Source organism: Zootoca vivipara, chromosome 3, assembly GCF_965207765.1.
Source record: "Zootoca vivipara chromosome 3, rZooViv2.hap1.1, whole genome shotgun sequence".
NCBI lineage: Eukaryota > Metazoa > Chordata > Lepidosauria > Squamata > Lacertidae > Zootoca > Zootoca vivipara.
In genome coordinates this window covers 114,386,222-114,458,011 of record NC_142586.1, presented here as the reverse complement: position 1 = coordinate 114,458,011, position 71,790 = coordinate 114,386,222, and the positions used below count along the sequence as shown (strand labels likewise).

The 71,790-nt window shown below is 45.1% G+C and overlaps 1 protein-coding gene and 2 long non-coding RNA genes across 5 annotated transcripts in view; 1 reads left to right on the top strand and 2 right to left on the bottom strand.

The window, feature by feature from the left end:
• LOC118082973 (L-threonine 3-dehydrogenase, mitochondrial) overlaps window positions 1-12,145 on the top strand; it is a 20,088-nt gene extending 7,943 nt beyond the window's left edge. For all 3 annotated transcript variants that reach the window (XM_035110880.3, XM_035110878.3, XM_088666924.1), the window contains exons 2-9: window positions 2,169-2,361; window positions 2,920-2,962; window positions 3,351-3,421; window positions 5,001-5,150; window positions 5,255-5,427; window positions 6,695-6,785; window positions 7,833-8,102; window positions 9,821-12,145. In XM_035110880.3, coding sequence (XP_034966771.1) covers window positions 2,178-2,361; window positions 2,920-2,962; window positions 3,351-3,421; window positions 5,001-5,150; window positions 5,255-5,427; window positions 6,695-6,785; window positions 7,833-8,102; window positions 9,821-9,969 — 1,131 coding nt within the window. In that variant the 5' untranslated portion in view covers window positions 2,169-2,177 and the 3' untranslated portion in view covers window positions 9,970-12,145. The remainder of the gene's footprint in view (window positions 1-2,168; window positions 2,362-2,919; window positions 2,963-3,350; window positions 3,422-5,000; window positions 5,151-5,254; window positions 5,428-6,694; window positions 6,786-7,832; window positions 8,103-9,820) is intronic.
• Window positions 12,146-42,616: 30,471 nt separating this feature from the next.
• On the bottom strand, window positions 42,617-47,019 carry LOC118083118 (uncharacterized). Its single transcript, XR_015949240.1, has 3 exons — window positions 46,904-47,019; window positions 46,289-46,418; window positions 42,617-42,839 (listed from the first exon to the last, which is right to left on the bottom strand). It is a non-coding gene; the product is annotated as an uncharacterized LOC118083118 (long non-coding RNA).
• Window positions 47,020-51,932: 4,913 nt separating this feature from the next.
• LOC148686467 (uncharacterized) lies at window positions 51,933-55,778 on the bottom strand. Its single transcript, XR_015949419.1, has 3 exons — window positions 55,652-55,778; window positions 53,926-54,035; window positions 51,933-52,129 (listed from the first exon to the last, which is right to left on the bottom strand). It is a non-coding gene; the product is annotated as an uncharacterized LOC148686467 (long non-coding RNA).
• Between the last annotated feature and the right edge of the window lie 16,012 nt (window positions 55,779-71,790).

The following is a 71,790-nucleotide window of genomic DNA, read 5'->3' as shown; positions in this document are numbered from 1 at the left end:
GTACTAAGGTATTAAGAAGTCTAGACTGACAGCCGTCATGGGGCAAGAACTTGGCACCCCAAGATGACTGTGAAGCTTTCACCCTAGCCTGACTTTGGCTGTCAATTACCCTTTACTTCTAGACTGGCCATCTAGCTAGATGGAACACCTGTTGACTAGGTAAAGGTAAAAAGGTAAAGGACCCCTGGACAGCTATATCCTTGCAGTGTGAGCGTGAGGTGGGGGACGACGATGACTCATTATTATTATTATTGTATTAATAAGTGTGATGTCTGGCCTACTTTCCCCACCCCCACAATGTATGTGTCTCACTAATTTATTTCTGGCTGAGCTTTATTAACCGTAAGCTTTGAGCACTTATTAAAGTGAAGTTAGGCTGAGCAAGATTCTACTTTGTGGTGGTGGTGGGGTGTGTGTACAGGGAAATGGTATATATTATGTAATAGGTGTGTTCTCTCTAATCCAATCCCTATTTCTTTGCATGGTTGTGAGGAAAGGTACTGCAGATTTAATGAATTGCATGAGCCCGCAGTCATACTTCTTAACCCCTCTGCACTAGATTTATAGACAACAGGTGTAGCTAGGATCTTGCTGATTCTGGCTGCCTTCAAGGAGCTGTAACATTAGGTAGCCAGCCAGCAGGCATGGTACTTAATACTGTGTTGTGCGTGCGTTTATTTGTTACTTAGAAGTTTCAAAAATATGCCTCATACTGAGCAGCAGGAATTTATGATAGAAATATGATTAGTATGCAATATGATTTCTATTTTTACTGCAGTAATGTATTGTATTTTTTTAAAGTATCTATGCTATTATATTACATCAGTGAATATTTATTCTTGGTCTTCATTCTGGTCTTAACATTATACAGGGTTCTCTTACAATCAAAGCTAATCTTAACTGATTCATAAAATCATAGAATTATAGAGTTGGAAGGGACCACAAGGGTCATCTAGTCTAATCCCTGCAATGTAGGAATCTTTCCCCAACATGGAGCTCAAACCCACAATCTTGAGATTAAATGTCTCATGCTCTACTGAGTTAAGTAGCGTGTGCAGAACTTGATGGCTGCGGAAAAGCATGGTACAGATTTGATGTAGTCCCTGAAATAATATGTTCTTCTCTAGCATCTGTTCATTTCAATGGGCCTTGTGCAAGAGAAGTTCTGGATAGCATGCTGCGTTGTTAATATAGCGTAGGCCAGAGCTTCCCAAACTGTGTGTCACGACACATTAGTGTGCTGGCTGCAGTGTGTAGGTTAGTTGTGCAAATGCTCCCCGTGCTCCACCTGGGGCTGGAAAGGAGTTAGTTTAACCTCTGGTTTGTTAATAAAATTGCTGTGTGGCAAAATGATGCATGTGTAAAAAGTGCGTCACCAACATGAAAAAATCGGAAAGCCCTGGTGTAGACTTTGACCGTGTAGACCAGCAGACATGAAAATTTAGCTGTCAGAATTGACCATTTGTTTTATATAAACAGTTGGGATAGCAATTTTTTGCTGGCCCTGTGTTGATTCAGGCACTTCCCTTTCTGACAGTGGCACGCCAGTGTTCTGAGCGCATAGTAAACTATGTTGCGGAGTCGAACTATTCCAACTACATGAGTATTGTCTGTGACTGGCAGCATTTTCCTATGGTTTCCTGGAAAGACTCCTATGTGAAGATGCAAAGCACATGCTAAGAACACAAGAGTTGCCATCTTGGATCAGAACCGAAAGCCCATCTAGTTCTGCAATCTGTTCCCATGGGAAGTCAACAAGCAGAACCTGAATGCAATAACACTCTCCCTAGCAACTGGTGTTTAGAGACATGCTGCGTTCAATACACGACATAGATCAGGCATCCCCAACCTTCGGCCCTCCAGATGTTTTGGCCTACAACTCCCATGATCCCTAGCTAACAGGACCAGTGGTTGGGGAAGATGGGAATTGTACAGTAGTCCAAAACATTTGGAGGGCCGAAGGTTGGGGATGCCTGACACAGATACTAGCCATGACTGCTGTGTACCAGCAGCTCTACCACTGAGAGTACAGTATATAAGTACTCCCATTGTAGCTAATGAATCGTTGGGTAATTCAGGCAGAGCTGGTTTTTCTGAAGCGCTTATGAAAAATGACTGCTGCTGGAACCTCTTATTAGTGACCGTAAAGTTTCCTTTTCTTCCAACAGCCTTGAAAAATGCCAGCCATAAGGAGCTTGAGCCGAGCTGTCAAGCAGGTGCTGCAGAAACCTGGCTGTGGCTGTCAAGTTGCTGTTGTGCCGGTTAGGTGTCTTGGTTTCTCACCACGGCAGGTAGCTTCAGACGCCAGCTTTCACTCAGTGTCATTCTCGGAATCCGACCATCCACGGGTGTTAATTACAGGTCAGTCGGCTGTTAGGCAGTACTCTGCAGTTGATTTCCTCTGTTCTGTTTGTATTTTTTTGTATCAGGCCACATGTATTGATATTCATCTGATTATATGTAAATACTGATTTAGAGAAACACTGTGAACCATCTTGGAGCCCTTATCCCCTTGTACACGTTGGCCTGTCCTTTCTACCTCACTCCAGACCACTGAGCCAAAGTAGAGAACAGGAGCATTGCTCCAAATGTAGTTCAGGAAAAAGAGAGTTCAGCTTCCATCTGATTATTGTAGATGATGGATCATCTGCCACTTTTTTCTTGAGCCAAAGCCCTCTTGAGATGCCAGCGTTTCGTGAGGTAGTAATTTTGAGGTTTGAGGATTAGTATGCTACAGGTCATTCTTGTGCAGGTCAAAGTCACTAAACAACCCATCTGTAGCTTCCTTTGATGGCTTCTGTTAATTGATTTTATGTCTAAAATTCTCAGTCTCTGCATCCAGAACACAAAGTATTTTTATTTGTGTTGTTATAAGGCATAATATTTCAGGTGTTGTAAACATTTAATCTTGCTTTTTAGGGGGACTTGGCCAGCTTGGAGTAGGACTTGCTAAGCTCTTGAGGTAAGCTCTAATTTCTATTTACAACTAGAAGTTCTGGTGTGATCATTTCCCATGAATGATCACATTTACTTGCAGTTAGAATGTGAAAATCAGGCACATACATCTCATTCACAATCCTAAAGTTGTGCCCAGGGAAGAAAAGCAGGGAGGCCACGGAGATTGCATTGTACACTGATCTGGGTTGATCACAAAACTGAATCCATATGTCGTCGGCTGATGTTTTCTGATGCGGGTGGGTTGTCGATGCTGCTATTTCAGAGTGCAAGGCTAGAAGGCACAGCACCTAGCAAAACTAGTTCTGTTCAAAGAGTCTTGTCCAGAACCTACTGTGCTAATTAAAATGAATTCAGAAGAGCTGTACTGAGTCTAATCTTCCTGTCTTCTCTAGAAAACGCTTTGGAAAGAACAATGTAATCCTATCGGATATTAGGAAGCCCCCTGATAATGTCTTTCATAGCGGTAAGTGTCCAGATTATGATGAGAGAGCCACACTGAGCCACACTGTGATTACATTCCAGCAGCAGTGATCCTCTTTGGCAAAAGAGCTTGAAAACTTAGTTATATGCTATATTTCACCTGAATTTGCTGACCTAAACTGCAGTGTTAATAAAAAAATAGGCATTTGGCATATTAAAATAATGGTATATGTATTTTGAAAGAATCTTTGCCCAAAGGTTTTCATATTTTCCATAAAACAAAGCCAACATGTATGCAGTATAGCCAGAAAGGGTTTGTGTTGATGCTAGTGCAACAGCAATTGAATTGGCTCGCTTATTTCTGTGTGAACATAAATGGTAAACGAACCAAAGGACACCTGTACATTAAATGTATGCCGTATCTCATCGTGCTGAACAGGCAACAGTGTGATGTTCTGGTTTGAAGAGAGGCAATAGAGTTGTAAAAGTGGAATGAAGAGACATCCTAATTTGTGGTGTACTCACTCATTCCACTGCTGCTTTTGGTTCACAGGGTATTGCAGTGCTTCAAAACCTTGTAAATCCTGTTTGACGGTAGCCAATGGCAGGAAAAATAAAGGAGTCTGTATTCCAGTGGAAAACAATGTTTTTATCATCCTTTTACCTTTCTTGAAAGCTATCTGGTTCCAGCTTAGGGCATATTGTAAACCTTTATCATAGTGACCCCAGGCATGTAAGAAAATCCCATGTGGTATTCCATGCATGCAGCTCTATATTTTATCCAACTCTTCAGTGGATATACAAGCAGTATTGACAGGCCAGCTTAGTGCTTTCCCCAGCTATGGATCCCTTGCATGCTTATCATAGCACACAAAAAGTGAAGTAACCAGTTTAACCAAGCTGCTGGTTTTGTAAATGGTGTGGTGGGAAACTTTTTCCTCATATGCCGGATACATTTTTCCCTAAATCTCGCCATGCAGTTTGCCTTGTCAATGGTATTTTCCTGGTACAGAAGGAAAGTGATCAAAGCAAAAAGGATCCTTGGTGATCCTCCAAGTGGACGCTCAAACAAAGCAAAATGCTTGCATCAAATGAGATCTGGCTCTGTGAACAGTGCATAGCTTTTCAAGAGCTGGAGATGCTGTAGTTAAGTTGTCCTTACCTTTGTTGCGCATGCACTCATCTTTTTTATATACTTTGAAGGTCTCTGGCGAAATCAGTTTTGCAGTTCTTGTGGTGTTCAGTTGACCAACAGTGCCTTGGTCCACTGAAATGAGTGTCAAATGTGGCCTATCTGCTATGCATTAGATGTATGTATGTTTAGGGGTGACTGCCATGGACACCTGCTGATTAATGTGCACAACTGATGGTGCACGACATCATGGTCAAAACAGTTCTGCACCTGGTTGCAATGGATCATTCTGTATGTACATGAAAGGATGCACACACTTGGGTATGAAGTTTGTTACACATGCAGTGTTCCACAAGGAACATGAGAATGGAATTCCTTGCGATTCTGTTTTCCATCAACAGGCTTTTGTCCAAAAGGCAGGTGACTCTCCAGTTTGTATGTTCTTATGCTGCCTCTTACCTTCATGCTTTCACCTTCCTCCTCCTCTTAGGTCCTTTCATCTACTCTGACATTTTGGACTATAAGAACCTTCGTGAGATAGTGGTGAACAACCGGATTACGTGGCTGTTTCATTACAGCGCTTTGCTCAGCGCTGTTGGGGAAGCCAACGTCCCTTTGGCAAGATCTGTGAATATCACTGGTAGATGTCAGCTTGCTTCATATTGTTTGTTTAGCTGTTCCTGCCTCCCTCTGGGAGTGTTAACGCTTGGTTTCAAGCCTGATAACTCTGTTTGCTGTTCCCAGGATTGCACAACATTCTTGATATTGCTGCTGAGCACAGCTTGAGACTCTTTGTCCCCAGCACAATTGGAGCATTTGGACCCACGTCCCCTAGGAACCCAACTCCCGATCTCTGCATCCAGAGGCCAAGGACAATCTACGGTGTTTCCAAAGTTCATGCTGAGCTCATGGGAGAAGTAAGAGTTGCCCTTTCCTTATGCAGATGCCTCCCGCCCCCTTCAATATGTGGAGGTGGTTCCCCTTTCATGAGCATTTGTCTGTGGTGTTGTGGATGGACAGCAAATGCTGAATGAAAGTGTTTAAAGTTGCTTAAATGAATTTATTGTATTTTGTACCAATGGCATCTTAACCCAAGAGAATTCATCAAATGCCAGTACAGTCATACCTTGGATCTCAAACGCCTTGGCTCCTGAACAAATCGGTTCCCGAATGATCGAATCCTGGAAGTGAGTGTTCCGGTTTTCAGAAGCCGTACGTCCTCCGCGGTTTCCGATTGGCTGCAGGAACTTCCTGCAGCCAATCTGAAACCATGCTTTGGTTTCCGAATGTTTTGGAAATTGAACAGACTTCCGGAACGGATTCCATTCAACTTCCATGGTACGACTGTATGAAAATGTGACATGCCAGTGTGGAACATTCCCTCTCTCCTCCCCCTCCATGAAATCTGGACTGACACGCTTAACTTTTCAGGCCTTTTTCCATTCTAAGAGAGAGAACATAAACAACAAACTCCTGTATTACCTATGACACTAGCTATGTTTATGAACAGGCATCCCCGAACTGCGGCCCTCCAGATGTTTTGGCCTACAACTCCCATCATCCCTAGCTAACAGGACCAGTGGTCAGGGATGATGGGAATTGTAGTCCAAAACATCTGGAGGGCCGAAGTTTGGGGGTGCCTGTTTATGAAGGTACATGAGGCCACCACCTTGCTGAAGTTAAGCAGGTCTGGCTCTGGTTGGTTTGTGGATGGGCTGCCTGCTTGAGAACTGCATGTACATGCAAGCCCCACTTTCTGGACACAATGCGTTCCCAGGAAATTTTTCGTTAGGCAAGTGTTTGCATAGCAAGCTGACGATTTCCAATATGTCCTGCGGGAACATTTCTAATCCGTGATTTGTCCAGAAAATGGGACTTGCATGTACGCTGCTTTGGGTTCCTTGATGGAGGAAAGGCAGGAATATAAATTTAATTAAACAAAAATAGCTGATAGTTTGTGAAATGCTATCATCAGCCACAATTAATCTCTCAGTTTTGAAGCTGCCACAAGACTTTGTTGCAGCAAACGTCCCTTTTTTTGCTCCTAAAATCAGTCTGTTCCCCTAATTTCCTCTATAAACATTTTAAGAAGCTGCTAACACAAGAAGCTGCTAACACAAGGTAGCCAGAGTTGCTACGGTAGAATTATTAGTAGCTAATTGTGTATTTTTTTTTCTTGTTCAGTATTACCATTACAGGTATGGACTAGACTTCCGGTGCCTAAGATACCCTGGTATTATCTCAGCTGATTCCCAGCCTGGTGGGGGAACAACTGGTAAGGGAGCCAGTGCTGCTTGGGCAGATTAAGTTAGCCTATAAAATACAATAGTGATACTAAGGGGGCGGGGAAAATGGGGATCTTGCCTTAGATCATGGCAGAACATTTCATGTGCCATAGGAGAAGGGAACGATGGAGGGAATAGGTATCTCTCACACATAAACACTCCAGCCGTTGCTTATCATCCTTTATTTATTTCTCTAGTGCAGGACTAGCCAATGTGATACCTTCTGTGGGTTCCAACTCCCATTGGCTCCAGCCAGCATGGTCAGTGGCCAGAGTTAATGGGAGGTGTAGTCCACAATATCTGGAGGTCCTCGTGTTAATAATAGTAGATATAATAATAATAATAATAATAATAATAATAATAATAATAATAATAATAATAATATTACTTATACCCCACCCATCTGGTTGGATCTCCTCAGCCACTCTGGGCGGTTTCCAACAGAATATTAAGAACACAACAAAGGATCAAACATTAAAAACTTCCCTAAACAGGGCTGCCTTCAGATGTCTTCTAAAAGTCAGATAGTTTATTTCCTTGACATCTGGTGGGAGAGCGTTCCACAGGGCGAGCGCCACTGCCGAGCAGGCCCTCTGCCTGGTTATCCTTGCCCTAGTCGGTAATTTTACTTGTTCTTCTCAACTGTTAGGGGAGACCGGTATGTAAGGGAAGATGAACATCAAGGGGAGAGAGGCATTCAGCAGCTCCTTCTTCACAGTGTGTGACAGAGATGGCCGTCTACTTGGATGGCTTTACAGGAGGAGGAGACAAATTAATGCAGGTGACTACTGTCAGTGGCTACTAGCCACGATGGCTATGCTCTGCTTCCACTGTTGGAGGCAGAATGCATCCGAATATCAGTTATTGGAAACAGCAGGAAGAAATAGTGCTATTATTGCTTGAGTCCTGCTTGCCAGCTTCCCATAGGTATCTGGCCAGCTACTGTAAGAACAGGATGGCCTCATCCGAAAAGCTCTTCTTATATTCTTACAGCTGCATTATCCGTTAGTATTGTGTTTAACTTTCCTCGTCTCCAGATTACGCTGTCCAAATCTTCCACGATGCGATGAAGACGGGCAAGTTCCAGTGCAACCTCAAACCAGACACCCGCCTCCCAATGATGTACATCGATGACTGCCTGAGAGCTACCTTGGAGATCATGGAAGCCCCTGCTGAAGGGCTGAGCATGAGGACATACAACATCAGCGCCATGAGTTTTACTCCCGAGGAGCTGGTTCAAGAGGTCCAGAAGCATATTCCAGAACTTGAAGTTGCCTACAAAGTAGATGCTGTCAGACAAGCCATAGGTCAGTACTGGGCTCCTGATCTTTTCACTGCAATGTGTGTTCCTCTTGTTGCTGGGTCTTAAAATAGGCTAGATGTACAGTGGTACCTCGACTTATGAAGGCGATCCGTTCCACCGCACTCTTCGTAAGTCGAATCCTTCGGTTGTCGAAGCGTCCATTTTGTGCATGCGCAAAGTGTGATTTTGCGCTTCTGCGCATGCGCGGACCGCATGCGGTGAAAAGACTTCCGGGTTTGCCGACTTTGTAAGTTGAAACCTTCGGAAGACGAGGCATTTGGATGTCGAGGTACCACTGTAGTTGGGTCTGGGTGTTCCTCTTTCCCATTTTCCTTTTCAGATGAATGGCACCGGGCTTTGGGTCAAGGCATGATAGATGTAACTAGGCTTCACCAACCTGGTGTCTTCCAGAACTTTTTTGGACTATAGCTTCCATTGGCCCCAGCCAATTCATGGCTGTAACCCACAACTTCTGAAGGCCGTCAGGTTGGTTAAGGCTGATCTAAGTGCTACTTAAAAGTTGCTAAGTGAAGGCGGGGACCTCAGGTAGCAAGGATGTGCCTGGAAAAACACTTTTCAGCTGGTGGTCTCCTGTCAACTGGCATACAGTGGGCTCAGCAGATCCAAAGGCCTGACTGTAAGGCATCTTGATAAGACAGGAGTCTTACAGGTGGATCATGTCAGATTTTATCCGTACTGAGCAATGTAGGAGTCAGATCAATCAGAGGAGCATTCGTTCACCTGCTAAGAAGAGTCGGTGGGTGGCATTCTGCAAAGGTCTAGTGCTATAGTATAGGCATTTGGGGATGCTGAAATTTGCTCTTGGGAGACAGGAAAGCATTAAAAGATGTGGGAAGCAGAGCCTCAAAATGGTACGGCAACCACTGGGTTTTACAAAATAGTAAAATGTCATTCCTGCCAACCTAGCAGTTCGAAAGCACGTCAAAATGCAAGTAGATAAATAGGAACCGCTACAGCGGGAAGGTAAACGGCGTTTCCATGTGCTGCTCTGGTTTGCCAGAAGCGGCTTTGTCATGCTGGCCACATGACCTGGAAGCTATACGCCGGCTCCCTCGGCCAATAATGCGAGATGAGCGCGCAACCCCAGAGTCGGTCACGACTGGACCTAATGGTCAGGGGTCCCTTTACCTTTACCTTTAAAATGTCATTATAAAATATGCAACACATTCCAGTGAAACATTCAGGGCCACAAGAATATTGCCTTCCTCCCTGCACCCCAAAGGCAACATCTCTCAGTTAATGCCAGGTGAACATTGCTTTACTTTGGGCCAAGTGGGGAAATGTGTGCATTTAAACCTAGGCAGAAGCTTTTTTTCTACTTCATGAAGGAGGTGGCATTCAAATGAAGGAGGGGGCTGGGTTCCAGAGACATATTTACCATTACAAGCAGACCTACAAATACCTTGTCTATAATATATAGATCCCAGTGAGAGCAGGAAACTCCTCCCTTTGCAACATTATTTTTTGGTAAAGAGATGAGAGAAGATTTGTGCCCTCTCCCCTCCCTGATGCTTTCCTGTTTCAAAACTTCTCCCTCCTGAAGCTGCTGTTCCTTTTCTTTTTTTTCTTTTAAAAGTAGAAAAACAAACCTGGGGTTTTTTGTGGGGAGTGGGGAGAGCCATTGGAAGTTATTGAATTAAGAATAAAGCGAGGAGGAATTTGCTTATGACACAATCTGTTTTCTCTTTCTCTTTCCCATAGCTGACAGTTGGCCGATGATTTTTGATGACAGCAATGCTCGCCAAGATTGGGGATGGAAACACGATTATGATCTACCAGACCTGGTGAACACCATGTTCAACTTCCTTGATTCGACCCGTTCCATTTCCAGGGTTGCCCAGGTCAACTGACTCTCCAGGTGTGATGCAGCCTCAAGTGATAAGCTGGCAAGACCTGGGCAGAGCCATACTGAGTATTCATCTGTTTTGAAGTCTTGAAGCAGCACAGCTTCAGAATACCATCTTCTAGGAAGGCTTGCTCCTATCTCCATTCATCTTTCTTCCTGTTTGCCCCTCATCTCCTGTGCACACACACGGTATACATAGATAATTTCAAAAGCACTTCTGGGTGCTGTGTAGCTCCTGGGGTCAACGGAAAAACACCATTCCTGTCTCATAATGTGCAGGAATTGTTTGCCTCAGGCTCCAACAAATGTTCACTGGGACATTCTCCTCTCCCTCTTGAGTATCTCTTCCATGTCATAAAACATTTGGCTTACTTACTGGATAATATTCTGTGGAATTGTATTCACATAGAGATAATAGCGGCTCTCACTGTCCACACTTTCTGGAAACATTTGGGGATATTCCTGTTCTGATAGGCTTTCCCAGCTGGATAAATGAGTGTTTACTTTGCCCTGTTTACAACTTGCTTTTAAATGCATTTGCGTTCTTGACTTTTAAATTATTTTATGTGCAAATCTCCTTGAGACATTATTCCAGGTTGCAGTTGATACATTGTTGAGGGTGTCTTAACCCTGAAGCTGCTACGATAATGGGAATACACAGTGGGTGATCATTATGGGGAGAATGGAATCATTCTATGGGGTGAACAGGTCATCTGTGGGGCTCACCTTAAGCACACATTGCCAGTCAGCTGAGCGTTTAGTTGTGTTGATCATGGGGTGCAATCTTAAAATTAGATCTGCCCTTGCAAAATAAGAACAATGTTTATTCACTTCATCTTTTGGATAACTTGGTTACGGGTATAGGATGGTATACAAATTTAATTGGTAGTAATGATAATGGCTGGTGCCAACTCCAGGTGTTCTATGCTGATGCAGATTATCTTGGCTGTTTAGGGACGAAAATTTCATTGAGAGTTAGAAATATAGTTAGCATCTTTCACTTGACAATCCTTTTGGACCATGTCTGTAGGCTTGATATTCTAAACACTCATAATATGGGTTGGGGAGAAGCTGGCATGGGAGAGGCATTTTTAACCGAACTGCATGTGTTACAGGTATCTTTCTCTCTTGCCCCTACCACTGGTTCAGGGACAATATATTTCTGAATACAAGTTGCCAGAAAGCAGCAGCAACAGCAAGAAAGGGCTATGTCTCACTTGTAGGCTTTGGGGTCATCTGCTTGACCACTGTGGAAAGTAAGATGCTGGACCACACAGATGTGTTTGGCCTGATCCAGTAGCCTTCCTGCATTCAGCATCTTCATATAAGAAGTACATCATGGCATATGGGTTATCTACTGCGGCCCCTCCCCCTTTCTCAGTAGGTACAAAGGTGCACTTTCCATTTGTTTCTTACCCAAAGTACTTTCATCTGAATAATAATAATAATAATAATAATAATAATAATAATAATAATAATAATTTATTATTTATACCCCGCCCATCTGGCCGGGTTCCCCCAGCCACTCTGGGCGGCTTCCAACAAAACAGAAATTCTAAAATACAGAGATTTTGAAATACAGAAATTCTAAAATACAGAGATCTGAAAAAACTATGTGTTGTCATGTTCAGATTTTGTCCATAATATTTACAGTTCCAAGAGAAATTTGAACTTCTGGTCAATATCTCAAGAAGTAACTTGCCAGCACCTACCATTCTTGTTTTGTTTTCTTCATTTCCTTTAACTACGTTCAATGAACAATATAAATAAGAAGCAGTAATTGACAAGCAAAATGTTTTCCAGTGTCCTTTATTCTGTGATGGTGAGAGGTGAATAAGAGGTGGTGTCAAGAAGTCAAACATACCATCATGATCTATGTTAAGATTAGGGCTGTAGGTGCAGTTACTATTAATATGAGGACACATTTAAGAGGGTTCTGTCATTTGGGTTTTGCCCCCAATGTGCAGTGCAACTAAATCCTGTTGGTTTACAGCTTGATGTGTTTAGTTGGAAGTAAGCAACCCAGCATCTTTCTAAGTTCTGCAGTTTTGTTTTTAACAAAAAATAAATTCCTGTTTCTGAGAAGAGCTTTGCTACTTGGCTTCTGTATCTCTTATGTGCCAGTTTTTAGGATTGTAAAACATCAGTAATTGTTACTTGAATAAAATCCTAAATGCAAAGGTGTCTGTGTTTGCTTCTATTTACCCTGCAACCCAGATATTAACTAGAGTCACCTGCCACCAATGCTGTCTGCATTATTTAATTTCTATAGCTGCCCATAGGTGAATATTCTCTTGGTGGCTTATAAGCAGAGCAACACTAAGTTACAATATATTGAAATCAAAACAGGAATAACTTCCTGATAGGAAGAGCTGTTCAACATGGAGTGGACTCCCTCTGAAGGTACTGGATTCTACTTTTTTGAAGGCTTTTAAACAGGTTGGATGGCCATCTGTCGGGGTCGTCAGCTGTGATTGCAGGGGGTCAGACTAGATGACCATTGGCGTCTCTACCATCACATCTAGGATATTCATGACTACAGACTACATATAGATCTTCAGCAAATCCAATGTGTGGTTGCCTGCTGGGAAAGGCTTACCTGGGTGAGGTGTTCAGGCAGTGTAATAATAATTTATACTCTGCCCATCTGGGTTTTCCCAGGCACTCTGGGCAGCTCCCAACAGAATATTGAAAGCACGATAAAACATCAAACATTAAAAATTCCCTAAACAGGGCTGCCCTCAGATGTCTTCTAAAAGTCGGATAGTGGTTTATCTCCTTGACATCTGATGGGAGGGCATTCCACAGGGCGGGCGTCACTACTGAGAAGGCCTTGGAGCTGGACCTCAGTGTCCAGGCAGAACGATGTGGGTGGAGACGCCCCTTCAGGTATACTGGGCCGAGGCCATTTAGGGCTTTAAAGGTCGGCACCAACACTTTGAATTGTGCTTGGAAACGTATTATGCTCAGAAACATGCTCCCATACTATATATAAGGTCTCCACACTTGAGGGTCAGACTGAAAGTCCATCTAAGCCAATTTCCTGATACCCAGTGTGGTCAGCCATTCCTGAAGACACAAGATGGTTTCCTTTCCAAATGTGTATTGCGTTGCTATGGAGCTGTGTGACCGTTGGTGGTGGCGAGACATTTGTTTGCTCAGAATTCCACTCCTGTAGTTGGACCATCAGTTCAGAAGAACTGGAGTCTGAGAACGTTTCTGTGTCCAGAGTTTGGGAACGGCGAAAGCCAGGAGGTTTCTGGTAAGTTCTTGTTATGTGCAGGACTGGTGTTTTCTAATAGCTGAAAACATGCCAAGGATGTGGCTATTCAGTGACACTGTCTTCATTAAGGCCCGGGGATGTGGAGAAACCACAAGATTCTCCTTTCATGTGTATCTGTAGCATTTAGAAGCAGCCCAATCTGTTTTGGATCTGCTGCGTGTAACTCCAGTTGATTATTCAGATCTGAATCTGATCTGTTAAACCCAAAACTCTGGTTTTGTTTTTTACCTGAGAGATTTTTTTTTTAAATATATTTTTATTAATTTTTCCAATTAAAACCAATTATATCACATTCATTATTTCAAATTCCTCGCAACCGTCCACTGCCGTCTTTTTTCTAAAGTTCAAATCGTCTCTCCGAGTTCATAATAATCCAGATCTTTCCCTTACAGTCACATAGATGTTTTCCTCTTTCAACCGATTATTTCCCAGCTGCTGAGATAAATGTCAAAGTTTCACAAATGTTCTTTCTCCTGTGTGAGTTAATCAGTCCAGCCTCCCCATAAATCTTCTTGGTCTGGAGCGTCCCTATTGCGTCGACTCTCAACACGAAGCAGCGCCATCTTAAAAAAACTCAAATCACTTTAGTTTTCTCTCATAGATTAACGATCTTTATAAAATTTACAGCTTTTCCAGGCAGAAGAACCAGACCTCACACCATGCATAGACTCTTGGTAAATTAATGGATCTCCTTGCCCTATAGCTGAACTTAGCTTCAGGTCGCTGCTCCAATTCAAAGTGCGTCACAACTCATAAATCCTCCGAACGCGTCCAGGCACTCCTCCCATCCAACTAGAGGGGGGCTTTTCTCATCAGCAACTCCTCATCTTCAAAAAATATGCTCAATAACAACAGTTTATAAAGTTCAACTCACACAGTCTTTTGCTTCTCTTTCACTCCAAACAAGCCAGGACATCACGTCTGGGAAGGTACGAAGTAACTCATATGAAAAAAAATAAAAAAGACTCGCTTCCCTTATCGCTCCGTCCCCATCAATTCTTCTTCCAGATGAAATACAGCCTTTAACTCCTCACCCTCAGCAGCATAGATTTCTCGGCAGTAAACAGCGCTTCTGCCCCTCCTTCTGAAGTATGTCCATAGATTTAAGCCTAATTATCTTCTTTAATCATGGAAATCCCCGCCATGCAGATTAGCGTCCGGGAGTCCTGGCCCTCGTAAGTGCTTCAGCCCAAGCTCCCCCCACTCCATAAACAGTCGGAGTGGGTCTGGGGGCATCGCAGGCCAGCGGCCCCTCTCCGTAACCCCCGGAGAGGGTAGGGGGTTGCCATTTACTCCCCTAGCAACCGCCAAATTCCTTACGAAGGTCAGAGGGATGGAAAACAGGTCCGCCATTCCTGCAGGCGGAAACCGGAACTCGAGAGATTTCTTTTTTATTATTATTAAATATTTTCTTGATTTACAAAAATATGTGCAATGTCTCTCGTAACGTTTTTACAAATCAGTTTCATTTGTTGAGACATTGGGAACACACATTGACTACAACGGGAAAATCTAAAAATATATATATATTGCCCTCTTTTTACATAAGTGGGTGAAATTTGCAGGCAAAGTCGCCCAACCAGAGTGGATCAAGACTGCCAAATTTGAGGCAGAATCCGAGGGAGTTTGGTTAAGTAACTTTTGATTATTATTATTATTTTAAAAAAACAGGAATGTATTTATTTTCTGCCAGAATGGGCCGCCACTTCTGAGGGGATATCACAGAAACTGATAGCTTTGGGAAGGCCAGATCTAGGGAAGTCCTTGTTAAAATGAGATCTTTAAAATATGATGTTTAAAATATGAACTGAACTGAATTTCACCCAGTCCCTTATAGGTACACTGTGCTTATGTCCCAAGTCACTTTTTGCCACCTTAAAACTGGAGGCGCATATTCCTCACCCACCCAATGAGGATAGCTCCAAAAGCAGGTTTTAACAAGATCATTAGGTTAATGTGCAAGGAACATTGCCAGTATTGTGCGATCTTTTCTGTGTTTAGACAATGGCAGACAGCCTTCTTCAGGAGAGCATTTCCCAGCTGCAGAGAGACTGGGACTGGTGAGTGTGCAGTGTGCACCCTTTCTGATGCGCGTGTTATGGGGATACAATATCAAGGTGGGTTCTAGACTTTTGAGCAGTGGAATAGTACTGTTTGCAGGTGTGCCTGTTGCACAGATGCTCCAAATCCCCCTGTTGATGCTCTGATGGACTTATTTGTAACCAATCTATTTTTGCAGCTTCTCTCTTGCTGCTTCCTTCTGCTAGGGACAGTCCCTATTGGCTAGTTCCTAATAGGTCACAAAATTTAATTATGTGTTATGGGGCGACTGGGGGCTCTCAGTGCCAACCGTGTGCAGGGTGGGTGTGCAGAGACCCTTAGCTCCACCAGTTTAAGTCTAGCTTTAAAGGCCAGCTGAATCAAAAGAACTTCAGAGACGTACACTGGAGCCATTCTCAAAATCCTTAACATGAATTCCTGTGGGGAAAAGAGCACAGGGAGCCTTTCTAACATTTTGAGGAATGCAATTAGACGCTGGTCCATCACATGCAGAAACGAGTGGCCTGTATGGGGATTCACAACTGGGCATTGTGATTTCAGCACATCTGGGTGCACATCTGCTCATGGAAGCACTATGGATCCAAACTGCTTTCTCTGCAGAGGAGGGAATGCTCCATTCTAATGGGGTTTTTGTCCTCTGCAGAGATCCCAGAGCGGTTCATTGTAACTGCTAATCGGTGATTGAAGCAACAGCCCCCTCTTGGAATTTTGACGGGTGTCAGTCACCTGGTGTCATGATGTCAGGTGAATGACAGGTGGTGTGGTCCCTCTCACCTCCGGAGTTGGCCCATGGCAGGATGTGAAGGGAAGAGAAGAATCTGGCCTGACAGCTGGATCCAGTCCCCCCCCCCCCATGTACACAATGAGGGATTCTATATGCACACACACACAATTTCTGGGACTCTGTTATTTATGGATTTCCCACACACCGGCTGAACAAGGAAACTCACTTAGACAGCAATACGTTACACACTACTTTTAGAGTAAGTCTAAATTGAACTTGTTTGGGATTAGAGGGCATGGAAGTGTCGTTTCATCCAAATCCTTGTGTCTTCTCTGGCGATCACTCGTACCCGACTAAGATTGTCTTCCTTAAACACGGTTTTAACAATGAGTCCATAAGTGACTGTGGAGACCAATTCTGGATCCACATGTGGGGACATAGGTTTCTGGGTGGGAGTTGATCATGGTGAGGATTTTGTTGACCACCAGCATTACACTTTCCGTTTTTAAGTTTGGAATAGAGTAGTTGCTTTGGAAGACGATCATCAGGCATCCGCACAACATGGCCAGTCCAACAAGGTTAATGTTGAAGAATCATTGCTTCGACACTGGTGATCTTTGCTTCTTCCAGTACCCTGGCATTAGTTCGCCTGTCTTCCCAAGTGATGTGCAATTTTTTTTTTGAGACACCGTTGATGGAATCTTTTGAGGAGTTGGAGATGGCGTTTATGAGTTTTAAAATGGGACTTTAAACACTTGTGTATGAGGGTCGTAATGTCTCTTTTTCATTCTTATCTTCCCTTCTCCAGTCAACTGTTTGAAAAAATGGAAAGCGCGGTGAGTACAGAAATCTCTTGGTGTCTGACCTGGGCTTCAGGGAATTTGAATTGTTAATACATTGCAGGTTAGGATAAGAACAGGTGGGAGGGAATGCCCAAATTGGAGGAAGATGGGGGGGCAGGATCTGAGCTTCATTTGCCAGGCGATGTCCTTGCGATGTCACCAGCCTTGGGCACTCAAGGCAACCTTATCTGTTTCTTCTCCTTTCACCCCAGAACTGGCCTTACTAAACATCTTCCAAGATAATAAATCACAAAGAGCTCATAACCCTCTCAGCAGCCAGAAACACCATAGACAGACCTGTCAGGAGTAAGCATGGACCAATGGTACCAAATAGTATGGGAAACAGCCTTATTAGAAAAAAAAAACTAACCAATAAACTGAAACTGAAATGGGGACAAATGGAAGAAGACGCCTTGCATGGCTCACCTCTATCACATACACAGCCCAACAAGACTACGACAAGAATCTGCCAACAGCATGCAAATCAATCTGGCTAACCTGATTCGATAACACCCACCCGCCCCACTCGCACACAAAAACAAAGTTTTTTCTCCTTTCTAAATCAATATTCTGTTTCCTGGCAGGCACTTTTCGGGGGTGAAATAGGGGAGGAATCTTACACTTTAGTCACGTGAGATAAATGACTGCAGCTTACAAAATGGTAAACTGCACTGGAAAAAAATAAATATCTAGCAAAACCCACTCTCAGGTTTCCAGTTCTCCCTCATCTCCTGTTTAGGCTACAATTTGCTTCTAAAAAGCATTACATACAGTGGTACCTCGGTTTATGAACACAATTGGTTCCGGAAGTCTGTTCATAAACTGAAGCGTTCATAAACTGAAGCGAACTTTCCCATTGAAAGTAATGGAAAGTGAATTAATCCGTTCCAGACGGTCCGCAGAGTAAGCGTTCATAAACTGAAGCAAACTTTCCCATTGAAAGTAATGGAAAGTGGATTAATCCGTTCCAGATGGGTCTGCGGAGTACTTAAACTGAAGCGTTCATAAACTGAAGCATGGGTGTAATTGGTTCCGGAAATCTGTTCATAAACTGAAGCGTTCATAAACTGAAGCAAACTTTCCCATTGAAAGTAATGAAAAATGAATTAATCCGTTCCAGATGGGTCCGCAGCGTTCATAAACCGAAAATTCATAAACCGAGGTGTTCATAAACCGAGGTTCCACTGTATTTAGAATGCTGAATCATGCAGAGCATCTTTTAACGGTTGGGTGTTTTGTGGGTTTTTTGTTTTTTTGTTTTTTGTTTGGCAATTTTGACTGGTGAATAATGTATTTCTTATGAATCCAGGATTGATGGTGACTTACTCATGTGGCTAATTGTCCCTCTCTCCCCACCTCCTTCTCCAAATCCAGTTGCTTGAATTCACCCATTTGAAGGTTGACATGGAAAAGGCTCCACCAACTTTCCAGGCAAGTTGCTTGCCCTTACTGGAGATTTAAAGAAAAAATATATTGAAATGGAGAAAGATGATTTAATAATAATAATAATAATAATAATAATAATAATAATAATAATAATTCATTATTTATACCCCGCCCATCTGGCTGGGTTTCCCCAGCCACTCTGGGCGGCTTCCAACAAAAGAGTAAAATGCAATAATCTATTGTATTTTACAAGGCAGGCACCACTACCGAGAAGGCCCTCTGTCTGGTTCCCTGTAACCTCACTTCTTGCAGGGAGGGAACCGCCAGAAGGCCCTCGGCACTGGATCTCAGTGTCCGGGCAGAACAATGGGGGTGGAGATGCTCCTTCAGGTATACTGGACTGAGGCCGTTTAGGGCTTTAAAGGTCAGCACCAACACTTTGAATTGTGCTCAGAAACGTACTGGGAGCCAATGTAGGTCTTTCAAGACCGGTGTTACGTGGTCTTGGCGGCCGCTCCCAGTCACCAGTCTAGCTGCCGCATTATGGATTAGTTGTCGTTCCTCTTCCATTTGACAGCCCTTGAGATTTTTGAAGATGGCTATCCTATCTCCACTCAGCCTCCTCTTTTCCAGGCTAAACATACCCAACACCTCCAACTGATCCTCATAAGGCTTGGTTTCAAGGTCTCTTTTAACTTCCAGACATCTTTTAACAGTTTCTGAGCATAATTCAAAGTGTTGGTCCTGACCTTTAAAGCCCTAAACGGCCTCGGCCTAGTATACCTGAAAGAGCATCTCCAGCCCCATCGTTCAGTCTGGACACTGAGGTCTAGCTCCAAGGGCCTTCTGGCAGTTCTGGCATGAAGTGAGGTTACAGGGAACCAGACAGAGGGCCTTCTCGGTAGTGACGCCCGCCTTGTGGCATGCTCTCCCATCAGATGTCAAGGAAATAAACAACTATCTGATACTTAGAAGACATCTGAAGGCAGCCCTGTTTAGGGAAGCTTTTAATATTTGATGGTTTATTGTGTTTTTAATATTCTGTTGGAAGCCGCCCAGAGTGGCTGGGGAAACCCAGCCAGATGGGTGGAGTATAAATATATTATTATTATTATTATTATTATTATTATTATTATTATTATTATTATTATTATCATCATCATTAGTATTATTATTATTCTCTGGTCAGGCCCAGACACACTTTACCAGGGGTCGCCAAGTTGCTGCCAGTATCCCTTTTGGCCTCCATGAAAGGTCTCACTGAATAACCCCCTCAAAAATCCACAGTGCATGAGAGACTGTTTGCTCTTCCCATTCAGTTCCTGTTTACACTGACATGGCATCTCTTACACCAGGCATAGGCAAACTCGGCCCTCGAGATGTTTTGGGACTACAACTCCCATCATCCCTGACCACTGGTCCTGTTAGCTAGGGATGATGGGAATTGTAGTCCCAAAAACATCTCGAGGGCCGAGTTTGCCTATGCCTGTCTTACACCGAACACACACCCCTTCCAAGTCCCCACATTTTCTTTGAATCCAGGATTGGACATCCGTCTCCTTCTTCTTGTGAACAGAGGAGGGGTACAAAGAGCTTTTCCCCGTTAGCAAGTGAAGCGGTGGCTGAATGCAGGGAAACCCAGCCAGACAGGCAGGGTATAAACAAACAAACAAACAAACAAACAAACAAACAAACAAACATAATAATTATTATTATTTGTTATAGCATGCACACATGGTATCCGTGTCAGGACTGTGTCCCCCACAGCGCTTTCTCAAAATTTCACATGTACCCAGTGAGCTGCACACAAAGTTCACCAAATCTCTGCTCCCGGTAGAATCTGGTGGTGCAGAAGAATAAAGCCTACAGACATGTGTCAAACAGGAAAGCAGGCAGTGCAATATTTGCTGTGAAAGATTATTGATTTTGGATTTTTCTCCCCTAGAACCTTCAAGGTGAAGGACCTGAGGAAGGAGCTGTTGAAGATAGAGAGGCAAAAGGCAACAGAGACAGTTGAGTCGACAGTGAAGACGGCCTTTCTTTTATCCGAGCAGGCAATGAAGAGCTCTCGGCGATGCCTTAGCAAATGCAGGCGGCGGTTTTCTTGCAATCTAAATTCATTGTGGCAGATTGCTATTAAAAGGGAGTTTCCGCCTTTCCTTTAAAAAACTGTGTGTATTGCAGAATTCCGACCCTGGGGCTGATATCCTGAGACAGGTATGGGAGGTGTGCTTTCTGCTTTTAAGAGCAGAATAAGTGTGTTCCTTTCCCGCCCAAGTGGATTTAGCGCAGTACGTAATGTACTTGCTCCTGAGATCCCAAATTTGCTTCTTCTTTTTGCTTACCCCTCAGTAAGGGGAGCGCATTCTAGATAGGTCCAGAGTCTCTCTAATATGTTCATGGTTCCCTCCAAAGATGTTCTGCAGTAAAATGCACTGGAAGGGGTGGGAGCATAGGAACAAACTCCCCACCCCTCCAAAAATTAATGGGTATTGCCAATCAAATGGTGCGTGTGTGTTTTGTCAGGTGATCAATTATGTGGGGTGTGGCTTACCTGGACCCCAAATATTTTATTCAAGTTGGCATCCCGGGCGGGGTGGGTCTTGCCATTTGCTCAATAAACAGGATATCTAGAAACAAAATAATTTTTTTTCTTCCAGTAGCACCTTAGAGACCAACTAAGTTTGTCATTGGTATGAGCTTTCGTGTGCATGCACACTTCTTCAGAGAGTGTGCATGCACATAAAAGCTCATACCAATGACAAACTTAGTTGGTCTCTAAGGTGCTACTGGAAGAAAAAAATTATTTTGTTTCGACTATGGCAGACCAACACGGCTACCTACCTGTAACTAGGATATCTAGAAGTGATCTAAGAAGAAGAGATGAGTGAATGCTTGTTGGATTGATCTGGATTTTCCCCCTGGAATTTTCTTTTGGGATGAACACAGAAAAAAAAAACAACCCAAACGAATCTGTGGTCTTAGAAAAATACTGACCCCTGCCATACCACCCAAACACACTCCTCTCTTCCCTGGCACGAACCCCACACTATGCCCATTGCACAGAACATGAGAATAGCTTGCTGGATCAGGAGAATGGCCCAACTATTTCTTTTTAATCATAGAATCTTAGAGTTGGAAGGGACCCCAAGGGTCATCTAGTCCAACCCCCTGCAATGCAGGGATCTCAGCTAAAGCATCAATAACAGATGCCCATCTAACCTCTGTTTATAAACCTTCAAGGAAGGAGAGTCCGCCACCTCTGTTCCACTGCTGAAGAGCTGTTAGAAAGTTTTTCCAAATGTTTAGTCAGAATCTCCTTTCTTGTAACTTGAACCCATTGGTTCGAGTCCTACCCTTCAGAGCAAGAGAAAACAAGCTTGTTCCTTCCTCCATGTGACAGGCCTTAAGATATTTGAAGATGGCTCTCATTTCTCCTCTCTGTCTCCTCTTTGACAGGCTAAGCATACCCAGCTCCTTCAAGTGCTCCTCAGAAGGCTTAGTTTCCAGACCCTTGATCATCTTGGTTGCCCTCCTCTGCACACCTTCCAGCTTGTCAACATCCTTCTTAAATTGTGGTGCCCAGAATTGGACGCAGTGTTCCAAGTGTGGTCTGACTAAGGCAGAATAGAGTAGTACTATTAGCCTACTTCTCTTGATCTGGACACTAGACTTCTGTTGATGCAGCCTAGAATAGCATTAGCTTTTTTTGCTGCTGCATCACACTGTTGACTCATGTTAAGCTTGTGGTCCACCAAGACCCCTAGATCCTTTTCACATTTACTGCTAGTAAGTCAGGTGTCCCCGATCCTATATTTGTGCAGCTAGTTCTTCCTGGATTTGTCCCTATTGAAATTCATTTTGTTAGCAGTTCTCTAAAGAGAACTGTCAACAGTTCTCTAGTCTGTTGAGGTCATATTGAATCCGGATTCTGCCTTCCAGTTTGTTGTCATCTGCAAATTTGATGAGCATCGCCTCAATTCCTTCATCCAAGTTATTTATAAAGACGTTGAACAACAACGGGCCCAGGACAGAACTTTGCGGCATTGGTTTTGTATGATCTCTGAGGCTACTCCTTTTGAGAGCAGCTGCCAGAATCAGATTTTCTGAATCTTTATGCAAGGTACTTTCTGGGCCAGCGCAGATCACAGAATCACATATTTGTAGAGTTGGAAGGGACCACAAGGGCCATCCAGTCCAACCCCCTGCAATGCAGGAATCTTTCACCCAACCTGGGAATCGAACCCACAACCCTGAGATTAAGAGTCTCATGTTCTACCGACTGAGATGAATGGTACTGCTACCAATTTAATGCTTCTGCAGATGTTACAAACCATACTCTTGCAAACCATTGAAATGTCACAAACCATATTGTTATGTACTAAGCTTGGATCCTAGAACGATAGGCAGGTAGGATCCTAGAATGCAACAACTGATTGGCTTGCAGGAAAAGACCATTCAGGCTCCAGGAGAGAAGCTGAATCAGCCAATCAGACAGGACTCATTGTGTAAATAATGTACTGTATATAAAAGCCTGAGGTTTGGGGGGCATTTTCATTCACTGTTTTACAAGCTGCAATAAAGAGCATGAAGTCACTACAGGACTCCGAGTATATTTCACATATAAATACCATGCTAATATAGACATAGGACTTGTGGTGAACTTTTTTGAACAGGTGAGGAGCTGGGAGCTGGTTCTGGATCTGGGCCTACTTTTTGAAAGGCAGGTGGGGGAGTTTGCAAAGAACAGAAACCAAAAATAACCCAGAAGAACAGGAATCCACAGTGACAACTTTCCCAGAAAGCATCCATTTATTGGAAACAGGAACCTTATGCAAATGTTTATTTTTAGTCGAAGGTTGAAAGAGAGACATAACTGTTTTTATGTTGAAAGAGAAAGCAAAAAATTTCAGACCTATCCTGTTTGTTTAGCTATTAGGATCTGCAATGGCTTCGTTAAACACCATGCATGCATGTGATTGCCTCAAAAGAGAAAGGAAATATCCAAGCAACAGGGAAAAAAACCAAACCTGGATACAAGAACTTTCATTTGTTGTTGTTTAGTCGTTTAGTCGTGTCCGACTCTTCGTGACCCCATGGACCATAACACGCCAGGCACTCCTGTCTTGCACTGCCTCCCGCAGTTTGGTCAAACTCATGTTCGTAGCTTCGAGAACACTGTCCAACCATCTCATCCTCTGTTGTCCCCTTCTCCTAGTGCCCTCAATCTTTCCCAACATCAGGGTCTTTTCCAAGGATTCTTCTCTTCTCATGAGGTGGCCAAAGTATTGGAGCCTCAGCTTCACGATCTGTCCTTCCAGGGAGCACTCAGGGCTGATTTCCTTAAGAATGGATAGGTTTGATCTTCTTGCAGTCCATGGGACTCTCAAGAGTCTCCTCCAGCACCACAATTCAAAAGCATCAATTCTTCGGCGATCAGCCTTCTTTATGGTCCAGCTCTCACTTCCATACATCACTACTGGGAAAACCATAGCTTTAACTATACGGACCTTTGTCGGCAAGGTGATGTCTCTGCTTTTTAAGATGCTGTCTAGGTTTGTCATTGCTTTTCTCCCAAGAAGCAGGCGTCTTTTAATTTCGTGACTGCTGTCACCATCTGCAGTGATCAAGGAGCCCAAGAAGGTAAAATCTCTCACTGCCTCCATTTCTTCCCCTTCTATTTGCCAGGAGGTGATGGGACCAGTGGCCATGATCTTGGTTTTTTTTGATGTTGAGCTTCAGACCATATTTTGCGCTCTCCTCTTTCACCCTCATTAAAAGGTTCTTTAATTCCTCCTCGCTTTCTGTCATCAAGGTTGTGTCATCTGCATATCTGAGGTTGTTGATATTTCTTCCGGCAATCTTAATTCCGGCTTGGGATTCATCTAGTCCAGCCTTTCGCATGATGAATTCTGCATATAAGTTAAATAAGCAGGGAGACAATATACAACCTTGTCGTACTCCTTTCCCAATTTTGAACCACTCAGTTGTTCCATATCCAGTTCTAACTGTAGCTTCTTGTCCCACATAGAGATTTCTCAGGAGACAGATGAGGTGATCAGGCACTCCCATTTCTTTAATAAAAAAATTCCTTCAGTAGCACCTTAAAGACCAACTAAGTTTTTATTTTGGTATGAGCTTTCGTGTGCATGCACACTTCTTCAGATACCTGAAGATACCTGAATTCAGGTATCTGAAGAAGTGTGCATGCACACGAAAGCTCATACCAAAATAAAACTTAGTTGGTCTTTAAGGTGCTACTGAAGGAATTTTTTTTATTTTTTTATTTTTATTTTTTTATTTTACTTCGACCCAGACCAACACGGCTACCTTACCTGTAACCATTTCTTTAAGAACTTGCCATAGTTTGCTGTGGTCGACACAGTCAAAGGCTTTTGCATAGTCAATGAAGCAGAAGTAGGCGTTTTTCTGGAACTCTCTAGCTTTCTCCATAATCCAGCGCATGTTTGCTATTTGGTCTCTGGTTCCTCTGCCCTTTCGAAATCCAGCTTGCACTTCTGGGAGTTCTCGGTCCACATACTGCTTAAGCCTGCCTTGTAGAATTTTAAGCATAACCTTGCTAGCGTGTGAAATGAGTGCAATTGTGTGGTAGTTGGAGCATTCTTTGGCACTGCCCTTCTTTGGAATTGGGATGTAGACTGATCTTCTCCAATCCTCTGGCCATTGCTGAGTTTTCCAAACTTGCTGGCATATTGGGTGTAGCACCTTAACAGCATCATCTTTTAAAATTTTAAATAGTTCAGCTGGAATATCATCACTTCCACTGGCCTTGTTATTAGCAGTGCATTCTAAGGCCCATTTGACTTCACTCTCCAAGATGTCTGGCTCAAGAAGAACTTTCATACAGAAAGCAAAACTTCCACCAGTGTTGAAATTTGAGCTCCTTACACTATGTTGGGCTCTTAAAGAAAGCTGAGACTTCAGGCATGGTACCACCATGACAACTTTCCCAGAAAGCATCCATTTATTGGAAACAGGAACCTTGTGCAATTGTTTATTTCTAGTTGAAGGTTGAAAGAGAGTCATAACAGTTTTTATGTTGAAAGAGAAAGCAAAGAATCAGAACTACCCGGTATCCTGTTTGTTTAGCTATTAGGATCTGCAATCAAACATTATCAAATATCATGCAGGTATGCGATTGTGAAATATACTCGGAGTCGAGAGTGAATTTCATGCTCTTTATTCAGCTCATATTCATCAAGGAGAAGAAGAGAAGACGAATGGCTCTTTTCCCAAAACCATCTGCTTATATACATTATTTACACAATGGGCCTTGCGTGATTGGCTACTTCAGGGCTACACCTGTGGGCCAATTATATTGTGGATTGACTTCTGCCTGCAGCCTGATTGGCTGCTCCTACAGGCCAATCAGGTAGCAGATTCACTTCTGCCAGCCGCCTGATTGGCTGCTCCAGCAGGCCAATCAGGTTGCGGATTCACTTCCACCTGGAGTTGGATTGGGTAGCTCCCGCTGATTCTGAATCCTATTGTTCTAGGATTCAGCTCAGTACATAACACCCCTCCCCTCTAAGTTCCAGTCCTGCCCGGGAAGTTGCATTCGTAGTCCCCAAGGTCTGCTGGCCGCCTCCGTGTGCGTTGTGGCCTGGGGTGTTCCTTGGTCAGGGGTTCTGGTTCTGGCTCGTGTTCCGAGGCTGCTGGCTGTGCCGGGGCTGTCTGGTCTGGCGCCACTGAACCACTAGGTTGTGACTCTGGTTCCGGTGTCCTTCCAGCCTCGGGGCGCCCCTCTGTGCCTACTGCTTCTGCTTCCCCTGCCCACCCCTCTCGCTCTACAGGCCTCACTGCCCTGCTGTCCCCTTGGGACCCCTCTGTCCCGCTCTCCTCCCGGGTTCCTCCTGGGAATCGTCGCCGTAGCTGGTCGCAGTGGCGGCGCCAACATTGCCCCCCTTCTGTTAGTACCTCGTACGACACGGGACCGGTCACCTTGGTGACTGTGGCGGGTACCCATGCTGGGCCTGCCCCAAAATTCTTTGCATACACTGGGTCCTGGGCCACAAATGTCCGGGGGTTCCTGCCTTTCCCCACCACTACCTCATCCTGAGCTCTGTCGGGGTGAAGTCGGTCCAGTCTAGTTGCAAGGCGCCGGCCCATGAGTAGTTCAGCTGGGCTCCGGCCCGTCGTTGTGCTTGGGGTGCTGTGCTGTGCTAGAAGAAATGCGGCAAGGCGGTATTCCCAGTCCCCTTGTGTTATGCGGCGGAGGCTGTCCTTGGTGGTCCGCACCATGCGCTCCGCTTGGCCATTGGTGGCAGGGTGGAATGGTGCTGAGCGGATGTGGCGGATGGCGTTCTGCGCTGTGAAGGTCTGGAACTCCTCTGACGTGAATGCGGTTCCATTGTCCGAGACGAGGGTGTCAGGGAGCCCGTGGGTTGCAAACAGCTTACGTAGTACCCGGATGGCTGCCGCCGTAGAAGTGGACGGTACCAGTGCGACCTCCAGCCATTTGGTGTAGGAATCCACCACTATGAAGAATGTTTTTCCCTGGAAGGGGCCAGCGAAGTCCACGTGCAAGCGTGACCATGGATGTTGGGCGGACTCCCAGGGCTGGACTGGGGCCCTTGGGGGATCCGGGCGGGATTCTTGGCAGGTCTGGCAGTGTTGGACCCAGGCCTCTATCTCTCTGTCAATCCCCGGCCACCACACATAACTCCTGGCAAGGGCCTTCATCCTCACTACCCCTGGGTGTGTCTCGTGTAGGGCTGTGAGGACCCTTTTGCGGAGGGGCTGGGGAACAACAACCCTGCTTCCCCATAACAGGCACCCCTTGTGGGCCGACAGTTCATGTTTGCGGTTTGTGTAGCCAGCGAATTCTGGCCCGGGGCTGCTGCTGGGCCATCCTCGCCACACCCAGTCCAGGACCCGGGAGATGACCCTATCTTTTGTGGAATGGTGCGCAACTTCTTGTGCCTGAATGGGTCGGTCGGGAAGCAGCTCCAGGGTCATAACCTCTTGCGCAGGCGCTGGGTCGGGGCCTGTTTCTGGTAGTGGTAGCCTGCTGAGGGCATCTGCGTGGCCCATCGCCTTCCCAGGGCGGTGGATTAGTGCATACTGGTAGCCGGCAAGGAAAATTGACCACCTGAGGACACGTGGAGACAACACTTGGGGGGTCTGCTTCTCGGGGGCAAACAGGCCAAGCAACGGCTTGTGGTCAGTCACTATGGTAAAGGGCCGCCCGTACAAGAAATCATGGAATTTTTTTACGCCCTTCACGATTGCCAGACCCTCCTTGTCAATCTGTGAGTAGTTTCGTTCGGCTGCAGCAAGCGTCTGGGAGAAGTATGCCACCGGCACCTCTCTTCCATCCGGGAGTTGGTGTCCCAGGACAGCACCGATGCCATAGGGAGAGGCGTCGCATGCCAGCACCACTGGCAGCCTCTCGTCGAAGTGTGCCAAGACCGAGTTTGAGACGAGCAAGTCCTTGACTGCCTGGAATGCGGCCCTTTGTCGCTGGCCCCACACCCAAGGGGCCCTTTTATCTAGGAGTCTGTGTAGGGGCTCCGCTACCGCTGCCTTATGGGGAAGGAAGGCATGGTAAAAGTTCAATAGTCCCAAGAATGACTGAAGTTCGGGCTTGCTCTTGGGCGCTGGGGCCTCACAAATGGCCCGTACCTTGTCACCGGTTGGATGGACCCCTTCTGCGTCCACCTTAAATCCCAGAAAGTCCACCTGCGGCACTCCCAGTAAACACTTTTCCCGCTTCACCTTGAGGCCCGCCGTCTGGAAACGGTGCAGGACGGAGCGGAGGCGGTCCTCAAATTCCTCTGGTGTGGGCCCGGCGATCAGTACATCATCAAAGAAGGGGGTGACGCCAGGAATCCCTTTAAGGAGAGAGTCCATTAGATTCTGGAATATGCCTGGTGCCACGCTAACGCCAAATTGCAGCCGCTTTACTCTGAATGCCCCTCTGTGCGTCACAATCGTCTGAGCCTCTGCTGTGGCTTCGTCCACAGGCAACTGTTGATACGCTTGGGCCAAGTCCAGTTTGCCAAAGATTTTTGACCCAGCCAGGGTGGCGAGGACATGGCTGACCACTGGCACTGGGTATGCATGGGCCGTGAGAGCCTTGTTTATGGTGCATTTGTAGTCTGCACAGATGCGGACCGAACCGTTAGGCTTGACGGGTGTGACAATTGGAGTTTCCCAGGGGGCGTTGGGCACCGGCTCCAGCACTCCTTGCTCCACGAGCCGGTCCAATTCCTCGTCTATGCGGGGTTTCAGGGCGAACGGGACCCGGCGGGCCTTGTGCCTGATGGGTCGTACAGCGGGGTCTAGCTGTAGGGCAATGGGGGGTCCTGTATCTCGTCCCAATGCCCCATCGAAAACCCCTGGAAACTCTTTGCATATGGCGTCCACGTCCACTTGTAAGCTAGTGCGGTTCACCCCGGTAACGGCTAGCCCCAGAGGTCCAAACCATGCCAGTCCCAGTAAGCTAACGTAGGGGCCCTTAACTACCAGCAAGTCCAATTGTTGCTTTCGCCCTCGATATTGCACCCTGAAGGTCCCCACCCCCATTGTAGGGACCTTACGTTTCTGGAAGTCCCGGAGGGTGAATGGGGCCGGCCTTAGTTTGGGACCCCCATTAGGGCACAGTTCCCTTAATGTTCGGGCCGAGATTATGGATAGAGTTGAACCCGTGTCCAGCTCCATGCGGCATGGGGCTCCCTCTATCTGTACCTCTATATAAATTTTCTCTGTGCTGGGATGGGGCAACTGGAATACCTGGTAGTCCGTGATCTCCGTTGAGTTGCCTTGGTGCATGGTGCCGTGTGACCTGGGGCTCCTGGGTCGGTCATCTGATGCTTGTCGACGGGTGAGTCGAGCCCGACACACCCGGGCGATGTGTCCCAATTTTCTGCACTGCCTGCACTCTGCGTTGCGGAAACGACAGGTCCTCCTCTCGTGGTTCTCCCCGCAGCTTGCACAGTTCCCTCCTTCTCGTCGAGGCTGCTGTGGTGTGTGTGCTGCTTGAGTGCGCCGCTGTACTCGGTGTACTTCCTCCCTGTCAGATTCGGATTCGTCGGTGAGGTCTTTGTGGTAGACCCTCGGTTGGGATGGCGGGGCCGGTCGTGCCTCTTGCGTTGACCTCTCGGCGGCTTCGGTTGCCAGGGCTTCCTCCAGAGCAATCTGGAACGTGAGGTCTTTTTTGGCGTAGAGGCGTCGTTGCAACATCTCGTCCCTCAGGCCACCGACGAGGCGGTCACGAAGCATGTTCTCCAACTCTGAGAAGTTGCATAACCGGGCAGCTTGGCGGAGGGAGGTCACAAACCCAGTTATGGTTTCCCCCGGGGCTTGCCGCTTTGCGTAGAAGGCATTTCGGCAAGCTACCACCGAGGGCTGTGGTGAAAAGTGCTCCTTCAGCCGTTCCATTATTGTTTTGTAAGAGACGGTAGCGACATCTCTAGGTGCAAGGAGAGCCCGGGCGATTTCAAACGTCTCCTCTCCACAAACGCTGAAGAATGTCGCCCTCTTCATGGCATCGTTGGTGACTTCTTTCGCTTGCAGGAGGAAGTTGAAACGGGCGGCGTACCCTTCCCAGTCTCCTGATGCTGGTTTGAATGGCAAGAAGCTGCTGTCGGTTGCCATTCTGGGTTCCTTGGGTCCTGGAGCTGAAGCCTGGATGCACGGTGCGATGCAGCGGTGCAGCAGGTGGCGGTGCTGCGGTGCAGTGCGTGGTGGCGGTCAGCTCAGCAGGATCCCACCTTCGTCGCCAGTGAAATATACTCGGAGTCGAGAGTGAATTTCATGCTCTTTATTCAGCTCATATTCATCAAGGAGAAGAAGAGAAGACGAATGGCTCTTTTCCCAAAACCATCTGCTTATATACATTATTTACACAATGGGCCTTGCGTGATTGGCTACTTCAGGGCTACACCTGTGGGCCAATTATATTGTGGATTGACTTCTGCCTGCAGCCTGATTGGCTGCTCCTACAGGCCAATCAGGTAGCAGATTCACTTCTGCCAGCCGCCTGATTGGCTGCTCCAGCAGGCCAATCAGGTTGCGGATTCACTTCCACCTGGAGTTGGATTGGGTAGCTCCCGCTGATTCTGAATCCTATTGTTCTAGGATTCAGCTCAGTACATAACAGATTGCCTCAAAAGAGAAAGGAAATATCCAAGTACTCGTAATGTACAACTTGAGCAACAGGAAGAAAAAAACCTGGATACAAGAGCGTTCATACAGAAAGCAAAACTTCTACCACTGGCAATAATCTTTGAAAATTCCTGGAGAACAGGTGAAGTTCCAGCAGACTGGAGGAGGGCAAATTTTGTCCCTATTTTCAAAAAGGGGAAAAGAGAGGACCCAAACAATTACCGCCCAGTCAGCCTGACATCAATACCAGGAAAGATTCTAGAGCAGATCATTAAGCAAACAGTCTGTGAGCACCTAGAAAGAAACTCTGTGATCACTAAAAGTCAGCATGGGTTCCTGAAAAATAAGTCATGTCAGACTAATCTGATCTCATTTTTTGACAGAATAACAAGCCTGGTAGATGAAGGGAACGCTGTGGATGTAGCCTATCTTGATTTCAGCAAGGCCTTAGACAAGGTGCCCCATGATATTCTTGTAAAGAAGCTGGTAAAATGTGGGCTAGACAATGCTACCATTCAGTGGATTTGTAACTGGCTTACTGACCGAACCCAAAGGGTGCTCATCAATGGCTCCTCCTCATCCTGGAGAGTAGTGACTAGTGGGGTGCCACAGGGTTCTGTCTTGGGCCCAGTCTTGTTCAACATCTTTATCAATGACTTGGATGATGGGCTTGAGGGCATCCTGAGCAAGTTTGCAGATGACACCAAATTGGGAGGGGTGGCTAACACCCCAGAGGACAGGATCACACTTCAGAATGACCTTAACAGATTAGACAACTGGGCCAAAGCAAACAAGATGAATTTTAACAAGGAGAAATGTAAAGTACTACACTTGGGCAAAAAAATTGAAAGGCACAAATACAGGATGGGAGACACCTGGCTTGAGAGCAGTACATGTGAAAAGGATCTAGGAGTCTTCGTAGACCACAAACTTGACATGAGTCAGCAGTGTGATGCAGCAGCTAAAAAAGCCAATGCAATTCTGGGCTGCATCAATAGGAGTATAGCATCTAGATCAAGGGAAGTAATAGTACCACTGTATTCTGCTCTGGTCAGACCTCACCTGGAGTACTGTGTCCACTTCTGGTCACCACAGTTCAAGAAGGATACAGACAAGCTGGAACGTGTCCAGAAGAGGGCAACCAAAATGGTCAAAGGCCTGGAAACGATGCCTTATGAGGAACGGCTTAGGGAGCTGGGTATGTTTAGCCTGGAGAAGAGAAGGTTAAGGGGTGATATGATAACCATGTTCAAATATATAAAAAGATGTCATATAGAGGAGGGAGAAAGGTTGTTTTCTGCTGCTCCAGAGAAGCGGACACGGAGCAATGGATTCAAACTACAAGAAAGAAAATTCCACCTAAACATTAGGAAGAACTTCCTGACAGTAAGAGCTGTTCGGCAGTGGAATTTGCTGCCAAGGAGTGTGGTGGAGTCTCCTTCTTTGGAGGTCTTTAAGCAGAGGCTTGACAGCCATCTGTCAGGAATGCTTTGATGGTGTTTCCTGCTTGGCAGCGGGTTGGACTGGATGGCCCTTGTGGTCTCTTCCAACTCTATGATTCTATGATTCTACCAGTGTTGAAATGTGAGCTTCTTACACTATGTTGGGCTCTTAAAGAAAGCTAAGACTTTAGGCATAGAACCGTAGGACAGGTCCAATAGCATTTTGCCATGCACAGCTTTCTAAATATTCTTCCTGGTTAGCATACTCTGCTGCTTTGAAAAATGGTCCTGTATGTCGTTACTGCATCCCTTCCAACTCTGCAATTCTATAATTCTATGAAAATGCAGTAGGCATTGTGATGATGGGTGCCAGTCTGAACTTTATGCATGGTTTATTTCTAAGGGTCGTGGCCTTAGAACAGTTCAATATAAAGTATTCCCCTGGTGAACTATCTGTGACCCTCGTGAACTATCTGTGACCTGGGTACAAGTGCCAATCTCATACATGACCTAGATGGAGCAGTGACCTTATGTAGTTGCAGAAAAGATTGGAGCACCAATTGGTGTATTTGCCAGAAAGACCAGGCTTTCTACCTGGAGTTTTGTAGCTGGAGGCGCGTGGCTTTGGAGGTGCGGGGGAGGGGGCGGTGATATCCCGCTACGTAACACACATGTGCAGCACCCCCACTGCGCATGCGTGTTACGTAGAGGGGTATCGTCGCCGCCCCTGGCGACTCCAATCCACGTGGTGTGGCGGGGGGATGCCACTTGGCGCTCCCACCCCCGCGACTCCCAAGCCGAGCCTCCAGCCTCCCGGTAAAAAGTCCGCGCCACAGTGGAACCCGGGGCATACTGCCCCCATTGCCCCCCCATTGCGACACCCCTGCTTCCAGTGCATAACTTCCCTCTCCTCCAACTCCCCTTTCCAGTCCAGGAAGGAGAATACAGGCTGTTTGTACCAATAGCTAAGCTGATGCAGTTCACACCCCTGCCTGGGCTGGATTTCCCCGGCAGGGCTGGGTTTCTGGGACTCCGATTACACCAGTTCCCGACAGACGGTGAAGGGGCCAGAGGCACAGCTGCATGGCAGGCCAAGCTAGTAAATAACCGCCCCGGGAGTCTCTGCTTGACAGGCCACACGCTGTGTCTTTGCAGGCAGCCCAAGCGCAGGTCATGCAAGAGTCGTGGCTCTTCTCCTTGCTGGCTTGGATATATCGGGTCTGGGTTTCTTCCTGCTTGTTTTGGAAGGAATGTCTCCACGAAGTCCTGAGCAAGGCGGGGCCTCTGGCCCACCCAAAACCACACTGGCCTAACCGGAATCGGAGATAAGAAGTTTGGGCCTGCAGCCAGACCTGGAGGATGCAAGGCCCAGGGAAAAACGCCCAGCTGAGCCGCCGAGCGTGCCTTTGAATACCCAAGGGAAATAGAAAATGATGCACATCATGGAATCTAACAACAACAAAAAAACCTTCCAGTAGCACCTTAGAGACCAACTAAGTTTGTCATTCGTATGAGCTTTCGTGTGCGTGCACACTTCTTGGATCTGCATTTTTAGGATATTTTCTCTAATTGTTATGCATGCTGTAAATTTAGAGTCCGAATTCCATAATTTTTCCCACTGGTAAACTTGAATTGACCTGCCTACATCTACTGCCCATTTTATCATTACCTTTTTGGTTAATTCATCTTTTAGTTCCCATTCCAATAGGAACTTATACATTTTCCCTAGTGGCTTCTTATTGGATCTGCATTTTTTAGGTCCTGAGGCCGGAATTGTCACAGACCCTCCAAGTGTCCAAGGATCAGTGCCAGATTTACGGATAAGCTAAACAAGCTATAGCTTAGGGCCCCACTCTCTTGGGGCCCCCCAAAAAAGTTTAAAGGGAAAAAAAACCTGGTTGTACATTTCCAAAATATAAGATAAAAAACAAATAAAATAAAACCTACATACAGCAGCAGTTCTGGTTACAGGTAGGTAGCCGTGTTGGTCTTGGTCGAAGTAAAAAAAAAATTCCTTCAGTAGCACCTTAAAGACCAACTAAGTTTTTATTTTGGTATGAGCTTTCGTGTGCATGCACTCTGCACTTCAATCGGGAGAAAGCCGCACTCGCAGAGCTCAGGCGATGCTGGATTTCGGCATCAGTGTTGGAGGGTATGCTCTCATGGGGGCCCCTTCGCAACCAGCAACGAGGTCTGGGTAACCACTGTTATCTTCTTCAATGGGGTTGTTCCACAATAGATCACCACACCTTTACAACATCTGTGCTATGGACTCTAGCTTCGGGATTGTTGAATCACAGAATTGCAGAGTTGGAAGGGACCCCAAGAGTCACCTAGTCCAATTCGCTGTTGAAATATATACAACAACAACAAAAGCAATTTGAGTCATGCAACTCCCAATTGGGTCTACTAGATCCAAAAAAATTAAGCAATGTGGATTCAAGTTGCTTCCGGGGCGCCTCTGGGATTAGGGGCACCGATGCTTCATGAGTTTCATAGTAGATCTGCCCCTGCGTGCAAATAGAAAAGCATCATGAAAAATGGAGATGGCACAGCAGTGTAGTGGTTAGAGAGCCAGGCTAGAACATGGGAGAATAGGGTTCAAATCCTGACTTGGCCATGGAGCTCAGTTGGTGACTTTGGAAGCCCATCTCTGCCTCTCAGCCTAATTTACCTCACAGGGTTGTTGTGAAGATGAACTGCGGAGGGAGGGAACCTACCTTTGAGAAAAGTGTGAGATATAATAAATGGTTTCAATGGCTACTGGCTATGATGAATATGGTGATGATGAATTTATTAATCAACTTCTCTACAATCGTCTCAAGGTGCTTTACAGTAAAAACGGGGGGAAATAAACCAGTTTATTTTATTATTTTTGTGTATAATTTTTATTAAGTTTTTATTTTACATTTTAGAATTTTCATTTGTACAACCTTAAAATTTCAACGACCTCCCTTCTTCCATGGTTCAATATGCTTGCCATAGATCCTTGCATATTTTACATAAACTAAACCATTCAGTATTCCATTTTTACATCCATCAAAACTTGAAATAAACCAGTTTAAACCAGTTACGCACACCCACACACCACATATACATTTAAAACAGAACTAAATCCATACAAATTGGTCTTTCATGACAAAAACCCATTTATCCAGCTGCAAAAGCCTGTTGGAATTTTTTTTAATGTAGATGTTTGGCACCTGTCGCATCTCAAGAGGAATGTGATGCCACAGAATAGGGGCAGACACACGGAAGGTCCTCTCTGAGCTACTGTGGATCATTGGTGCTTGCAGGAGAAACCCTCCCAACCACAGTGATCTACTGTGTGGATAAGGGATGAATAACCTGGTCCTAAGTTGGATAGGCTTTTATATGTTAGTACCAACACCTTGAACTTGGCCCAGTAGCAGATTGGTGGCCCGTGTGAATCCCGCAAGCAGGGGGTATATGCTGAGGATAGTCTCCAGAACACAACTTGTTTGGGAGGGCGAAGGCTTGAGGGGGGTGGTTTGGGGTTTTTTTTGTATAAGGCTGCAGTTCTTGGAGGTTGTGGGCATTTGTACACTTCAGTGCTGTGAGAATTCTTTGTGGGTAGAAAATGTATGTTGTTTCAAAGGCCAAGATATTGAACCAGTCAGGCTGTTTGGATGGTGCTGTGTGGAATAAACATTCTTGAATTGCAGGGGGTTGGACTAGATGACCCTCGGGTACCACGCAGCTCTACCATTCTGTGATTCTAAGTAACCTAGGTTGTCTGTTCTGCTGGCATTTTGAAGTGGTGAATTATCCGCTGAATTATCAGGTCTGTTCTGAAAATCTCAATTCAAAACTCCCCATTTGAAACAGATCATGGTGGCTAGTTTTGCAAGCAGATTTTGCCATGTCTGTGAAGAAATGTCCTCCACCCTTGCTTATTATGGGCATTGTTAACCCACATTGACTCTTTGTCCCCGGTGACCGAGACTGGGCTCTGTTATTTTGCAATTGTGGGCATTACCCTTCTCGAGTTTCGCAACACTTTCTCCAAATACTGCAATGACAAAATCACAAAATCGATGCGTTCTGGAGCTGGGGCTAGCTGTTGCAGCCCGAATCAAGGTTACTATTTGGTTCACCTCCCATGCCCCAGCCCTGCCACCTTTTTGGAAGCACCATAGCTCATTGGTAGAGAATCATAGAGTTGGAGGAGACCACAAGGGCCATCCAGTCCAACCCCCTGCCAAGCAGGAAACACCATCAAAGCATTCTTGACATATGCCTGTCAAGCCTCTGCTTAAAGACCTCCAAAGAAGGAGACTCCACCACACTCCTTGGCAGCAAATTCCACTGCCAAACAGCTCTTACTGTCAGGAAGTTCTTCCTAATGTTTAGGTGGAATCTTCTTTCTAGTAGTTTGAATCCATTGCTCCGTGTCCGCTTCTCTGGAGCAGCAGAAAACAACCTTTCTCCCTCCTCTCTATGACATCCTTTCACATATTTGAACATGGCTATCATATCACCCCTTAACCTTCTCTTCTCCAGGCTAAACATACCCAGCTCCCTAAGCCGTTCCTCATAAGGCATTGTTTCCAGGCCTTTGATCATTTTGGTTGCCCTCTTCTGGACACGTCCCAGCTTGTCAATATCCTTCTTGAACTGTGATGCCCAGAACTGGACACAGTATTCCAGGTGAGGTCTGACCAGAGCAGAATACAGTGGTACTATTACTTCCCTAGATCTAGATGCTATACTCCTATTGATGCAGCGCAGAATTGCATTGGCTTTTTTAGCTGCTGCATCACACTGTGTAGCGACTGAGGAGGGAGCACAAAGCATCAATTTTGTTACAGGAGGCCCCAGGTTTAATCTCTGATAGGGATGGGAATCTTCCTGGTCTGAAACTCTGGAGAGCTTGCTGCCAGACAAAACTGAGATAGGTGGATCACTGGCTCCTTATAAGGCATCTTCCTGGGTTCCTGGGTTTTTAAACTTTAACCTGCTCTGGCAAGAAAATGAGTTCCAGGCAGGGTGGATAAAAATCAATGATTTTTATTTTTTTAAAAATATAGAATCATAGAATCATAGAGTTGGAAGAGACCACAAGGGCCATCCAGTCCAACCCCCTGCCAAGCAGGAAACACCATCAAAGCATTCCTGACAGATGGCTGTCAAGCCTCTGCTTAAAGACCTCCAAAGAAGGAGACTCCACCACACTCCTTGGCAGCAAATTCCACTGCCGAACAGCTCTTACTGTCAGGAAGTTCTTCCTAATGTTTAGGTGGAATTTTCTTTCTTGTAGTTTGAAGCCGTTGCTCCGTGTCCGCTTCTCTGGAGCAGCAGAAAACAACCTTTCTCCCTCCTTTATATGACATCCTTTTATATATTTGAACATGGTTATCATATCACCCCTTAACCTTCTCTTCTCCAGGCTAAACATACCCAGCTCCCTAAGCCGTTCCTCATAAGGCATCGTTTCCAGGCCTTTGACCATTTTGGTTGCCCTCTTCTGGACACGTTCCAGCTTATCAGTATCCTTCTTGAACTGTGGTGCCCAGAACTGGACACAATACTCCAGGTGAGGTCTGACCAGAGCAGAATACAGTGGTACTATTACTTCCCTTGATCTAGATGCTATACTCCTATTGATGCAGCCCAGAATTGCATTGGCTTTTTTAGCTGCTGCATCACACTGCTGACTCATGTCAAGTTTGTGGTCAACCAAAACTCCTAGATCCTTTTCACATGTACTGCTCTCAAGCCAGGTGTCTCCCATCCTGTATCTGTGCCTTTCATTTTTTTTGCCCAAGTGTAGCACTTTACATTTCTCCTTGTTAAAATTCATCTTGTTTGCTTTGGCCCAGTTGTCTAATCTGTTAAGGTCATTCTGAAGTGTGATCCTGTCCTCTGGGGTGTTAGCCACCCCTCCCAACTTGGTGTCATCTGCAAACTTGCTCAGGATTCCCTCAAGCCCATCATCCAAGTCATTGATAAAGATGTTGAACAAGACTGGGCCCAAGACAGAACCCTGTGGCACCCCACTAGTCACTACTCTCCAGGATGAGGAGGAGCCATTGATGAGCACCCTTTGGGTTCGGTCAGTAATCCAGCTACAAATCCACTGAATGGTAGCATTGTCTAGCCCACATTTTACCAGCTTCTTTACAAGAATATCATGGGGCACCTTGTCAAAGGCCTTGCTGAAATCAAGATAGGCTACATCCACAGCGTTCCCTTCATCTACCAGGCTTGTAATTCTGTCAAAAAATGAGATCAGATTAGTCTGACATGACTTATTTTTCAGGAACCCATGCTGACTTTTAGTGATCACAGAGTTTCTTTCTAGGTGCTCACAGACTGTTTGCTTAATGATCTGCTCTAGAATCTTTCCTGGTATTGATGTCAGGCTGACTGGGCGGTAATTGTTTGGGTCCTCTCTTTTCCCCTTTTTGAAAATAGGGACAACATTTGCCCTCCTCCAGTCTGCTGGAACTTCGCCTGTTCTCCAGGAATTTTCAAAGATTATTGCCAGTGGTTCTGAAATCACCTCTGCCAGTTCTTTTAATACTCTTGGATGTAGTTCATCTGGCCCTGGAGACTTGAATACATCTAAACTAGCCAAGTATTCTTGTACTACCTCCTTACTTATTCTGGGCTGTGTTTCCCCTGCTGAATCATCTGCTCCATATTCTTCAGGTCGGGCGTTGTTTTCTTTCTTGGAGAAGACTGAGGCAAAGAAGGCATTGAGGAGTTCTGCCCTTTCTCTGTCCCCTGTTTGCATTTCACCATCTTCTCCTCTGAGTGACCCCACTGTTTCCTTGTTTTTCCTTTTGCTACGGACATACCCATAAAAGCCCTTTTTGTTGCTTTTAACCTCTCTGGCGAGCCTGAGTTCATTCTGTGCTTTAGCTTTTCTGACTTTGTCTCTACACGTGCTGGCTATATGTTTGAATTCCTCTCTGGAGATTTCCCCCCTTTTCCATTTTTTGTACATATCCCTTTTAAATCTTAACTCAGTCAAAAGTTCTTTAGATAGCCAGCCTGGCTTCTTTAGGCACCTTCCATGTTTCCGTCTCATTGGTATTGCCTGAAGTTGTGCTTTTAATATCTCCCTTTTAACAAACTCCCAACCATCATGAACTCCCTTCCCTTTTAGTATTACTGTCCATGGGATTTCACCCAGCGTTTCCCTAAGTTTTCTGAAGTCGGCTTTCTTAAAGTCTAGAATTTGGACCTTAGTATGCTTGGTTGCTCCTTTCCGCTGGATAATAAACTCCAGAAGAGCATGGTCACTCCCACCTAATGATCCTGCCACTTCTACCCCACTAACCAAGTCATCACTATTGGTTAGGACCAGATCTAAAATGGCTGATCCTCTTGTTGCTTCTCCCACTTTCTGGACAATGAAGTTGTCTGCAAGGCCAGTGAGGAATCTGTTCGACCTTATGCTCTTGGCTGAGTTTGACATCCAACAAATATCAGGATAGTTGAAATCCCCCATTACTACTATCTCACTTCCTTTGGAATGCTTGGCCATCTGTTCCAGGAAGGCATCATCTGTGTCCTCAGTTTGGCTTGGGGATCTATAGTAAACTCCCACAATGAGATCACTGTTGTTTTTCTCTCCCTTAATTTTGACCCAGATACTCTCAATTTGGCTTTGAAGTTTTAAATCCTGGATCTCTTCACAGGTATACATATCCCTAACATATAAAGCTACTCCTCCTCCTTTCCTGTTTGGTCTATTTCTCTTAAATAGATTGTATCCCTCTATTACTACATTCCAGTCATGAGACTCATCCCACCAGGTTTCAGTGATGCCTATTATGTCATATTTAGTTTGCTGTACCAAGAGCTCAAGTTCATCTTGTTTATTTCCCATGCTCTGTGCATTAGTATACAGACATTGAAGACCGTTGATCATTCCCCCATGTCTCTTATTTAAGGATATTTTCGTCCCACCACTAGGTCTGCATGCTGCTTGCTCCATTTGGTCCTTGACATTTGGATGATCATCTTCAGCATTTGATAGACTCCTACCTTCAGGACCACTGTCTCCCTCCCCCACATAAGTCAGTTTAAAGCCCTCCTGATGAGGTTTTTGAGTTTTGTGGCAAAAACATTCCTCCCAACTTTTGTGAGGTGCAGTCCATCACTTGCCAGAAGTCCATCATCAAGAAACTGCAGACCGTGATCTAGGAATCCAAACCGTTCCTGTTTGCACCATTTGCGAAGCCAGTTGTTCACTTCCCCTATTTTTCCCTCTCTCCCTGGGCCATGTCGTTCAACTGGGAGGACAGAAGAGATGACAATTTGTGCATCTAATTGCTTCAACTTCCTGCCCAGAGCCTCATAATCATTTTTGATCTTCTGTAAGCTATGGCTTGCAGTGTCATTGGTTCCCACATGCACCAAAAGGAAGGGGTATTTGTCGGTGGGTTTTATTATTCCTTGCAGCCGTTCTGTTACATCTTTGATCTTGGCCCCAGGTAGACAGCACACCTCTCGAGACATCTTGTCAGGCCCACAGATCACTGCTTCTGTACCCCTCAGTAGGGAATCCCCAATCACCACTACACGCCTCTTCAGAGGCTTGGTTGGGATTCTTCTATGTGCTGTCCCTTCCAAGGTTACCTGCATATTTCCAGAGGACTGACTTGGTTGCTCGTCTTCATATTCCTCATCAACTGTGATGAGGGAGAGATCCTCAGGTGGAGTCTGTTCCTCGTCTTCCATGAGCACTTCAAAACGGTTGTTTAATTCTAAGCACTCAGAGCGATCCCTGGGCCTTCTACTTCTATGAGTCACGTTCCTCCATACATCTGGCTGCTGTGTTGGGGAACTGACCTCCTCCTCAGGGAGATCCCCTGTCTCCTCCTTGGTGCAGACAGTGTGCTCTGCTGCATCCAAGAAAAGCTCCAGCTCTTTAATTCTCTGGAGCGTAGATACACGCCCCTGAAGCTGCTGCACCTTCTCTTCCAGAAGGGCAACCTTGTTTTCTAGTAGGGCAACCAACTTGCAATTGTTGCAAGTGTAGCTACCCACATCCTTTGGCAAGAAAACAAACATTGCACAGGAATTGCAGGTGACAATGGTTGTTCCCTCCACCTCCATCTTGAAAACCTTGAGGTCAAGGGGGAAAGAGGAAGAGGCCTAGGTCCCCCCTAACAAACGTATGAGACTTGCTGCCCTAGGTCAAAAAGATGGGTAAAACTGCACTCCAAGCTCTGACTAGCTCCGCCCACAGCTAATCACCTGAACTTCCTGACTCACACTTCTAGGTGAAAGGTCACAGCCAGAAACAAACAAGGTCACAGCCAGAAACAAACACCCACACAAGCCTGGACAGTCACCCAAATCCAAGAGGCAGCAGCCCTAGAAAACCAGCACAAGCACACAAACAAGTAAGAAAACAAATAAGCACACAAACTTACTCACACACAGCCCCAAAAGACAAAACCACAAAACCTACAGAGTGTCTCCCAAGCTCAGCTCACCTTCTGCTCCTTCCTCAGTCACTGCACTCCAAGCTCTGACTAGCTCCGCCCACAGCTAATCACCTGAACTTCCTGACTCACACTTCTAGGTGAAAGGTCACAGCCAGAAACAAACAAGGTCACAGCCAGAAACAAACACCCACACAAGCCTGGACAGTCACCCAAATCCAAGAGGCAGCAGCCCTAGAAAACCAGCACAAGCACACAAACAAGTAAGAAAACAAATAAGCACACAAACTTACTCACACACAGCCCCAAAAGACAAAACCACAAAACCTACAGAGTGTCTCCCAAGCTCAGCTCACCTTCTGCTCCTTCCTCAGTCACTGCACTCCAAGCTCTATATATATCAGATTTTTAAAAATATTTAAGTTGGATTTTTTAAAATTTAAACTGGATTTTTAAAATAAAATGCTTATGGAGGAAAAAATCTTTCTAAAGATTATTTTCTGTTTAATTTACATTATAGTCCAAAGGCTATTCATCAGGAAATAAGTATTTGTTTTAAGTTTTTCATGTGTGCTAAAACTCAGTCTAATTGTGTCAATTGTGTTGTTGTTGTTTTAAAAATCATTTAACCACATCAGTTAACAAACATGGATACATATGCTATAATGTTACTGTTTTAGTTAAATAAATTGTTTAAATTGTTATTAAGGAAATGATTATTTCCCCCCTTCCAATAAAGTACAGCAGAAGAGTTGTCCAAATCTAAACAGTTAACTTATTAAACCTCACAATAATTTCATAATTATCTGTCAATGTATTTCTAATTGTTTGAACTGTATCCAAGGGCCTTCTGGCGGTTCCCTCATTGCGAGAAGCCAAGTTGCAGGGAACCAGGCAGAGGGCCTTCTCGGTGGTGGCGCCCGCCCTGTGGAACGCCCTCCCGTCAGATGTCAAAGAGAAAAACAGCTACCAGATTTTAGAAGACATCTGAAGGCAGCCCTGTTTAGGGAGGCTTTTAATGGTTAATAGATTATTTTATTTCATTTTTCTGTTGGAAGCCGCCCAGAGTGGCTGGGGAAACCCATCCAGATGGGCGGGGTATAAATAATAAATTATTATTATTATTATTATTATTATTATTATTATTATTATTATTATTATTATCATTATCACCCAATAACATTAACCTTATATTCTGTAAAAAAATTCCTTCAGTAGCACCTTAAAGACTAACTAAGTTTTTATTTTGGTATGAGCTTTCATGTGCATGCACACTTATATTCTGTGTCCTGGTATTTCATTCTCTTTGAGGGGTTGGTTCTGGGGTCTCGACATGCAACTACAAACCTAGGAGACAAATCTCTTGAATTTGCTTTTATTGCAAGGGAATACGCTCATAGTCTCATTGTAAATGTTGCAAAAGCTCCTTCATTTTGAGCCAGATTCTCTGGTGAATAAACAGAAGAGATCTCCAGCTGGGGGATGATGCATGATCCAGTAGCTCTCAAAGTTGAGGGAACACATCCCTTTTTTCAAAGGATCCTGGGTCAGCAGGCAGCAATTAGTCTTCTATCACATTGGGCTTAAAAGCAAACAACAAGAATTATTTCACCATTTCATTGCCAAGTCACAATGTTTGAGACATGGAAAAAGCAAAGGAAGCAATGTTGGCCCATCAGAAACATACCAAAAGCCCACTAGGTAACTCTGTCAATCTCAGTTTCTCACTTTCACCATTTTAAGTTCAGTTTCCACCATTGGTATGCAAATTTTGTTTTTTAAGAAGTCCTTCCTGAACTTTCGCAAGCCTTGTGACATTAACTGGGCCACCAATTGTGCAATTAAAAGACTACATATATATTGGCAATGTGCCTTTCATACTCTGAGCAGTTAACAAGTTACGTACTTGATACACAGTGTGTAACTAATGGGATATGCAAATAGTACTCATTTGCCCATTAAACTGAAATTGCATGTACTTCGTAAACTGTCTTAGTTATACTTAGCACAACCAGTGCCTGTTCAATTAACACATTACATAATTAAGATAATTATAAATCTAGTAAACTGCATAATCAGTAATTCCCTTCAAGAACAGTGAAAATGTACATGCTTCTACATTGTTATTTTTTGGTCTTCTAGATTTGGGAAGAAATAGAATGATTGTTACAAGTCGAAGGAAGGAAGGAAGAGAGTTTTTGTACGGATCAAGTTTTCCGGTAATGGAGAAGAATTTAAATGGAAAAATTGAATGGATATTAACAGAGGATAAATGCTAAATTAGAGGATGCTAAACCTGAATCCGATGTCAAAATTATAAAGATAGAGAGGAAGCTGAAGCGCTCAAGAAGATGATAGTGCAGGGCAGAATAAATGGGCAATTAATAGTGAAAGGTAATGTAAAAAACTTGTAGACAATAATAAAGAACTTGTCATTGTTTTATGTATTTATTTATATAGCCGGCATCACAGCTCCCCTTCATGCTAAGTAAAACAACACACCAATTCCTTAAAAGAGTTAACTGGGAGATATGGATAATCAGTGTAAACGATATAGGATTCCCATCATAGGGATAAAAGAAAAAGTAGAAGGCTACTTTTAATCTTCTTAAGACCTTAAAGGCCTTTGGGGTCTACTTCGTTTTGCTTTTAAAATGAGAATCCCAAGATCCATTGAGCAGAGATCGGTGCAAAGGTCTGCAAATCCTGAAGTATATTTTGCCTACTCGTGAGCAAGAAGTTGTGGGCATCCACTAAGACAATGGATATGGCATTTGAGGCTTCTTAGTTGTGCTAACCGTGGGCACACTCACAAAACACATCCAAAGAAATCTTATGCCTCTGTAACCGTCATATCTTCCTGGGACCCAGAGTTTGTTAAAGGTGCTAGGAGCTGGCAATCTTTGAACAGCCCTGTAATAACTCTCGGCACCCTTAACCAATAATGATGATGATAATGATAATGATGCAAAAACATCCCCTCAAAAATCGAATGGCAGACTAAATTGTTAGAATACCTACAGTCAGGAAGGATAACCGGGTTAGTGAGAGGGAACCCGATACAAGATGTTAATAAAGAAAGAATAGTAATCAAGGAATATCCCAAAGGTTACTGAGATGACAAAAGCTTTGTGGCAGATACTGAATGATTCTTGTAACATAAGGTAATATTGGAGGAAACCAGAATCAAAAAGGAGAAAAAGGAGATGTCTTCTAAAAGTCAGATAGTTGTTTATTTCCACCATCGAGAAGGCCCTCTGCCTGGTTCCCAAAGTTGTTGACATGTATGTTGTCCATGTGACCTAGATGTGTATACAACTGGAATGTGGTCTCCACCCAGTGTTGCATCTGTCTCTTGGGTGTGAAAGGCCTGAGCTGCACCTTTAACCATGTTGTTTGGGCACCTATTGAATTCCCCTTTCAGCAAAGCTTTCCAGGTGAAGATCTTTATCTCAGCCTGCACCTGCAACGGGAGCATTTTGAACCAGTGACATCAGGGGAGTGTTGTGACAGGTGCGGGAACCAAGTAGTCAACTGATTCCAGTTGGGTTCACGTGCTCCTTGAGTTCTGCAAAGGCAACGTGAAAGAGGACAGCCAGGGCTGACCTCTGGACTGGTTGCAAGGAAGAAAGCAGACTGGTGGGGATTTTTGAATTCAAACTGAGCTTAGTGGGGAATTGCCCCATTTGCTCCAACAGGCTAGCCTCCACTTTTTTAAAAAATAAAATAAAAAATCATAGAATAATTTTTAAACATTTGCATTGTTTTTATATGTGGAATTGTCCTTGGTTTGTACAAATGTGCCAGATATATGGAAATATATACACTAGTGGCCAAAATTGTGGAAACCTTTTGGGAAAAAGTGTATTTCTGAGGTTTGATGGCTCATAAGACCATTTCTTTGGGGAATAATATCATAAAATTATATATCATTGGAAAGATAATTTAATGAAGAATGTAATGCAACAAAGTTTGTTCAGTTATCTGTATTCCATCAAAAGTTATAGCCAAATAACCAGAAAAAGGAAGCATAACTTGCTTAGGTTGAGATGCAGTAGCTTTCCTTCATTTGAATGTAGCCAATGAGCACGAGCGTTTAGAGAGCCAATCAGGAGTTACGAACCATCAAACCTCAGAAACACACTTTTCCCAAAAGGTTTCCACAATTTTGGCCCCTAGTGTAGCTATAGAATTGCACAGTTACCTAAATAAGCATTGCACTGTAAGTCATTTTAATCTTTTATCCATAGAAGCCCTGGAGAATGGCTTTTTGATGTGCAAACTATAAATCTTATAGCAAAGCATGCAAATATACCTGACGTGCAAATTATGGTAAACATGCAAAGAAATGTATAGTTAACTCTAGCAAGCATCTCAAAACTTTTGTTATTGCTCCTCCCCTGCAGAACAAAGGTATCAGAGACACATAATTAAGCTGCTTTCTCAGTTCAGTAGATCCCTTAGGCTGAATCCAGGATAGCAAATGACTGCTCAAGTAAAATACCAACTTAAAAACACTGGGGAGGGTAAGTAGGAGGTCATCATGAATACCGAGATAGAAATCAGTTTAGTCCAGTAATATATTCTGGATTTCACGGCGACTTTCATTGTGGAAGGTTGTGCAGGGTTTCTTTTAAGCTCTGATCTGGACTTCTGGAATTCAGAGTACTGGAGGTGGGGGGCGGGCGACCAAATGTGTTTCCTAGGAAGTGAGTTCCATTAAATTTGATGGAAATGATGGACTTAGGATGGCAGCTTGAAGTCCCTCAAATCAGGGGCTTCTTACAGGGGCAAAACTAGGCTTTATTTCACCCGTTTGCCACCCCACACAAACATTTGCATACACACATACACAAGCACAGGCTGAGAAGCTCAATGGCACCCCTTGGAGGCTTCACCTGGGGCAAAGAACAAAAACCCAACTAACCACCACCATAGCTCTATCTTCTCAGCATGCTCCATTCAGAAGGTGCTGGGGAGGGAAGAACCCTGGCAACTTGTACAACTTCTCTGTTGGCGAGCTGAAGTTACCTTTTGCAACATTTCCTCACAATTCCGCATTTTCCGATCTGAACCATGGGAGAGGGACACTTGAAAAGTTTGCAAGCACCATTGGCTTCATAGCATTGCCGCCTGCTATTTGGTTTGAAAAAGGCAAATCCTGCGGAAGGTGGGGGGGGGGGGAGAGAAAGAGATCACTGTCCACTGCGGAGAGCAAAGTCAATTAGGAAGAGGAAGAAAATGAGGCACAAGTTCACAGCCTTTATGAGAGGAGTAGGGAAACCCAGAACCACCTGGAAGTTGCATCCCAACTTCCTGGAGAGCCACTGCTATGCAGTTTCCAGCCTTTCCCAACCTTGTGCCCCCAGAAGTTGTTGGACTACAATTCCCATTGTCCCTGACCTAGCTGTCTAGGAAACCTTGGAGGTTTTTAAGCAGAGGTTGGATGCTTTAGCTGAGATTCCTGCATTTCAAGGGGGTTGGACTAGGTGACCCTTGGGACCCTTCCAACTCTACCTTCTGTAGTAGAAAAGCTAGATAGAAATGCTCCTTTCCTTTGCGAGGAGATAGAACATCTCAATACCTTTCTTCCTTCCACTTGGCTGGACCAGCCTCTCTCTCCCTTCTTTACTCTCCACCCCTTACCTGAGGAAGCCAGGAGCAGCACAGACAAAACAGCCCAGCACAGGTGAATAATCTTCATGGCTCAGTTGGGATGGACTGATGCAGCGAAGCTGAATGCAGTGTTACAAGCCAGACAGGTGCCCAGTGTTTATTGGAGGAGGGCTGGGGTGGCCGTATTTGTAGGCTCCTTGAGAAGTAGTTTCCTCCTCCTGCCTTGGAAAGTCCAGCATGGCATCACCGTGACCTGAAACAAGGTGGGGCCGCTGTCCAAGGCATAAGCACACTGGCTTAACCTGGTTTTGTCCTGTTGCAAGACCTGGAGGATGCAAAACCCAGATCAAATCACTGAAGGTGTATCTCCCTCTGAATACCAGAGAGAGGGAAGAAAGAGGAAGAAAGATGGAGTTCCTGGAAAATAAGGGTATCGGTGATTACTAAACCATAATTACTGCTGTTTTTGCTATTGCATGCAAATGAATCTCTGTGTGCTAAGAGATTCCAATGTTTCCTTCAGTTTCCTTGGAATGAAGGAAGTTCAGTTGGAGTTCAGTTTCCTTGGAATGAAGACCGAAGGAGACTGTGATGTTATTAGGATCTATGGTTTTATTTTCACATATGTGCAACATGATGTGAGCATACAATGGAGGGGCTTTGGGTTTTAGCACACAGTAAGACCAGCCTCTGTGTCTCAAGCTTCCAACATCAGCCAGATCTCTCTCTCTCTCTCTCTCTGACACACAGAGCTCCCCTCCCCCCACATATGGTTCTTCCATACCTGCTGAGTCTCCCGCTGAAAAATGTGGGATAAGCAGCGGCACGGCACCGGAAGTTGCGTAGCAGCAACTCCCGGGGCTGCTCTGACCATGTGTGGGCACCGGAAATAGGGCAGTGGCACTGGAAGTCACTTCTACACATGCCCAGTCGCCATCTTGGTGGTGGCCGCATGGCGGCGACCATCTTGGTGACAGCCACCACCATGCGGCCACCACCAAGATGGCCACCGGGCATGTGTAGAAGCGACTTCCAGTGCCGCTCTGCCCTATTTCCGGTGCCCACAGAGCAGCACCCAAAATGGAGGCTCCCTGGCACGTAGGAAATCTGGGGGATTTCCGGGATTTTTCTCCATTTGGAGAACAGCGGAAAACGGATTAAAATCCGGGGGTTTCCCACGAAAAACGTGATACTTGGCAGCTAAGGGTTCATCCTCTTAGAATATTATGGCTTCCAGCCAGGTGATTTGGGGAAGGCCCACCCCTTGTCTCTATGGCAACAGGGGAACCTCTTCGGACATGAAAACGATAGTACTTAATTGGCCAGCTATCTGACCATTTCAGTGACCTCTTCTTATAGCAGGCCCAGAGAGGTTTACAATCTATAAGACAGGCGTAGGCAAACTCGGCCCTCCAGATGTTTTGGGACTATAATTCCCATCATCCCTGACCACTGGTCCTGTTAGCTAGGGATCATGGGAGTTGTTGTCCCAAAACACCTGGAGGGCTGAGTTTGCCTATGCCTGTCTCATAGATTGTAAACCTCTCTGGGCCCAGGACCAAAGAGTTGGAAAGGACCATCCAGACTCACCCCACCACCACCCAAACTACAACACCACCATTACCACCACCATAATTAATTTATTGATTTGCTTCTATACAATCATCTCAAAGCGATCTACAAGGAAAGAAACAAAACAGTAATCATCCACCCAGATACACACACACACACACACACACAACGAAAATGAAAACTGTACAGTACAGCTACTCATGGAAAAGAACGATTTTTCCAGCTGGAAAGCCTGTTGGAACAAAATAAATAAATAAATGTATTTGATTGTTTCCAGAAAGTGCTGTATCTCAAGAGGAATGCTATTCCACAGAACAGAGCCAGCCACACTAAAAGCCCTGCTCTGAGTTACCACAGAGCTGGCTTCTGATATCTTTGGAATTTGCAGGAGAAGCTCTCCTGTGGGCTGCAGCAATCTACTGGGTGTCTAAAGGATAAGCATGTCTCTGAAATAACCTTATAGAAATACTTTATTGTCACTGTACCACTTGTTTACAGCGAGATTAAACGAGCCCCCCCCCCAATCTCTCATTCCTTGTTACTCTCTGGGTGCTGTCACACGACCACCAACCCTGAACGTCAGCTGCAATGTTGCTGTCTTCCATTCAGCAGCCTCACGGCCCATGGGTAAAAATTGTTATTTAACCTGTTGGTGTGGCTTATCATGCTTCTATATCTCCTGCCCGAGATCAAAAAAGTGCTGGCCAGGGTGTGAGTCATCCCTGAGAATGTTCCTCGCTCTTCTGAGGCAACGGCCTCTCGCGATAACATCTAGCGGACTCAGGGGACAGTCCACGATATCGTACACTGTCTTCACCACCCTCCGTAGGGACTCTCTGTCCATTGCTGTCAAACCAGCATACCAGACCGTAATGCAGTATGTGAGAACACTTTCTATCGTGGACTGATAGAAGGAAATCATCAGCTGCTGTCCAACCTTCTTCTTTCGCAAGACCCTAAGGAAATGAAGTCTCTGTTGGGCCTTCCTAACCACCTGGGCTGTATTGGCCTTCCGAGTTAGGTCTTCACCAGGGCCGGCTCCAGTTAGAGTCCCGGCGGTGCGGGGTGTTAGGGCGCCTGGCCGGTAGGCGGGGCGCTGCGCGGCAAAGCCGCACGGAAGCCATGCTGCGTCCTGCGAGGGCGGGGGCACCGGAGCGATCTCCGCCCCTCAGCGCCGGGGCGCGCGACCTGCTCGAGACTGCCCTGGTCTTCACTAAGATGGACTCCCAGGTATTTAAAGGAAGAGACTCTCTCCACACAGCCCCCCCCATATACATATTAAATAAGATTTGTGAATCTTTAACGTGCTCCTTGTTCATGCTTAACACAGAAAATAAAATCAGACCACAGAGCTCTCCATTATTATTATTATTATTATTATTATTATTATTATTATTATTATTATTATTCAGTTTGCAGAAATGCATCCACCAAAGGGAAAACTTTTCCTTCCTTCCCTTCCTTCCCCCAATTCTTCTTCTTCTTCTGAAAGTGAGCATATGATGCCACCACCTGGAAAGAAGGCGAAACTACAAAATACTACTAGGGCAATTTGAATTGAGACCATGCCCTCCCCTGAAAAGCTCAAGGCAGCATCTCCATGCCCCCATTTCATAGAATTATAGACTTGGAAGGGGCCCTGAGGATCATCTAGTCCATAGACAGACATACAGCTTGTATTAGCTTTGCCGACCTTGAGGATTGTATGCAACACAGGAGCTTTGGGCCATTGTTTAATTTCTCTATATTGTTCCCTCTAGTGAGTATAAGACATTGGGTTTTTTTTGTAAAAAAACTCAGATTGTTGTATTTAGTAATTGTTTGTATTTTATTCTATTGCTGAAGATAGAGCTATTTCCTTTGAGGAAACTGGACATTTACCAGTGAAATGGGAGGATTTTCAGCTGGCAACCCGTCAGGAAGGAGGAGGAATTTTACTTGAAGCAAAATATTACAGTACACCAATTTTACATCTACATGGAACATTTGATGACTCTTATGTGCTTTATTGCACTACAGATTGGTATATGTTAGTGGTGTTGTTTTGCACTATTGATCATACAAAGTGGATTAATCCGTTCCAGACAGGTCCGTGGAGTACTTAAACTGAAAATACTCAAACCGAGGCATACTTAAACCGAGCTATGACTGTAGGCCAAAGCAAGAGAAAGCAAATATGAACTTTATAATAGCCATTTTTCACCAAGAATGGCAGTAGGCCAGGGCTGAATGTACGTCCCAGGAAAGCAACAGCAAAAAACAAGGACCTTTTTCACTGATGAAAACAGAGGGTGACTCCAGATTGCCACCACTATTGTGCATGAGGGATTCAAGGGCATACAGGAAAGTTTAGGTTTGCATGTTTAAAGTGGGTTAAAATGATCTGTTGCCCTAGTGCAACATATTCACTACAAGAGAAACCCAGACTTTTTGCAGTTAGGAAAGTAATGGGGAAATGCACAAAAAAGTGGGATTACACGACTAAACGACTAAACAACAACAACAACATCTATACCACAGAGTTGCCAGCCTCTGGTATTTTGAAAATGTAACAAGGCAGTAGGCCTTCAGAAATCTACTTGGCAGTACATCAGGAGGGAGTGAGCAGGGTGCTGAACAGCTCATCCCTACCTGGGGCATTCATTTGAACTTTGACTTGGAGGTGTAAAGAAACATAAGGAGTAAGAGCATCTTCCAGGTTGCTTCAGCTAAGCAGCCATGCCCTTCTCCAAGGCCCTCCCTTTCGTCCCTCCTTCCAGAGGTGAGAGACTCTGGACTCAGCTATACAGCTGCAAATAAAACGTTTTAAGTGTGTTGTGAAGTGCATTATACAATTGTGACACTAGATGGCGATTGTGAGCCATGGCAAATTTAATATATTTTTCAAAACTTTTTTTAAAGCATTCTCACAATATCATACACACCCACTCACCACCTCTATCACTTTTGATTTCGCTCACTTTCTCCAGTCTTTTCCATTTTCACAAGCTTGTAGTTTTTCAGACAACATTTTACTGCCAATTTTGTATGAAGTTCTGCATTTTTTTTTGCAGAGCAATATTCCTCAATGTGATGCATTTTTGTAGGTCATGTTCATTAACACTTTATATGCATTTTCTTTTAATACGTCTCATGGCTGGAGAACCAAATCACCAGATTTGAAGCAGTACTGATTTTGAACGGAGGATGTGTTTTGCCTCGCATCTTGGTTCAGAAAGTGAGATTTCGGTAGGTTCATTTTTAAATGTGAACTGAATTGAATTTCTTTTCTCTCCCTCTCATTCCCTCGTTCCCATTTTTGCTCATTCTTCCTTCTGCGTCTCAGTCCTTATTGTACTGTTTTGGGGGACCCTCTCATTTTCTAGGCTTCTTTTCTAAACACATTTTGTGTTTCTGCACAGCACCTCCTTCCCATGAGTATAAGGTACTATCCTGGCTTCATAAGCAATGACACTCAAGCCCGAAAATCAGAAACAGATGGTATGGGGATTTTTAATTTGCTTTTATTCCAAGAGACAAGCTCATATAATCATTGAAAATGTAAGGACTTGATTTGATGTGGTTGAAGAAGAAGGAGACTCTAGCTGGGCATGAAACAGGATCCAGCGACTCTCATAGTGAGGGGACACCTCTGATTTTTCAAGGGATTCTGGGTAATCAAGCAGCAATCAATTCTTGAGTTTGCTTAAAAAACAAGCAAAAATTACAAGAGTTACTTCTGTTTCAGCAGCACTCAGAAAACTATGAAATAATAGTAGAGGAAATTAATGAGCCAAAACAATTAAGAATAAGCATTGGAGGAGAAAAGGGGGTGGGAAACTGTGGAGACAAGAATAAATTTCCTGTCATGGTTTTACATCTTTATTTAGGATCTTGCTCATCTTGGCATTGAACAATAGTAACAAATGAAAAATCACTTAGTGGAAAAAGGAAGATATGGACACTGTAAGCAGGTAAAATAGAGCTAGCATTATAGAGCTAAAAGAAAAGGAAGAAGGAAGAATTTAGGTGATTCTTCGGAACATTTATTTCACAAAATGAACTCAGGCCAGAATGTTTCACATTCTTGGAATTAAGTCCTATTAAACTCAGTGGGGCTTACTTCTGAGTAGACATGCCTAGCGCTGTTCTGTCACATTCTAATGAACAAATAATGACATATCCCAATAACAAGGTCATCTTTGAGAATGTACAAAAGAAGAAACACTCTAGAGATATTAACATGAGGTTGTTGTTTTTTTTTAGAATTCATCATCAAAGGAATTAGTTATGGGAGGAATATGCGGAAACCCAGGGACTAAAACTGAATTGCACCTTCCCACAAACAGTTCTGCTGTTCTGGAAACACAGAGAATAACATCTTATTCTTTCTCTTTTTAACGGATATGCTAATGAGCTGAGGACTACAATGTATAAGGGAGTTTCCTTTAAAACTAAATGTTACATATGGTATATGCATTGTTTCTATTTATGGATTTGTTGTTGGTTGTGCAAAAGCACCAAATAAATGGAAATACACTAGGTATAGATTTGCAGATATAGGTTGCATGTGGGCCTGTACAGGATTACACCACAAGTCATTTCGTATTATGGACGCTGTCCCATGAAAATCCTTCAATATCTGCAAGCAATGAATCTTACAAGAATGCACACAAATATACATACTGTATAAAATGTTGTATACCTGTAAAGAAACGTATGGTTAAGTCTAGCAAGCATCTTACAAACTGTCTTTAGTGATCCTCCCCTGCACAAAATGTGATCTGAGTTATATGTGATATAAAGTACTTTCCGTGTTCAGCAGGTCGCTCAGCCGAAATCCAAGGTGGTCAATTACTGCTCAAGTAAGTTAGGGACGCGGGTGGCGTTGTGGGTTAAACCACAGAGCCTAGGGCTTGCCGATCAGAAGGTTGGCAGTTTGAATCCCCTCGACGGGGTGAGCTCCGGTTGCTCGGTTCCTGCTCCTGCCAACCTAGCAGTGCAAGACGCAGTGCAAGTAGAAAAATAGGTTCCACTCCAGTGGGAAGGTAAACAGCGTTTCCATGTGCTGCTCTGGTTTGCCAGAAGCGGCTTAGTCATGCTGGCCACATAACCCGGAAGCTGTACGCCGGCTCCCTTGGCCAGTAAAGCAAGATGAGCGCCGCAACCCCAGAGTCATCCGCGACTGGACCTAACGGTCAGGGGTCCCTTTACCTTTACCTTAAGTTATTAACTTATAAAGACCAGGATGGGCAGAAGGAGGTTGACATGAATACTCATACTTCCAGGATTCAGAGTAATGGAAAGAAGAAATGTGTTTCCTTGGGAATATGTAAGCCCCATTTTGTTTCATGGAGATGAAATTTAGTAAAGCATGAATTATTAGTAAAGGAGGGCAGCCTGAAGTCCCCCAAATCAGAGGATCCTTGATATGCTAGATCTAGGGGGCTGTGTGTGAGATGATGTTTGATTTTTTTTTTGGGGGGGGGAGCCGACATTACCTTTTGCAACATCCCTTCACATTGCCACAACTTCCAATCTTAACCATTGCGGGGGCAACCACCCGTTTGATTGCAATCCTTGCTGCCCTCTGGTCTTTCGTGGGCATGTCCTGTAGAAAGGGAGGGGGAAAGAGAAAATCACTGTCCACAGGGAAGCTGAGAGTAAATTCAGAACAGGAGGAAAGGGGGGTGCAAAGGTTCACAGACTGTGGAACAGGAGCAGGGAGTCTACTTTTTCTTGTTGTAATTTAAGCAAACTAGATCTAGGAGTAAAGAAAGCAAAAACCAACCTGTATGAGAACTGAACCTGATCCCTGATAATCTTCTTTATTTCAGTGAAAAACTTTAGGCAAAATGGCAGTTCCAGTGGGCACTCCAACCACACATAGAAGTAAGTAACCTTGTTCCCATATCCACTCCAGCACAAAGGAGAGGAGCTGGAAGTAACATGGAAACCTTGATAGGAGCACAATACTTTGTCGAATGCATTTTTAAAGCCAATTCATTGTGTATGAGCAAATATAGTCTTAAAAAGAGGCACTCTCTCTACTCCCCTCCCATTTTCCTTCATCAATATTCTCCTTCTTCCATGTAGATTTCAAGCCGGTCAAATCTCCAAACTTAATATTGACTAAGGCTTTTTACATAGCTGCTTTAAATTCATTCCTTTTGGGGCCAATTTTTTTTTAAAATACATTCCCTCCCTGAGTAAAGGTGTGCATGGCATGTGTATGGACCATAGAATCCTAGAGAATATCCACAACCTGATGAAATTGGAGCCACTCAATGGGTATTCCTTGAGTCAACATTTGTAGTTACTGGGGGAGGGCATTTTGAAAGAAAACTCCCTCATTGTTGGGGTGGTTGTTGTTGTTGTTGTTTTGTAAACCAATTAGAGGAGAAGTTTTCAACCTTTATGGGTCCATGGCTCCCGTGACCAACTGCATTCTTTCTGGGGATCAGGAGCCCAATTATGTCACCCCTTGCCGGCAGAGCTGGCAGCCCCATACCCCCTTTCAAACGCTCCCTGGTGGAGTGTTCCCGTCTGTTTCCTCTCTTCTCCCCTCTCCTTGGGAGTGCCCCTGCCCCCCAAGAGAAGTGCATCCTCCCACTGCTCCACAGGGGCCCAGGAAGCAACTCCTGGCCAGCCCCAGAGGCACCATTCACCCGGGGAGCTTGTAGCCAGGGCTGCTGCAACAAACAGCTGTGCAAGCTTTTGGGATGCAGAGAAATGAGAGGCCATCAGAGGAGGGAGGGAAGGAAAGAGGGACAGAGGCCAGTATGGCCTGCGGCACCCCTGGCCATCATTCAAGGCACCCCCAGGTGCTATGGCACACTGGTTGAAAACCTCTGAATTACAGGATTTGCTGCAATGAAGTAGCATATGAACATTGCAAAAGGAAATGAAAGAAATAAAAGGACTAGGGTGGAAACTCCTCTCTAGGAGCTGGTGTGTGTGTGCATAGTCTCAGGAAGTCAAAATCTGGTTTACCGTGAAGCAGGGCTAGATGACACAGAATTCCCTTGCTACTTAGATGTGCACAGCTCCAGTTTTGCAAACTTTGCTGTGAGTTTGCAGAATTCCAGTCTGCCTCTTCATAAACAGTCTCCCGGTGCTGCTGGGTTAAAATTGGTGAGCTTCTCTCAAAACATTTGAATACATATCCTATGCAGAACCTGAGTGGAAGAGAAGTCTCCTTCTCCCTTCTTTCTCTCCATCCCTTACCTGAGAAAGCCAGCAGCAGCACACACAGGGCAGCCCAGAACAGGTGAAGTATCTTCATGGCTCAGGGAGGATGCAGAGAGGCTCAATGCACGCCTGCAAGACAGAATGTTGTCAGGGTTGGGAGGGATGAGCTTTCCGTATTTGTAGCCCCTTGGGAAGCTATTTCCTCCCACTGCTCTGTAATCTCCAGCAGGGCATCACCATGCCCTCAAGGAAGGTGGGGCCCATAGCCAAATCATAAGGACAGTGTGCCCCCTAGAATGAGATGGAGAGATGAGAGGGCTTGGCCTGCGGCAAGACCTGGAGGATGCAGAACCAGGAAAAAGCACTCAGCTAAGACACTGAGTACCTATTGGTAGATTCAGGGATGATTTGCAATGGTTTGATAAGGCTCTGTCTCCCGATTGTTTAACAGGGCAACAAAAAGTCTCTATCCTCCCTTCTCTGCTGCCCTTTCCGTTCTAGATGTTATGCCTCAGATAACAAAAGCTTGGAAGGAGATTTGGGTGGAAGGACAATCAGCCCCATTCACAGTTCTGGCACTGAAAAGAAATCCCTGGGCTTGGGCTAAGCACACATTAGTGGCCTGAAATGCAGTGAGGTCATCACTACCCCACCTGTGTGGAGAAAGAGCCTGCTGGATCAGGCCAGGGCCCCATCCATTCCATCATTCAGTTCCCAAAGTGGCCAACCCGATGCCTTTGGGACACTAGCAATCAGGATTCGAGCACAAGAGCCGAACCCCCACCCCACCGCCGTCTGTGGATTCCAGCCACTGGTATCCAGTGTTGGGGTGTGTGTTTATCATCCACCCTTATTAATCCTGCTCGCTGTTTGCGCGCCAGGGAAACTTCAGCAAAGCTGCCTAGCGCACCAACGCGAAACAGTTGTTGTTTCAAGCCGAGTTGTTTCACTTGGCACACAGAGAGCAAGAACTCAGTAGAGCACGAGTCTCTTAAGCTCGGAGTTGTGGGTTCGAGCCCCGCCTTGGGCAAAAAAGGTTCCTGCATTGCAGGGGGTTGGACTAGATGACCATCAGAGTCTCTTCCAACTCTTCCATTCTACGATTCTATGCACACTTTCCACCAGTTTTCTGAGGACACACTTGAAGCTAACCGGCCTGTAATTTCCAAAATCACCCTCGGATAACTTTGGGAAGATTAGCGTGGCATGGCCACTTTGTAGTCCTCATCTATGGTGGATGATCCACGGTGCAAATTATATATTTTGGTTTGAAGATTAGCAATTTCATATTTGAGTTCTTTGAAAACGCTTCGGCAGGTCACAGATGCCATCCAGACCTGTTGATGTGTCAGTTTTTATTTTGTCTATTAGTCCTGGAAATTCATCTCTTGCCAGCACAGTTCCCCTTAGTTGGAAAATGGCATCACAAGATTTGGCACCACCAGTTTTGAAGAATAGTTGCATTTCAATTCACATATTGCTCTGTATTGGTTTACTTCAACGTGTGAACTGGACAGATTTTTTTCTTCCCCCCCTCCCATTCCCTCCTTCCCATTTTTGCTCATTCCTCCTTCTCCTCCTCATTGTGTTCTCACTCCTCCTCACTGGACTGATTTTTTTTTGGGGGGGGGGTTCTCTCCCCTTTTAGACTTCTTTTCTAAAGACATGCTGTTATTCTGCACCACCATGCCTGCCGAAACCTCCTCCTCATGAGTGTAATGTACCATTTTGACTTCATAAGCAATGACACCCAGGCTCGAAATTCAGAAACAGAGGGAAAGGGACTTTTTAATTTGCTTTTATTGCAAGGGAGAAGTTCATCATCATGGAGAATCTTGCAAGGCTTCTTCTTTTGATCTGGATGCTTTGGTGAGGAAGCAGGTGGAGACTCTAGCTGGGACTGAAGTAGGATCCAGTGGCAATCTCACTTTACAAGGTTAAGGTCTGAAAAACAAAAGAAAATGCATATAAGATTTACTTCTGTTTCACCTGGAATCAGATGCCAATGCCCCGTTTTCCTTAAAAGATTTAGAGCAGGGGTCAGCAAACTTTTTCAGCAGGGGGCCGGTCCACTGTCCCTCAGACCTTGTGGGGGGCCAGACTATATTTTGAAAAGAAGAAGAAGAACGAATTCCTATGCCCCACAAATAACCCAGAGATGCACTTTAAATAAAAGCACACATTCTACTCATGTAAAAACACACTGATTCTGGGACCATCAGCGGACCAGATTTAGAAGATGCTGAATCCGGCCCCTGGGCCTTAGTTTGCCTACCCATGGTTTAGAGCAGGGGTCCCCAAACTTACCTGGCTTTTGGCCGGATGCCCGCCGCGCCGATTGCGTGGTGGGCCAGAGGGTGGGGGAGTGTGTGCGGGGGCACGGGAGCGCAGGCTGTGTGCGCCCATGCACATGTGCAAATGCTATTTCTGGCACACTCCTGACCTGGAAAGCGCTAGAAATAGCTTGTGCGCATGTACAGAAGCCTCCTCCGACCCGGAAGTACACCGGAAATGACACGTGCGCACAAGCTATTTCCGTCGCTTTTCCAGGTCGGAAGTCGGTAGCTGCGCCGCACCACGCTGGTAAGAGCAGGCGGCGACAGCGGGCGGCAGGGGTCCCCGGGGGCCGCATAAAAGAGCCTCGGGGGCCGTATGTGGCCCCCGGGCCGTAGTCTGGGGACCCCTAGTTTAGAGGGTTGCAAGAACCAAATGTGCTTCCTTGGTAGTAAGTCCCATTGTGTTTCATAGAAAGGACTCATTAATAAAGGTACTGAGAATGGCAGCCTGAAGTCGCTCAGATCAGAAGCTACAGATCAGAGAGTCTACAGGGTTTGGGCAGTGGGACAGAGGTGGGTGAAAGAGAGATGATGCTTATGTCAGCGATCTTGTCTGATCGCTTTTCTTTGGTGAGAAGTCCATAATAGAAAGTGTCTTTTCATATTGTATTACAGTGTGGCATGCTGGCTTGACAGCCACGGACAGAAAGTCTCTACAGAGGGTGGTGAACACAGCACATGATATCATGGGCGTCCCTCGAGTCCGCTAGATGACATCACAAGGGATCGTTGCCTTAGGAGAGCGAGAAAAATTCTCAGGGATGACTCACACCCCGGCCATCACCTCTTTAATCTTCTACCCTCGGGCAGAAGATATAGAAGTATAATCAGCCATAAAGGTGAAGGGACCCCTGACCATTAGGTCCAGTCGTGACCGACTCTGGGGTTGCAGCGCTCATCTCGCGTTATTGGCCGAGGGAGCCAGTGTACAGCTTCCAGATCATGAGGCCATCATGACAAAGCTGCTTCTGGCGAACCAGAGCAGCACACGGAAACGCCGTTTACCTTCCCGCTGTAGCGGTACCTATTTATCTACTTGCACTTTGACGTGCTTTCGAACTGCTAGGTTGGCAGGAGCAGGGGCCGAGCAACGGGAGCTCACCCCGTCGCAGGGATTTGAACCGCTGACCTTCTGATCGGCAAGCCCTAGGCTCTGTGGTTTAGCCCACAGCGCCACCCATGTCCCATAATCAGCCGTACCAACAGGCAAAAAAATAGCTTCTATCTGTGGACTGTTAGGCTGTTGAATGGAAAATAACATAGCGAAATTGACTTGCGAGGTGGTGTGTTGTTCGATAAGCACACAGAGTGCAATGAGAGTGAGTATTTGGGGGGGAGGGAGGCTCGTTTAATTTCATTGTACACAGGTTGTACAATGACAATAAAGGTATTATTATTATTATTATTATTATTACAGTATTATTATTATTATTATTATTATTATTATTATTATTATTATTATTATGTGTGCTGAGGTTACCTTTTACAACATTTCTTTTCTTCGTTGCATGTTCCAATCTCAGTCCAGTAATAGGGACATCTGTCCCCTCCAACACATTCAGCACGCTCTATTTCGACACATCCCCTCCCTGTCGTTGGTGTATCCTGCGCGAATCCTGAGCAAAGGGAGAAAAAAAGTTCGTGGACCAATGTGGAGAGCAAAGTAGAATCAGAATGGGGAGAAAGGGGAGCCCAAGTTCACAGTGTTTCAAAGTGGTGTGGGGAACCAACACTCTTGTAACTTATGCCAATCAGATCTAGTCCAGCCCTTTGAAACATGATGGTGGGGGAACATTTGGAGTGAGATTACTCTTCTCCCTTTGGTTCATCTGCAACCCCAGTCTCCACACAGTTTCATGGGTGAGGGTGAAGCTTTTTCTGGTCCACCCCAGGCAGCCAAATGTCCAGGGCAAGCACTGCTCCCCGGTGCTGCTGGGTTAAAATTACAGCTATTATTTTCCCCTATGGACCCTGAGTGCAACAGCACTCTCCCTTTCCTTCCATCCTTTACCTGAAGTAGCCAGCAGCAGCACAGACAGGACAGCTAAGCACAGGTGAAGGACCTTCATGGCTCAGTTGGGATGGACGGATGCAGAGAGACTCAGTGCAGGGCTGCAAGTCAGAAGGTTGCTAGGTTGGCAAGGCCGAGCTATTTGTAGGAGCTGAGCTATTTGGGGAGCTGCTTCTTCCCACTTCTTTGTGAAGTCCAGCAGGTCGCCACCATGCTCTGATGGAAGGTGGGGCTGCTGGACTTAGCAGAGCACAGTGTCCTCTCTAGAATGAGGCAACCAGATATAGAGATAATAAGCTTTGGCCTCTTACAAGACCTGAAGGATGGAACACAAGGAAAAAGCACCCAGCTGTGCCACTGAGTACCTAGTGGTCTATGCATGGCTGCTTTGCAGTAGCCTGATAAGGGCCTCTAAATCTCAATTGTTTAACAGGGCAGAAAAGACAACCCACCCTCCCTGCTCTACTGCCCTTTCCATCTTGATAGCTTGAGGGTCACCAGGAGTGAATTTTTGAGGGGAAGGACCATGAGCTGCATTTGAAAACAAATTCCTGGGCTTGGGATGCATACACTTTAATGGACCGAAAAGCAGTGAGGTTGCTCCCCTGCTCCCCCAGTATGCATTCAGGACATAAGATGAGCTTGCTGGATCAGGCCAATGGCCCATCTACTGGAGCATCCTGTTATCACAGTGGCCAAACAGATGCCCGTAGGGACCCTGCAATCAGGATTCAAACATTCTCCCCTCCTGTGGTTTCCAGCCACTGGTATTCAGAAGCTCCTGTGCCTCTGCTTCTGTGCCACCAAGTGTGGAGACAGAGCACAGCCACAGGGCCGCCCTACGGCCAGGATAGGTGGCACAGGGCACCACAGCGCCAGCCTGCCAGGTGGGCGCCGTGAGCTGTGCTCGCCTGCTGTCCAGCCGGTCTGCCGGTCCGCCGCGCAGCTGCGCCCACGGCAACCGCGCTGGGCCTGCCCGCCCGCCGCGCAGCAGCGCCTGTGGCAGCCACGCTTTGCCCGCCCACCCACTGCGCTGGGAAACGGGGCGGGGGGGGGCTCTGGAGGGATCTGGCGCACCACGGCGCCAGGGGCGCTTAAGACAGCCCTGCACAGCCATCATGGCTAGTAGCCATCTATAGCTTTCTCCATGAACCTGCATAGCTGCCAAGTTTTCCCTTTTCTCACAAGGAAGCCTATTCAGCATAAGGGAATTTCCCTTAAAAAAAGGGATAACTTGGCAGCTATGTGAACCTGTCCAATCCTCTTTTAAAACCATCTAGGTTGGTGGTCATCCATGCCTCCCATAGGAGTAGGTTCCATTGCTTAGCAGCTCACTGCACAAAAAAATTACTTTCTTTTCTCTGGCTTCTGCCTTCCGACATTGACCTTCATTGAATGTTCAAGCGTTATGTGAAAGGGAGGAAAGCTTTTCTCTAGCCGCTCTAGATGGCTAGAGAATTCCCTGTACAGGACTTCTAGTACTTCCTGCCATAATGGAGGCAGCTCCCATGTTAGCGGGTCCATGGTAGCGGGCCATACACAAGGATTAATGAGGGTAATTCTCCTTGCAAGTCCCCCACCCCAGGGTCGGGGGTGTGTGAGCTCCACTCACAGATCATCTGATACGTAGCTCTCGTCCCGACACAGATGACGGGAGGCAGGAGGTGCTGAGTGCAAAGCAATTCACTTATCGGTAACCCTCCAACACAACCATTATGGGCAGAGGTTCTTCTGTTTATTAGAAATAAAAAGGTAAGGGGACCCCTGACCATTAGGTCCAGTTGCGGATGACTCTGGGGTTGCGGCGCTCATCTCGCTTTACTGGCTGAGGGAACCAGCCTACAGCTTCCAGGTCATGTGGCCAGCATGACTAAGCCGCTTCTGGCAAACCAGAGCAGCGCATGGAAATGCCATTTACCGTCCCGCCGGAGAGGTACCTATTTATCTACTTGCACTTTGACGTGCTTTTGAACTGCTAGGTTGGCAGAAGTTAGGACCGTCTAACTTACAGATGTGTACTGGACTAATGGGACAAGATAATCTGCTAAATGAATCAACTACTGAGTGGCAAGGTTTTATCTGGAGAGGAGAGATTTTTTTTGTAGCGGTGCAGCATGTTGGGGGAGGGGAACCTTTATCCTTTCTTTATACATACCATGTTTGCTGCTTTTTTGATTCAGCAAGCCTCCCCCTGAGAGTTAATGGAGTGGTAAAAAGCAAGAGGAAATCAATGAGAACAAGTTAATATTCATGGATTATTACAAAATATATGGAACTGTGTGAGAATATTGATATTATTTAAAGAACTGAGCGTCCACTGAATCACAATTAGGGTTATGGCTTTTGAAGATCTACCATACCTTGGGTGGGATGCCAGATCATTTGTCGCAGAGTGTTGGAGGAGAAAGATAAGTTGGAGAACTGCCCGGGGCTATGGCGGGACAGCAGATCTTTTGACAGACCTTGGTAAACAAGATGGCGTGTGACGCAGTGAAAAATTCAGCCCTTGTGAGCAGAGAAGAGAGAGAGTGAAAAAGTGGAAGCAGAGAGATGTATATATATTGGAAGAATGAAGAAACAAAGGGAAAATAAACATCTCACACAGAAATTTACAAGACACAAACTCCTCTTGCAGAAATAAAATTTATTAACGTGTTTCTCCAAAAATAAGACACCGTCTTATATTTATTTTTCCTCAAAAAACAAAACACTATGGCTTATTTTCAGGGGATGTCTTATATTTTTCCTCCTCCTGCCGCGGCTGGTATTGCTGCTGTGCCTATCACTATGTCTTATTTTCAGGGTATGGCTTATATTCCTTGAAAGCTTAAAAATCCTGCTATGGCTTATTTTATGATTACATCTTAAAATAGGAGAAACAGGGTAAATATGCAATTACGAATGGAATTCATGAAACCAGTGGCTGTTAAATAAAGGATCAAGATCAGAACTGTTGTAATTGGAATAATCAAGATTATAGAAGCAGAAAGAAATAAGAAGTTTGTACCCTGAAATCCAGCACAGGGCAAGTCACCCAAAATTGTTTAGTTTGGGGTTTAATGATTGGCTATTTAATTGTATTGTAATTTGGTATTCTGATAATGTACCGTAGCTCTTTTGCATTATTGTAATTAAAAAAATATTTTAAAAATATTTTTAAAAGGGATGCCCTGTACAATTTATAAACTTTTAACACATTGCATCTGACCTCCCTTTTCTCAAATGTCTCAAGTGCTGCAGCCTTTCCTCATAAGATGGTTGGTCAATTCCCTTGATCCTTGCAATTGCCCTTTTCTGAATCTTTTCCAATGCCACAATGACCGCTCCACGCATCAATGGGGGGCGACTTTTGTGTGGATGCGCACAGCCCCCTGATCCCATAGGTGACTCCCTGGTAGTTTGGGGCTGGCATCGCCTTCCCAGGTAGGATGTCAGGGGTCTCCGCCTACCCAAGCCCAGCGTCCAATCCTGCCTGGGATGGTGTTGCCAGGGGATGGCCAGGTAAGGGGAGGGACTGTCCGGCTTACACAATAGAATTAGAATCTTACCTCCAAGCACCAGTTGGTTCTTCCACCCTCCACACCCTCATTCATGTTCTTTTGCAGGTTAACCTTTTCTCTACAGGTTCACAGGTGCTGCTATGTCAAGGCCGCTGTTGAAGGGTCGGAAAGGAATTTTCCTACATTGGCAGGTTTCGCCTTTCCCGTAGCAATATGTCACAACTTTGCCGGTGTCAGGCCTTGGGCGGAATTCTTTGGCGATTTTCCTAGAGGGAGGGGCGTGAGGCGGAAATTAAATGAGCCTCCCTCCCCCACCTAAACACTCAGTCTCGTTGCACTCTGTGTGCTTATCGAACAACACACCACCTCGCAAGTCGGTAGAGCCAGTGTGGTGTAGTGGTTAAGAGTGGTAGACTCGTAATCTGGGGAACCGGTTCTGCGTCTCCGCTCCTCCACATGCAGCTGCTGGGTGAACTTGGGCTAGTCACACTTCTCTAAAGTCTCTCAGCCTCACTCACCTCACAGAGTGTTTGTTGTGGGAGAGGAAGGGAACGGAGATTGTTAGCCGCTTTGAGACTTCTTAAGGGGAGTGAAAGGCGGGATATCAAGTCCAAACCACCACCTCCTCCTCCTCCTCCTCCTCCTCCTCCTCCTCTTCCTCTTCTTTCCTTGTGGGGTCTATGTATATTTTCTGCAAACCTATATTCTCTTTCGCCCTTTCCCTGAGATGTGCAAGTAGACATGCTGACACATGTTCAAATGGGCAAGGATGGGGTGCTGCAACTTACGGACGTCATGGCTATGGCAGATTAAGAGAAAAGGAAGAGATTATGCATGTGGTGAGGGTCAAGTGAAGTTTCCCTGCCTTTCCTCACCATATTCGCATATCATGCTGAGCTAAATCAAAGCTTACAAGGAGCACATGAATGTTGTGGCGCCTTTGGAAGGCGATTGCTCTCCTCCATTAGTAGGCTGTTCTCTCTGATATAATCTCAGCCTTGATTGGATTTCATGATGGTGGTGCACAATTTTCTTAGTGCTGTTGGGTTAAAATTACTGACGTTGTTTCAAACAATTAACTATCTTTTTTTCTATGCAGACACTGAGTACAATAGTATTCTCCCTGCTTTCTCTCTATCCTTTACCTGAAAAAGCCAGCAGCAGCAGCTCAGACAAGATAGCTAAGCATGGGTGACGGATCTTCATGGCTCAGTGAGGATAGATGGATGGATGCAGAGAGGCTCAGTGCTGAGCTACAAGGCAGAAGATTGTCAGGGTTCGGAGGGCCGAATGTCCCATATTTGTAGGCTGCTTGGGAAGCTGTTTGCTCTCACTTCCCTGCAAAGTCCAGCAGGTTGTCAGGAATGGAGCAACCCTCGTATGAAGAAAGGTTGCAGCATTTGGGAATCTATAGTTTAGAGGAAAGTTGAGGAATATAGGGGCAGAAATCGCATGGATAATAGTAATGTTGTTTATGTATGAAAAGGTGAGTTAGATGTGAAATGATAGAAGTTTATGAAGCTATGCTTCAAATGGGAAAAGGGGATAGAGAAATGTTTTTCTCCCTCTCTCATAACACTAGAACCCATGAAGCTCCATTGTCATGGTCCAGAAGACTCTTCCTACGGTCATAGGTTCTTAGGGTTTGGAGGGCTGAGCTTCCCATATTTGTTGACTGCTTGGGACGCTGTTTGCTCTCACTTCTCTGCAAAGTCCAGTACAGTGTCCTCCCTCAAATGAGATGAAGAGATGTTGGCCTGAGAAGTTTTGGCCTCTTGCAGGAACTGAAGAATGCAACAGCAGGAAAAAGCACCCAGCTGTGTCACTGAGGACCTCCTGGTCTATCTATGGCTGATTTGCAGTAGCCTGAATGCCCCTGAATGTCAATTGTTTAAGAGGGCAGCAAAGAGCATCAATTGTTTAACAGGGCATCCTTCCTGGTCTACTACCATTCCATCTAAATGTTATGCCTCAGATAAAGAAAGCTTGGAGCATAACAAGGAGTGAGTTTTGGTGTAGAAGGACCACAAGCTCCGTGCAGTTCTGGTCCTGAAAACAAATTCCTGGACTACATATGCATTAGTGGAATGAAAAAGCAGTGAGGGTGCCCCCCATCACCGCCAGGTGTATTAAGAACATTGATTTTCTGGATTGATTTCAATTGGGGTTTGGACCCTGTTTAGGCAAAGAACTGCTCTGAGACCCCTGGGCATAGGGCAGTAGATAAATTCAATTAGAAAAAAAAAACCCTGGTTTGGGTGCCCTGCATGATTACCTGTGTCAGAAGAGAGACAGGAGAAATGTGTCCCTCTACCTCTCAGCTTCGTTTGATTCCATTGACTGTGATAGTTTAGTGGTATCTGTGGTATCTGAAGAAGTGTGCATGCACACGAAAGCTCATACCAATGACAAACTTAGTTGGTCCCTAAGTTGCTACTGGAAGAAATATTTTTATTTTCTTTCGACTACGTCAGACCAACACGGCTACCTACCTGTATTTAGTTCGCCTATTATGCCTAGAAATTCACCTCCCACCAGCACTGTCTGTCTTAGTTTCAAAACCTCGCCTCTTGGAATGGTTAGTTCAAACACAGGGATCTGCCCTATGTCTTACCATACTCTGCTCTTTTAAAAGATGTGATAGCAGAGCTGGCCTTTACAAATCCACTTGGTGGCTCACTAGGGGCAAGTGAGCAGGATTCTGAGCAACACACACTTCCCGTGAGGCTCATTTCCATGTGGCTTGGAAGTGTAAAGGAGCTCAAAGCATCTTACAGATAGTGGCGGACATTTGACTCTTGGTTTCTTACTTGAAATGTTGCAAGCGTTTTCAGCCAAACAATAGACCAAAGGGTTCAAGGGAAATCACCTTTATTTTATAGCTGCAGCTATAATCCCCAGTCCCAATAGACTGGAGCCATGAACTCAGTTCAGACCAAGCTTACATAGGTTTCCAGAATGCACATTTACATGACGTATGAACAAGCCAAAACTCTGAAACGATTTATGAAAACAAGACATGTAGCAGGCCAATAAAGTTGCATGATATATTGGACATTCAACATAATACAGGCAGGACATACAGGATACAATTTGGCAAGCAATACTGCTTTCTCCCTAGAGACTTTAATCTTCAAACAAGCCTTTCAACTTCCCTTAGATAACATACCGGTACGTCCTCATCCCTTGAGTTTGCAAGCGCCTTACAGCGTCCAGCTGGTTGGTCACTGGATGGTCACTGTAAGCTTCCTAACGAATAGTTCACTCATAGTTCACTCATTATAAGTTTATAGCTTGCAGGACTTTCTATTCACAGTATTTGGGGTTCATACCTGCCTTGATTATTCTCTACTCAGCTTTGGGGTACTTCCATAGCAAGCTCACAAACTTTAAAGCAATCAAAGCGGTTCCCTCCTTCTTGCATGGTTCATTTTATATAACATACGTTCCTGCATATTTTGCTATAACCATTGAAATCCGATTTCCACTTTTACATCAATCAAATATCATACTGTTGGATTTCTCTTAATGCTGCCTGCATTTTCAGCTGTAAATATGTTCCTCTTGCTCTGTTGCTTTGCATCTCATGAGTTAGAGAAGCGCAAGCTGGATATGTCAACAATTGCTCTGAAAAGCTCTTTTTAAGCATACAAGCTAATAATAATAATATTAGAGATGGAAGTTGCATCCTCATCAGTCCCTTCTGGTGGCAGGCTTCACAAACTTCAAAGAGACAGCCTAGATAATGATACTTTCCTGCCAAGTTCGCTCCCTGGCTACATTACCTGCCAATTCCCTCTATCAGTTTACTCGGTCAGTCGGTCAGCCTTAAACATTCCACCTTGCCGTGAACTGCAAGCTTTTGCAGAGAAAAAAAGTTTTCTTTTACGTTTGCTAACAGACTGGTTTTGCAAGCAGGCTTTGTTTCTGGAGTGCATTGGCAAACAAACAGACTTTGTTATTTTTCTACAGAACTTTTGGGGTTCAGAATAAATCCTGCTCAATCCTTCCTTCACCTCCATTCACCAGCATGAATACATTTTGCACAATTTTGCACTATAGACGTTTTCTTTTTATACATTCCATGATTGGAGAACTGCATCACAAGGTTTGGAGAGGTCCTAATTTTGAAGGTAAGATGTGTTTTGGTTCACATACACTTACAGTAAGTAAGAATAAGGTTGGCTTAGTTTTCAATGTGAACTGAATAGAATTTTTTTCTCCCTTCCATGCCCTCCTTCCGATTTTTGCCCATTCCTCCTTCTTCTCATTGTGTTCTCACTCCTCCTCACTGGACTGTTTTTGGGCATCCTCACCCCTTTTAGGCCTCATTTCTAAAGACATGCTGTGCTTCTGCAGAACCACGTATGATGATACCTCCTTCGTGAGCAATGGCACCCATCGTTGAAAATCAGAAGCAGAGGGAAGAGGGCATTTGAATTTGCTTTTATTACGAGGGAGAAGATCATGTAATCATGCAAGATGGACACATGGGCTTTTTCTTTTGATCTGGCAGCTTTGGTGAAGAAGCAGAAGGAGACTCTAGCTGGGGCTGAAGTAAGATCCAGTGGCTCTACAAGTGATGGAACAGCCCCCAATATTCAAAGGATCCTCGGTAATCAGGAAGCAATCACGATTGGAAGGCTTTAATTAAGCCTTAAAAAGAAAAGAATATATATATAAGTTACTTCTGTTTCACCTGGAATCAGCAATCAAAACCATGAATGTAAACACCCATTTCTGCACCCTTAAACAGGGCATCTGATCAGCAAAGGATCCAACCCAATGCCTCAATGGCCAATACTCAGCCCTTTTAATAGGAGGTGGGTGAAAACCTGCAGAGCATAATAATAATAATAATAATAATAATAATAATAATAATAATAATTTATTTATACCCCACCCATCTGGCTGGGCTTCCCCTGCCACTCTGGGAGGCTTCCAACAAACATTAAAATACATCAAATGTCACAGATTAAAAACTTCCCTAAACAAGGCTGCCTTTAGGTATTTTCTAAAGGTCTGGTAATTGTTGTTCTCTTTGACCTCTGGTGGGAGGGCGTTCCACAGGGTGCGTGCCACTACCGAGAAGGCCCTCTACCTGGTTCCCTGTAGCTTTGCTTCTCGCAGTGAGGGAACTGCCAGAAGGCCCTTGGCGCTGGACCTCAGTGTCCGGGCAGAACGATGGGGGTGGAGACGCTCCTTCAGGTATACTAGACTGAGGCCGTTTAGGCCAGTTTGCCTGCAGGAAAAATCCTCCCTGGCCCCAATTACAGTGGCCAAATATACTATAGCAAGAACCCTGCCCTGCCCTGTCAACTCACTTTGAAGCCTGACATAAACTGATTGTGGGTGGTGAATCCCACAATGGTCTCCAAATGGTCTCAGGTACAGCTTTTGATTTATAGTGGCACAACGGCACCCGCCCCCCAAGTTGTTCCTTGCTCTGCCCATGTGACCAGAAGGGGAGGAGCTGAGTGTCCGGTCCCTGGTCATTCAGGAAGCAAATGCCACTTCCTGGGAGATCCTGGTCAACAGGGACTACAAGTCTTCACAACCTTTTATTCCTTTGTTCAAACTTCTAGATCTGCCAGCTATGGATCCCACCACAACGCACAAAAGCATAGATATCATGAAAAAATACTGTAAACATGTAAAGAAATCAATCTAGCAAGCATCATATAAACCCTCTTCAGTGATTCTTCCCTCTACAAAACCTCAGAGTTGAACATAATAAATGTGCAGTCTTAGTTCAGCAGTTCCTTTCGCCTCAATCCAACATGGCCAAACTTCTGTTCCAGTAATATTCTAACTTCTATAGACCAGGGAGAGCAGAAGGCGGTCATCATGAACACTCACAGTACACTGGGATAGGAATCATTGAAATATAATACTACATCTCATTGGCTTGCTTATAGAATCATAGAGTTGGAAGAGACCACAAGGGCCATCCAGTCCAACCCCCTGCCAAGCAGGAAACACCATCAAAGCATTCTTGACATATGCCTGTCAAGCCTCTGCTTAAAGACCTCCAAAGAAGGAGACTCCACCACACTCCTTGGTAGCAAATTCCACTGCCGAACAGCTCTTACAGTTAGGAAGTTCTTCCTAATGTTGAGGTGGAATCTTCTTTCTTGTAGTTTGAATCCATTGCTCCGTGTCCACTTCTCTGGAGCAGCAGAAAACAACCTTTCACCCTCTTCTATATGCCATCCTTTTATATATTTGAACATGGCTATCATATCACCCCTTAACCTTCTCTTCTCCAGGCTAAACATACCCAGCTTCCTAAGCCGTTCCTCATAAGACATCATTTCCAGGCCTTTGACCATTTTGGTTGCCCTCTTCTGGACATGTTCCAGCTTGTCAGTATCCTTCTTGAACTGTGGTGCCCAGAACTGGACACAGTATTGCAGGTGAGGTCTGACCAGAGCGGAATACAGTGGTACTATTCCTTCCCTTGATCTAGACGCTATACTCCTATTGATGCAGCCCAGAATTGCATTGGCTTTTTTAGCTGCTGCGTCACACTGTTGACTCATGTCAAGTTTGTCGTCTACCAAGACTCCTAGATCCTTTTCACATGTACTGCTCTCAAGCCAGGTGTCTCCCATCCTGTATTTGTGCCTTTCAATTTTTTTGCCCAAGTGTAGTACTTTACATTTCTCCTTGTTAAAATTCATCTTGTTTGCTTTGGCCCAGTTGACTAATCTGTTAAGGTCATTTTGAAGTGTGATCCTGTCCTCTGGGGTATTAGCCACCCCTCCCAATTTGGTGTCATCTGCAAACTTACTCAGGATGCCCTCAAGCCCATCATCCAAGACATTGATAAAGATGTTGAATAAGACTGGGCCCAAGACAGAACCCTGTGGCACCCCACTAGTCACTACTCTCCAGGATGAGGAGGAGCCATTGATGAGCACCATTTGGGTTCGGTCAATCAGCCAGTTACAAATCCACTGAATGTTAGCATTGTCTAGCCTGCATTTTACCAGCTTCTTTACAAGAATATCATGGGGCACCTTGTCAAAGGCCTTGCTGAAATCAAGATAGGCTATATCCACAGCATTCCCTTCATCTACCAGGCTTGTAATTCTGTCAAAAAATGAGATCAGATTAGTCTGACATGACTTATTTTTCAGAAACCCATGCTGACTTTTAGTGATCACAGCGTTTCTTTCTAGGTCCTCACAGACCGTTTGCTTAATGATCTGCTCTAGAATCTTTCCTGGTATTGATGTCAGGCTGACTGGGTGGTAATTGTTTGGGTCCTCTCTTTTCCCCTTTTTGAAAATAGGGACAACATTTGCCCTCCTCCAATCTCCTGGAACTTCGCCTGTTCTCCAGGAATTCTCAAAGATTATTGCCAATGGTTCTGAAATCACCTCTGCCAGTTCTTTTAATACTCTTGGATGTAGTTCATCTGGCCCTGGAGACTTGAATACATCTAAATTAGCCAAGTGTTCCTGTATTACTTCCTTACTTATTCTGGGCTGTGTTTCCCCTGCTGAATCATCTGCTCCATATTCTTCAGGTCGGGCATTGTTTTCTTTTTTGGAGAAGACTGAGGCAAAGAAGGTATTGAGGAGTTCTGCCCTTTCTCTGTCCCCTGTTTGCATTTCACCATCTTCTCCTCTAAGTGACCCCACTGTTTCCTTGCTCTTCCTTTTGCTACGGACATACCCATAAAAGCCCTTCTTTGTTGCTTTTAACCTCTCTAGCAAGCCTGAGTTCATTCTGTACTTTAGCTTTTCTGACTTTTTCTCTGCACGTGCTGGCTATATGTTTGAATTCCTCTCTGGTGATTTCCCCCCTTTTCCATTTTTTGTACATACTTTTAAATCTTTTGAATCCCTTTTAAATCTTAACTCAGTTAAAAGTTCTTTAGATAGCCACCCTGGCTTCTTTAGGCACCTTCCATGTCATTGGTATTGCCTGAAGTTGTGCTTTCAATATCTCCCTTTTAACAAACTTATGATGGCTTTGAGAAAAATTGGAGGGGATACTCATCAGATGTGCAGATGACACCTGTAACGGATTGACACAGTTTTGAAATATTTATTCCTACCTGGCTGGAAAAGAGTTAATCCACCTCCAGCCTGACTGACATAACATTCTGATGGGGGCGGGACTGTTCCCAGTTTAAAAGGAGAGAGGAGCGGTTTGGTCAGTTAGGTGGTTGGCAATTGACAGTTGGGAGTTAGGGAGTTGGTAGAGAGTAGAGTGTTAAAGAGGGATGCAGGAGCTGTATGAAGAAAACTGTGTTAAATAAAAAAAGAAGATATGTGCTTTTAAGAACCAAAGAAACTCATGTTTATAAGTTAAATA